The sequence below is a fragment of the Lutra lutra genome, chromosome 4 (assembly GCF_902655055.1).
Source record: "Lutra lutra chromosome 4, mLutLut1.2, whole genome shotgun sequence".
In the NCBI taxonomy this organism is placed as follows: Eukaryota; Metazoa; Chordata; class Mammalia; order Carnivora; family Mustelidae; genus Lutra; species Lutra lutra.
The window spans coordinates 181307422-181367581 of record NC_062281.1 but is presented as its reverse complement, the minus strand read 5'-3'; the positions used below and the strand labels follow the sequence as shown (position 1 = coordinate 181367581).

The 60160-nt window shown below is 56.9% G+C and overlaps 1 protein-coding gene across 1 annotated transcript; it reads left to right on the top strand.

Annotated features, from left to right (window-relative positions):
• Positions 1-15105: 15105 nt before the first annotated feature.
• On the top strand, positions 15106-49240 carry EPHA8 (EPH receptor A8). The gene is made up of 17 exons (XM_047726118.1): positions 15106-15199; positions 20562-20626; positions 26461-27124; positions 34724-34879; positions 37079-37414; positions 41400-41524; positions 41602-41764; positions 42888-42981; positions 44133-44200; positions 45059-45223; positions 45417-45602; positions 45987-46048; positions 46605-46814; positions 47616-47765; positions 47871-48061; positions 48562-48735; positions 48908-49240. The coding sequence occupies exons 1-17, from the start codon at positions 15106-15108 to the stop codon at positions 49020-49022; spliced, it is 3018 nt and encodes a 1005-aa protein (XP_047582074.1). The 3' UTR covers positions 49023-49240.
• The last annotated feature ends 10920 nt before the right edge of the window (positions 49241-60160 follow it).

The following is a 60160-nucleotide window of genomic DNA, read 5'->3' as shown; positions in this document are numbered from 1 at the left end:
TGAGATTAAGGTGATGTATTTTATTTAACCAATGCATCCAAATTATTTTCATTTTAACACGTAATTAATGTAAAAATACTCAGGAGCTATTTTATATTTTTCTCAGACAGAAGCATTTCAATTCAGGCTTCCCACATTTCCAGGGCTCGAACCACGTGTGGCCAGTGGCTGTCAGGGCAGTGGTACTGGGCACTGCTGCACAGGGACGCTCATCTTGTCCTGCCTGCCACCCCGACTCCCCCGCGCCCAGGAGCCCTGTTATGGGGCTGAAGGCTGCCTCTCCCTCCTAGTCCCTCCCCACCCGGCAGAATGCCCGCCTCGAGGGCAGTCACAGGGACTGTGAGGCTGGAGACCTGTGTGGCCTTGAAGGTATGAGCTGCCAGTAAGGCTCCCCTTCCCCCCTCCCTGCCTCCTCCCCTGCCCTCCTCCCCTCCCCTCCTCCCTGCTAACCTTAGAAGGAGAAGATGGAGGGGAGGTGGGCACTGCCTTCCTCTTCCCCAGGAAGAGCACACTTTGGGAACGTGGACCTCAGAACCCAGGGTCCATGTGTCGCTGGGATGTCCCTTTAGTTGAGATGATTCACCTGAACCAGCGCTGGACTGAACCCTTCCCATGAGTGACCTCATGTCACCCTCCCCAGGACCCCAAGGGATGTGAGCTCTTCTCTCCGGAGCTTCTGCAGAGGAGGAAACCGCACGCAGCTCAGAGAGACGGAGCGACCTTTCCTTTGCTCCTGGATCCCTCTTTCCTTCTGTGTCTCCCTTTCCTCTCTCTTTCCCAGTGCTGTGTGTGTGGGGTTTGGGGGTTCAAGTGTGTGTGCCCGCATGCGTATGTGCCCGTGTGTGTGTGCACACGTGTGGGGCCGACCCCGTGGCAAGGAGCCCCATCCTACACACAGCCCTGGGATTGGGCCCCAGAGGTCCCCGTTGCAGGGCCCAGGCTAGGGTGGAAGGTGGTTCTGAGCAGCCCTGGTGGGAGACACAGGGTTAACCCTAACCCCGGGCACAGCAGCGCCAGCTGAGGTGGGAGGGGCTGGGAGACAGGACTCCTCTTCTACCTCCTGGCCAGGTGCCCCCAACACTGTCTGTTCCCCTGGGACACTGGCCCTGCCCGTGGGCCTGGCACTGAGCTTGCCCAGCAAATGCGAGTTGGGCACAGCATCCTCACCCCCCTGCCATCCTCCATTCACCCCTCTGCCTCCTCCCCTCCTTCCTTCCCTGCCCTCTACTGCTTCCCTGGGTCTCCATCTCCACCTCTGTGCTTGGGCTCCCCTCTCGGTCAGGTCTCTCTTGCTGACTCCTTCAGTCTGGATTTTGGCCGTCAGTCTGTCTGTCTCTCGTTCTCCCCCTTCTCTGGCCTTTTCTTTCTTCTTTTTTTTTTTTTTAAAGATTTTATTTATTTATTTGACAGGCAGAGATCACAAGCAGGCAGAGAGGCAGGCAGAGAGAGAGAGAGGAGGAAGCCCGCTCCCTGCTGAGCAGAGAGCCCGATGCAGGACTCAATCCCAGGACCCTGGGATCATGACCTGAGCCGAAGGCAGAGGCTTTAACCCGCTGAGCCACCCAGGCGCCCCTCCTCTGGGTTCTGTCTCCCCGCCTCTTCTCTCTGTTGTTCTCTGTGGCTCTCCTCCCCCCAGCCCCCAGCCTCACCCCTGTTCAGACCCCCTTTCCCTCCTCTCCAGCCTCCCTCTTCACTCAGCTCCTGTCTCTACTCCACGGTCCCCTCCCTCGCCCGCCCTCTCCCTGTCACTAGCGTGTTCCTCTCCTCCCTGAGCTTCTGTGGGGCCCCAGCTCTGCTCAGCCTGCCGCCTCTCTTCCTCGGGAAGGCAGGCAACAGCAGCAGCCAGCAGAGGCCCCGCTGGATGACAGCCTAGCTGAGCGTCCCTCGGAGCTGTCACTGAGGAAATCACACACCAGCGCCTGAAATTCAAATTAGAGTTTTGCTGAAGCTGCTAAAACTCATCAAATACTATCTTTGAAGTCCCCTAGCAGGCTGGTCATCGCTCTTTAAAGAGTCCCTGTTGGAAATAAGAGGGTGGCCAGAGGGTGTGTGGGCGGGGCCACCATTCCAGGCCCTGGGAAAGGGGTCCCCACATGCCCAGCCTCCAGGGATCACCCTCTGCGGGCCTCCTCAGAACATGCCGCTGGATCAGCCACCAGCCTCACCAGCCCCCTCACCATTCCCCGGGGCACCACTGAACCATGGGCTTCTGGAAACCAGGGGCTAAGCATCAGGAAGGAGCCCAATGCAGAGAGCCCGAGGCCCTGGGGAGAGGGTTGAGTATGGGCTCTCCACACACCTGCTTCATGACCCTTGGCTCTGTGCTACCCCCTAGCTGTGTGGCCTGGGGCAAGGGACCACTGCCCTGGGTCCCCTCTGTAAGCTGGGATGAGAGTTTTTGCCCACAGAGAGTGATGGGAGGGAAGCGAGCTATTACATGAGTCTCGCCTGCACACCACTGCTGCTCAGTGAATGCCCGTCATTCCTCTAACAACAACAGCAGTCCGGAGGGTCATCACGGACCCACAGATGCTTACGCACCATTCCCTGTGCCTGCCTGGAGTCATTGGGCCTTCCAGAAGGGCCTCCCTGAGGACAGGCAGTTTTCTGTTCAGGAACTTTCTAATAAAAGTCCCTGACACCCTACTTCCCATATCTATGACCGGTGACCCCTGGGAAGGTGGAAAGTAACAGAGTCAGAGAGAAGATTGGGCCCTGAGGCCCTCGTGGGTGAGAGAGAGGGGCCCGCCCAGGAAGGAAACAGTGCCCGGGAGAGGGCAGCAGGCTTTTTTGCCTGGGCCCCCTGCCTGACATTTAAGAAGGAGGGGGTCCCCAGCTAAGCCTGCCTGCAGCCCTGGGCTTTCCAGGACAGGCAGCTCACGGAAGGCGTCTAGGCAGAACCGGCCACATGTGGCAAGCCTGCAGGTGCTGGCAGAGCCACTGGATGCCACCGTCTTGATGTAGGAACCTGCGGGAGCCATAGGAGTACCCTCCAGGGTCTGCAACCCAGTGGAGAAACAGGGCCTGGTGAGGACGGGTCCCTGTGATGGGTTTTGCGGATGGCAGAAGTTCCAAAGACTGAGCAACAGGAAGACACGTCTCACCCAGATCTGGGAACCAGAGAGGGCTTTCTGGAGACCAGCAATTTGAGTCGGCTGAGGCTGAGTTCCCCGGACAGAGGGACAAGGCAAGGGAAGAGGAGCACACCAGCCTAGGGAGCACAGTGGATGACAGGGGCGGGGGGACTGGAAGTTCAGAGTAACTGTTGCTCTGAGTGGGGACGTGGGGGTGGTGAGACTCTCGCCTGGAGAGGAAAGCAAGAGCCAGGGCACAGAACTCTTGGTGGGGAATTGACCCAGAAGAGATTCCCCAGAGCTTCCTGAAAATTCACTCTTACAGGATTTGGGGCTACATTCAGCCTAAACCCCTACGGCGTAGCCTCTGCTACACTCCACGTGCCTTTGCAAGTGCTGTGTGAATTAGGGCCGCCCATGGAGGAAGCGGCCCTCTCGGAGCCTCCTCAGCTCGAGCGCCCAGCAGGCTCCGAGCTCCCCCTGCGACCAGGCCGCCATCGCTGGCCAGGCTGCCCGAGCCACCAGCTCTGAGGCCCCCATGACCAGGGCAGGCCAGGGACTCGTCAGAGAAGGACACTCCTGCTCAACAGGGGGAGGCCTTGGTCACACAGGAGGGAGAGGCAAGGCCAGAGCTCAGAGCCCAGATTCCCCAGGCTTTCGACTTAGCCGCGTGGGCCTCAGACGACGCACAAGGTCCTCAGGATCCTCCTCGGTGGTCGAGGCCACTAACTGTCCCCTGTCGGTGCCTCTGTCCCGTGCCTGCTGCGGGCCGGGCCCCATGCTGCGTGTTCGGGAGGAGGCATGCCTATTCAACAGCGTCTGACCCACATCAAGGCCCCTGGGCAGGCCGGGATGCAGGGGATGGGCGGGCGCTGTGCAATCCAACCGAAAGAGGAGGCGGTCACACAGGAAGCAGGCTTGGGCCTCCGCCCCGGGCTCCTGTCTCCCCAACGGCCCAAGGGGACTATTGGAACCATTGCCCAGGGTCCCCTATCCCACCCTCTGGGGTGCTCCCTGAGCCTGTGTGTGTGTGAGCACGCTCGTGCACGCCCGCGTGTGCCCGCGTGTGCACAGCCTGCGCGTGTGATGAGTAGGAGCGGCTGACAAGCGCCCCAGGTGTATTTCAGGGGCCGTGAAAGCTCCGTGTTTAATAGCTGGAGCCACAGTGGTCACGGCTGTCATCGGGGATTTCACGGGCTCGTTTACATCTTTAGCTTCTTCCTTCTGAGATGACTTCATCATCCCAGGCCACCCCCCTCCCAGCCCCTCAGCAGCGGTGGGGAGAGGAGGTGGGGCCCGGAGTGCTAAGCTCCACATTAGGGTTCAAAGCTCTGGTGGTGGGGACAGGCTGACAGAACAAGCCCGAGGCCAGACTGAGGGCCCGGGGCAGGGCTTCTGGCAGGGTCCAGGGTCAGAAATGCTCCAGTCAGACTACAGAGCCCCACCACCACCCCGAGAGCCAGAGGGGGGGCTAGTCTGAAATGTGGAGATGGGACTGCATGTGGGAGGCGAGATCCAGATGGAAGCCCAGAGGTCAGGCCTGAGCGAGGTCAGGAACTCGGGGATCTGCTGAGGGGACACAGAAATGCCACCAGGAGAGCCGGAGGGGAGGCGCTATGGATTCCCAGCTGCCCCGGGGGCCTCGGCTCCTCCCTGCCTCTGCCCACCACCCCCCTCTAGCCCCACCCTCCATGGGAAGCTGCTCAGAGGCCCAGGGCTGCTGCAGGGAGGGGGTGGGCCAGAGTTGCTGGTCCTGGCCAAAATCTGGCTGAAGGGAGCTGACGTCCAGCCAGAACTAGGGAACAGCCCCCCAGAGGCTAAGACACCAGGGGTGGGATGTGGCATTGATCGTGGACAGTCAGGATCCTGGAATTCTTGGCTCACATCAGACACTAACCTGCTGGTGCCTTTGAGCAATCACTGCCCATCCCCCACCCCCGCCTTTATACAGTGGGCCAACATAAGATGCCCCAGTTTGCTGCGGGAGATGGCCACACAGGGATTCACCTCGCTCTGGCCAGAGCCAGGAAGGAGTGAAGCAGTGTGGGCGCCCAGCACGTGCCCCGCACGTGTGAGAGTCCACTGCAGCCAGCCGTCAGGACAAGGAGGAGGACAAAGGGGGTGAGTGCCAGGGACCTGGGGGGCCCTCACCCAGACTTCAGGGCTTCCATTCAAGGAAGGCTTCAAGGAGGAGGTGAGCCCGAGCTGAGACTTGTGGGAGAAGTAGAGGCTAGGGCAGGATGCCAGGAGGAAGGAGGAGCGCGTGCAAAGTTCTGGAGGAGAGAGAGAAGAGTATGAGATGTAGCCCCAGAGAAAAGCAGAAGCCAGACCACAAAGGGCTTGGCTTTGCAGGCCGAGGAGCGGAGCCTTCTCCTGGGGCAGTGGGCTCGCTGCACATGGTGTTTCAGAAAGGTTCCCCTGGCCGTGGGTGGGAGCCAGGCTGGAGGTAGGGAGGTAGAGGCCAGGAGAGGGGGAGGGGATGGAGTTGAAGAGGGAACAGATGCAGTGGACTATCCAGAGGGTGACTGGGCCTGGTGGCTGGGTGACTCCCAGGGCTTCTCAGGAGGAGGCATCAGAGAGTCTGAGGCCCAGCCCGGAGGCCAGAGCTGGATCGCTGTCTCCAGCCAACCCCTCATCAACACTCCCTCCACAGCCCGGGCCTGTCACCGGGAGCCCCAGGAAACATCCCCTCAGAGAGGCGCCTGATGGGCCTGTCACCACAGTGCCATCCCGCCCAGCCGGCCCCTCACACTGGCGGGGTAATCTGCTTTTACCGGAACATTGTCCTTCAGCCTCCCCCAGCTCCTGGCTCAGAGCAGGGAGGGAGGGGCACGGAGGGCTGGGAAGCTGCTTTCTTCCCTGAACAAATGACCTTGGGCCAGGAGCTGAACAGCCTCACTAGAATTCAAACAGCCTGGGCCCCTAGCAGCCCGGGCCTTTCGGTCCCCCTTCCACTTGCATCCCGGGGAGTAAATGTGCTTTGGGGACTATTCCAAATCAAACTAGGCCCTTGGGAGCTCCTTCTAGGTGATCCTAATCCACTGAGGCTCTCCAAGCTTCCAAATTACACCCTGTCTCCTTCCTAAGAAACTGCTTCCCGGGGGTTGTCTGGCTCGAGGGGGACAAACCCAGATTTGAGGGTCTGATACCCTTGGGTTTACCTCTGTTTGGCTGCTTCCTGGCTGGCTGAACTTGGACAGCTTGATCTCCCCCTCTGGGCCTTCTGGGAGCCTAGCGTAAGAGGCATCATACCCCTGAAGACTTGGAATGGGGTTACTGGAAGAGAGGGGAACTGCAAAGCATCCAACCCACCACGGGTACCCCACAAAGGATGACCCCTTCCAGCTATTTCCTCCTGCCCTGCTGGGGAGCAGGACAGAGACTCCCCCACCCTGCCTGGCTCCAAGGCTGACTGTGAGCAAACCCACAGCCCTGCCCCATCTCCATGTTCTGACTGCTCCACGGTGAGATGGTCTTGGGGGTGGGGGGAGCACTGGATGAGGAGCCGGGCAACTGGGTCTGGTCCCACATTTGCTGCTGGCTGTGTGACCTTGGGGAAGTCAGTTGTCCTCTCTGGGCCTGTGCCGACTCCCCTCCTCCATCACCATGCTGTTTAGCATTCCTTCCTTTTGACCCTTCCTTAACTTCTTGGGAATTCCCACCCACAGGGTGGAAAGGACCTATTCCAGGTCAGACAAGCAGTTCCCTGAGAGCTACCCCCTACCCCCGCCCCTGCCCGGACAGGACACTGCCTGGGCTCAGAAAACGTGGATGGGAAGGAATGGGATGGAGGTGGAACAGGGGTTCTTTGCTCCTACGACAGAGGAGAACCCGTTCTCCGGAGGCGGCAGGGGTGGGAGGATGCGGGTTGGGGGGCGCTATCTGAGCAGCAGCACTGGGGCGACAGCCCTGGGTCCAGCTCAGCGACCTGGCTGCTCAGTGACCAGGATGGCCTCTAACACATGGCCGGGGCTTCCCCTGGGTCGCGGTGACTAGTGACTGTAACAGCGGCGGTGGTGTCTGGAAAGGTGGCCTCCGTGTGGTCCTGACCCTGGCTGTCTTCTGTCATCAGACCTTCCCCAGCTGCTGCCCCTCCCAGCACACCCTCTGCCTCAGCAGCTTTAATGAAAATCAGGCAGAGATCTTTAGAGCTGCTTAGCATTTCAATACTTTCAATAATGGGTATTACCAAGTCACCCTCCCCAAACTCTTCCTCTGCTCGGGAGAAGTGCCACCGCTGCCACCCGCCCACCTCCCGCCGCCCCCACCCCAGAGGCACACCCACTGCAGCCCTGGCCTCCCCACCCGCCAGGCCCTCACACTCTGTGCTCCCCCTCCCTCTCTCCCTCTCTCCCTCTCTCCTTCCCTGCTTCCCTCCCTCTCTCCTTCTCTGTCTCTCTCCCGCAAATACCCACAAACACAGAGCGCTGTTCCCATCTGTCAGAATGCTGATGTGGGCTCATCTCCTCCCGACAAGGCAGAATGATGATAAGGTTATTTTTTAATATCAGGGATATTAATACCCCTCTTTCTGATAATGAGCCATGGCTGATCCCTCCTGCTCCCTGAGGGAGGTCTTCGGGTTGGGGGGGCGGAGGTGGGGGGAGAGTGGGGGCGAGGCTGAGATAGATGCAGGAGGGCCTACTGTGTACCAGGAACCCTTTCGATCTTCATAACACGAAGGCAGTTGGTGGTGTCCCCATTTGACAGACGGGGGCCTGAGGCTCAGACAGGGGAAGTGATTTCCTGAAGCCACAGAGCGCACAGCGGGGGTCAGGCCTGGGATCCCAGCCTGGTCTGACTGGAGCCCAAACTCTTTGTTGTCCACCAATACATTTAGGGACTCTCCTCCACCTGCTGCCAGGGGCCCCATCCTGCTCATACTCCATAGGGAGGGTCCCTGCTCCACCCCATGGTCAAGCTGAGAGGTCAGGCCCTGGCCCCATAATCCAGCCTTCCCACAGGGTGTGAGGCCCTGCAGGCCCCAGACTGGGCAGAACCTCTCTGCCCCATCCCTTGTGGTTCCCCAGGGGTGGTCTCTCCTTGCAGCCATGAGCCCCTTTACCTTCCCCCAGAAGTCTGAGGGGCTTAGGGAAGGGTCAGCACGCCCTCCCGTTAACACACAGATCAGTAACCTACCTGGCCTCTGCTTTCTCCCTCCCTGAGACTAAGCCCAAGTTCTTTTTTTTTTTTTTTAAAGATTTTATTATTTATTTGACAGAGAGAGAGATCACAAGTAGGCAGAGAGGCAGGCGGGGGGGGGGGGGAAGCAGACTCCCCACCAAGCGGAGAGCCGGATGTGGGGCTCGATCCCAGGACCCTGGGATCATGACCTGAGCTGAAGGCAGAGGATTTAACCCACTGAGCCACCCAGGTGCCCCTAAGCCCAAGTTCTGAACTTTCCCCTCTTCTGAGCATCCACCACTCTCCTCACTTCCAGTGCCTCAGGACTTCGCGCCTGGGCTCTGGAAACACAGATCTGAGTTCGACTTCCGAGCCCACGACTTAGTGACTTTGTCATCTTGGACAAATATGTCACCTGCCCCCATCCCTGATTATTCTCACTTATAAAATCTAGATAATAATAGAACTTACTTCAAAGGGCTGTTGTTAAGATTAACAGGTGTAATGAATATTGGTCCCTGTCACCATAGATGTTGGGAACACTTAGAGACCTTCCCCCAGGCTGAGCAGGCCCCCGGAGAGGTAGCAGGTTTGCCTGAAGTCATATAGGCAGTTAGTAGCAAAGGGAATCTAGCTTTAGTTCCAGGCCTGGGCAGGGCTCAAAAGGGAGCCAGGGACGGGGTGAAGGGTCCTTACAAAGGGCTGCCCACGTGCCGGTTGTTGAAGGTTCGGGCCCACGAGGAGCAGAGGCAGTCCCCCTTCTCACAGGACTGTGGCTGGAGTCAAGGAATCAAACATGTGCAGGCAGGACTCCGAACTGAGTCGAGGGTGCCAATGGAAGTGGGCAAGTTTCTGCGAGAGCACTGATCCCGGCCAGGGCTCAGGCATGGCTCTCTGAGGATAAACAGGGGGTACAGAAGTAGGAGAATGTTCCAGAAGAGAGACCTGAGGACAATGTATGCAAGAGGGGGCACAGTACATTCAAGAGAACACAGAAGGGGAAGAGCAGGTGCCTGGAGAGACGCCGGGGTCCACGCCACCTGGACTGGGTCTTGCAGGTGTGATAAGGATTTGGGTCTTTATCCAGAGAGAAGGGTGAAAGGGTCTGGAAAGTCTCCCCTCAGGGGAGGGGAAGGTGTGGAGCAGCAGCTGACCATGATCTTTGGCACTGAATGGCCTTCTGGCTGCAGTGTGGGCTGTGACTGGAGGGACCCAGGGAGGGTGCACGGAGTCAGTCCCCCAGGTGACGGGTGGCTATGGTGAGGAGCAGATGGATTCGAGGTATGTTTTGGTGGTAAAATCAAAGGATTTGGGGTGTCCTGGATACCTCGGCTGATGGGGAAGGAGGTACAGAGAGAAAGTTCCATCTTCTGACTTGTGCAGCTGGGTAGACGATGATGGCGGCTGAGACCAGGCATGGGCCAGAGAACCATGGGGCGTGGGTCTGGGGCAGGTGGTGTCTGAGGGGCGGAGGAGGAGAAAAGAATTGAGGAGGGACGGAGAGAGGAGAGCAGGAGAGTCTGTGGAATACACAATTCCTTTAAGAAGTTACCTGGATGAGGGGAGGAGAGAGAGAGACAGCATGGGCCAGGGGAGTGAGGGACAAAGGGATGGGATGGTTTGGTTTCTCGGGGCAGGAAAGACTTGCATACCAGCAGTAAGCAGCCCAGGGCTCGGAGGCCCATCCCAGTGGGGTCCTCTTCCCCCCTCCATGTTCTGCTGCCTCTGGTGGCTCCAAACTGTGGAAGTGATTGATTATATGTAAACAGGAGGAAGCAATTAGTCTGTGCATGCCTGGCCATTAATAAGCCTCTTAGGTATTTATAACAACACCTCGTTTACCCTCCAACCCCAGAACAAACATCCTGAGAGCAGCCAGAGCTACCTAAAGAGAACTCTAGCCGCCACATCCCTGACACTAAACTCGGGCTCCACTCACAAGGGAGCCCTTCGCTTAGAGCCCATGGAGTCTTACTCTACGTACAATTCTAATAGCGTTCCGGTTTTCTCAGTCCACGTCAGAAGCAGCAGCTCAGGAGGTAGCTGGGAACTGGCAGAGGCAGGAGCCTAGCAGCGGAGAGAAGGTAGCAGATAGCCAGGGGGTCCTGGGAAGATGGGGTCACACTAGGGAGGCAGAGAGGCCCTGAGGTCACACTGTGGTCCACGAGGCCATTCAGCCCGCCACCGGTGGTCCTGGAGGCGCCTCTGCCCCACACCGTCCCGCCATGAGCGGCTGGATGGATGAACTCATCTTAAAGTCCTTTCCCACATCAATAGTCGAGGATTCTTTATTCACAGGGATGATTCTGGGCCACTGAGCAAGGGCTAAATTACATTCAGTATTTTCTGCTTAAAGAGGACTTTTTTTTTTTAATATTTTAAATTGTAAATTTTAAGTTTTCCTACAGTTTCTGAAATATTCCCTTATGTGGAAAGGGATTTTGTAATTGCCTAGTTAATTATCTGCCACCCCACTAGGCTGAAGTTCTGTGAGAACGAGGACCATGTCCGTGTGGCCCCAAAATGTTCACCCCAGCACCTGGCACGGTGCCCCAGGAGGGGCTCAGCACAGAGTTGTTAAATTAGCAAATTGATTAGTAAATTAACATTGTATACCGGGCAACAGTCACTCAACAAATACATTATGACGTTCAATGTGGCCTATTTCTTGTTACTTTTGTAATACGGCTACTTGAAAAAAAAAAACGAATTACAAATGTGGCGCGTACTCTATTTTGATCTGACAGGTTTGTCTTGGGCTTTCCTGCCCTGGCTCTAGAAGCAAAGTACAAAAAGTAAACACATTCCCCGTATTCTGGGTGAATCTTTCCTATGTCCCATGAGCTACTTCCTCCCTCGTGTTTTGGGGGAGCTGCCTCCTCTCCAGCCTGCAAGCACGTTCCTGGGCGGGGTCACGTGTCCAGTGGAGTGCCAGCACCGAGTTCCCTCCATGCCCGTTACAACTCGGGAAAACAGGTGCAGTGGGCACATTACAGATTGGAACACTGAGGCCCTAAGGGAGGAAGCAACGTGAGCCTCATGCTAGGAATCTGGCTCTTCCTAAGACCTCCCAGATTTCCATCCTCCAGCCTGGAGACAAGACAACGTTTCTATATGCACAGGTGAGGAATGGGCCCCCCTCCAGTCCCCTGACAGTAGAGGATGAGAGGAGCTGTGGGGCGGGCTTCTCTGCAGGAGTCTGGGTGAGACAGCCTGGGGTAACAGGATATCCTGGGCAGGGGTTAGGGTGGGATGAACCACGAAACACTGTCCCCACTGGGAGCACCCACACCCACCCACCTCCTGCCAGAGCATCTCTTGTACTTGTTCCTGAAGGGGCACCCCGTTCTTCCCTTGGGTTGTGGGACTGCCCAGAGCCAGTCCCATCCTCTCAAACACAGGAGCGCCTTCCCATCCCAGATCTCATGATGGGTTACCAAGCATGCGTACGCCTGTGAACTCACGTGAGCCTCATAGCAAGCCTTTGAGCTGGAGCACACCCTCATTATCCCTCTCTGGTTGGGGAAACTGAGGCTCAGAAAGGCAAAAATGAGAAGAACTACTCCGGAGAGGGTATTTCTCCCAGGAAATGGAGAGTCTCATGGGGCTTGCGTCATGCTCCCTTCAACCTCCCTTCCCACTCCAGGACAGAGAAGTCAAAAGGCCGGGGGTTGGGGGAGGAACCGTGAAGTGGGGGAGGGAGTCAGAGGCTGTCCTGCTTGGCCAAGTTCAGCTGTCCCCGCCCCACCCCCACCTTGCCTGCTCCGCTGGAGCGAGGTCCCAAGAGCCCCACGTGCTGGTGGGAGAAGGTGAAGTGAGCACTGTTCCGTTTCACCCCTTGGAGAGTGAAGGTCAAGCCCACTTAGCAGGGCTGGCTAGCACACCTGCACCGTGTTCAGAAGGCAAACCGTCCTGCAACCCAGAAACGGCTTTAGCAACGGTGGCCTCAAGCACTTGGCCAGCGAGGCGTGGGCCCCTTGGAGGGCTGCTCACTCATTCACTCACTCAGCAAACGTTCCCACCGCACCCAGCCAGGACCCTTCATGGCCACTGTCCTCGAGAGGCTCAGAACCCAGTCGGGGAGAGGAGACAAGCTAACCACAACCATCCCAGTTCCCACCCGTGCACCTTGCAGGGCTTCTGATTGCATCCTTCAGTCCCCACGAATCTCATTCTCCTTGCCTTTGAAATGGGGAAAAAGCAGGGATCAGAGGAGAGAAGGGATGCAGAGTCCAGCCTGGGAGATGGGTTGACGGTGACAGGGACGCCAGGGAAGCTCCCCCGGTCCCCAGCTGCCCCGCCTGCCTGACCACTCAGGAGAGGAGAGAAGGCATCATATTCACAAAGGCTCTGGTGAGACACCCATTTCTTTAGGAGAACGGTCTGATGGCTTCTTTCTTCCCACTGGCACGTGGGCAAGTTGCATCTTTGCCACACAAGACAGGCAGAGTGGAAAGGGTGGGAGGGAGAGACCTGGACAGGGCACACGGGGGGCTGGGGCATCCCGGGAGTTTTGGAGGGCGAGGAGAGGACTGAAAGCAAGCAGCTCCTGCCCCGCAGAATTCCAGTGAAATGCAGTTCTAATTTCGCTAGAGAAGATTCAGAATATGGAACAGACCCGTGACAGAGAACGGCCCCTCATGCTTACGGAGTCCTTCAAGAGTCCCTAGCTCCAGCAGACTGCAGTACAGGCAGAATCCAGGTTCAGCGGGCTCCACCCGGACCTGGAAATGCAGAACCCCAGCCCCCAGCAAAGCCTCCTCCCATCAGTAAATATTTCTTGGAGCCCGGGCGGGGATAGGTGGTGCCCACGAGTGCTGGTGACTGCATCCTGCACCCTCCGTGCAATTTTCTGCCCCGTGGTGCCCACACGCCCAGTGCCCCAGAAGCGAGGTGCCAGCCATGAACTCTTCCATCTGAGGAGCCTGCAGGGAGGTCTGGAGTCCTAGGAGCTGTGGCTGCTCCACCACAGGCTTGCCCACACTGCGTTGTTATGAAAACGTTTGCATTAGCTGCCAACTTTAAATATTAGCAGAGAGCACATAAAAATTCCAGCTATAAAATCTCTCTTGAAAGCACAGAAAATCAGGCCCCCCTCCCTAAAGCGATGTGAACTGGAGCTGGGGAGACCCCCCCCCCACCACCACAGTGGGTTTCATCAGGATGCCTGCCTGTCTCATGTGGGCATTTGAGTTTGCCTCTCAGGGTCTAGTCCAATCTGCTCCCTCTAACCCCCGCCCCCTTCACAGCATCCCTGAACAGCCTTTTGCTAGTGTCTGCTTGAATGCCTCTGGTAACAGGGGGCTTACTACGTCTTTGAGGCAGTTGGTCTGAGCAGTTGGTGCTAGGAAAGCACCTAATCTGAGCTACCTTCCCCCTTTGTGTCACTAAGAAAGATGCATGGGGAAGAAGTGGGTGTTAGAATCCAGCGGATCTGGATCTGAGCTCCTCTCGAGCATTTAACCAGCTGTGTGGTGCAAGTAAGCGATGCTCTTTCTTCACTCCGGTTTCCTTAGCTGCACAGCTGCTGCAGGACTGCCGCTGCAGGACTGTGAGACTCAAAGCGGAGCAAATTTATGAAGTGCCTAAAGCAGGGTCTGGCATGTCCTCCCCCAATGGTCTTGATCATTCTAGGCAACCTCCAGCCAGGGGTCCAACCAGCTCTTCCCGGTGAGCTTGGAGGCTGGGAGTGCAGTTGGAGAGAGCTAAGGAAAGGTCTACGCCAGCTAAGTCACAGGCAGAGTCCCAACTTGTCCTGGGGGTACCCACACTTGAGGGCCAGCCCCCCAGGATCTGCTTCCTAGGCAGCTTGGCCCTCCAGGTGCTCAGGTGGCAAGCAGGGCCCCGGAAGGGAGCCCCCACATCCCCGCCATCGGCACACAGCCTGCAGCCTTTCCAGGAAGGGATCCCTACTTCCGAGAATGGAACCGGAGGTGGGGGAAGTCCGGGGAGGGAAAGGCAGGGAATGGTAATCACCATCATCTAGGAACAGCTGCCGTTACTGGGCACCTGGCAGTGTGCCTGGCAGTATGCTGGACCCTTACCTGAGTCCTTGAATAGGATTCTCATAACAACCCTAGGACACAGAGACGGTTATTCCTGTTTTACAGATCTGGAAATTGAGGCTCAGAGAGGCTAAGAAACATGCCCAAGGCCACACAGCCAGGATTCAAAATCTTGTATGTCTGCACTCCCGACCACTGCACTCTACCGCTACCTAAACTTGGGTTGCCTTCCTCCCGCTCAGCCATTAGGCTGTGGGAGGGGAGGGGAGAGAGTTTTGACCCCAGCGTGCTTCTGAATTGCCCTTCGAGCCTCTGCCCGGGCACTAGTGAGGGGGCATCCAAATGTGTCACCGCGCGAGGCACTTTGGGTGCATGTGTCTGAGGGTCATGCGTGTGAGCGTGAGTGTGTGGGAGGACGCCTCGCCTCTGCGTGAGTGTCCACGCGGGGACTCCTCCGTCTGGCCCGCGCGTCCCGGTGTCGCGGGGAGCGTCCTGCCCTGCCCGCGGCTCGGCGCGCGGTGGCTGCGAGTCGACGTGCGCACGTGGGGCGCGGGGCGCGCGCCGCCCCCCGAAGGTGCGGGCGGGTGAGGGCGAGCGTGCGCGCGTGCCGCGGCGGGGTCCGCGGGCCGGTGTCCGCCGTGCGGCTCCGTGTCCCCCACCCCCACCCCCGCCTCGGTGCTGATTGGCTCGGCGCCGTGACGGGCCGGCCCCCGCCCGGGGCGGCGGCGGCGGCGGCGGCGGGCGCGGGTGCCCGCGTGTGCGCTGTGTGCCGGCGTGTGCGCCGGGGTGTGCGCCCGGCCGCCGGGTGTGCGGGAGAGCGAGGGAGCGCGCCGACGCGCCGGCCGCTGCGGCCGAGCTGGAGGGTGCGCGGCGCCCCCCGCCCGCCCGGCTGGGCCATGGCCATGGCCCCCGCCCGGGGCCGCCTGCCCCCCGCGCTCTGGGTCGTCACGGCCGCGGCGGCGGCGGCCACCTGCGTGTCCGCGGCGCGCGGCGAAGGTGAGCAGCGGCGGCGGCGGGGCGGGGGCGGCCGAGGGGCCGGGGCGCGGTGCCGGCTGCCCGAGGCTCAACTTCCTTCCCTCCACCCTGAGCGCCAAAGGGGCTGGGATTCCCGGGTTGGGGGCGGGGTGGGGGCGGCAGGAATGGCACCGCGGGAGAGACCCGAGGTCAAGGGACAGTGCGATGGAGATGGGGACAGGGCTTGGAGGATAGGGACCGGAGGGCTTGAGGATGGGGGACAGAGGCCCCCGGGGTCTGGGGGAGAGGGAGGGAGGATAGGACTGAGCGATTCAGAGCTGGGGAGGAAAACTGAGGGTTGGACGCTGGGGATGAGGAAACAGGACGGGGTACAGAAGACAAGAGGCGATGTAGAGGAGAGAGGGGGGACAGAGCACGGGGAAGGACCAGGGGACCTGGCAGGGACAGAGAACAGAGGGACACAGGGATGGGAGGAGAGGTTCAGAAGGCTGAAGAAGAGGGCAGGGGTGGCATTGAGAAAGGGGACCAACAACTAAGGAGCAGAGAGGAGGACCAGGTTGCTGGAAGCCGGTGAGAGTGGCCGAGGGACAGGGAATGAGAGTCTTAGGTGGCCGGGCTAGATGGCTGGGGAAGTCATGGCTGGAGGGGAGGGGCAGGAGGGTGGCCCTGGGAGGAGGGGACAGTGAGGAGCAGGCCCAGGGGCTGAGGCAGGCAAGGCCCTGGAGAGTAGGGTCTTGTCCAGGGGCAAGGCCAGGCCAATCCAGTCACAAGGGGAACCCAGGGGTAGGGGGGTAGGAGCAGGAGTGTGGGCTGAGCAGTCAGGACAAAAAAGGTCTGGGAGGTGACCTCCTGGTGGTGGGAGGGAGCAAGGAAAGCTGGGAAGAGACACCCATCAGGGTTCCCCAACATCCCGGGCCTCACATCTGCACGCATGCACACACGTGTGCTCGCACGCACATGCATTCAGTTAGCCTCACTGACGTCCAGGTCCAGCCCGGATGCCGCCCTCGGTTCTGTTCTGCACCCCGCCTCCCATCCCTCAGGACCTCCTCTGCTCCTGCAGCTCGGCCCAGAGGAGGCCCGACCTGTGCTCTGGGCAGGATCGGGGGGCTGGGGTCCTGGGGGCTGAGCTGTGCGCCCCTCCCCCGGCAGGATGAACTTATTGCACCTGCGAGGGAGCTCCAGAGCCAGTTTCCCTCATCCACACTCAGCTACACCGCAGATCCACCCCTCACACGCGGATAGCTCAGAAGCGCACATGTGCACACATGGACTCACATCAGGATTTACACACATACACCCAGGCCCGTAGAGACTCACATGCGTGGACAGCTCCCCACCTCCAGCATCGCCCACAGTCAGACACAGAAGTGCAGCCAGGACACATGTGCGTAGACATGCCTGTGCACACGCATGCGTGTCCAGAGGCATGCCCAGGAAAATAGGCGCAACATGGGCGGTTACTCCATATATAAGAAGACCGTCCAGCTTGCATTCACGCCCGCGGAAACACACGTGCACGTGATAAATGCACACGTAGAGGAACTCAGTCTCCAGTGGGAGAGGGACTGTGGCAGGGGAGCTGAGAGGTGAGGTCAGGTGGCAGGCAGAGCTGGGCCAGCTGGGGTGGCTGGGGACCGGAGGCAGGTTCCTGGGCCACCAGAAGAGAATTGAGGTGGGGGCCCGGTGAGTTGGGAAGAGGGCAGGATCGGGGTAGGGCAGGATGCTGTGGGGTCCACATTGAGTCTCTGGGCTGTGGACCGCACACCCTCAACTGCTCACTTCAGTTATCTTCTCCAGGAAGGATGCAGCACCTTCCAGAATGGCAGACTGGCACCCGCTAGAGTCCCCTGGGGAGGTGACTTGGAGCAGACTCATCTGCAGAAGGCAGGCCACTGACCTGAGAAAGAGAGAGGACTTGTCCAGGGAGGGGGCAGCAGCTGGGGAAGAGGCAAGGTCCACAAAAGGGGGCAGGCGGGATGTCTTTGTCCTGGGCAGAGGGAGGCATCGTCCAAGGGCCAGTCCTTGCCTGTCCAGCCAGTGTGGCAGAGTACCCACAGGGGGTCAGGGCTGGGCCATGCGGGCTGGACAGCCCGGGGCAGAGGTTCCGCAAAGGCCAGCCCTCCCTCCGGAAGGACAGGAGTCCCTCCCAGTATCAGTCCTGGGCTGGTGCAGTGCCAGGATTGGCCAGGGAGACTGTGGGCACTCAGGGAGGGGTATCTGCTCCCAGCTGGGCTCCTGAAAAGTAGCAGTGCTCCAGCCTGGCCAGGTGCCCCCATGCCAGGTCCCTCACGGGGCAGGAGAGGGCCCTACACCTGCAGCCGTGCCCCCCAAGCCCGATCAGGCCCACAGCCGCTTATCACTCTCTGGTGTGGATTCTCCACCACATTGGGGTGATCACTGAGGCATTCACATCCTGGCCGACGTCCCCTGGCCACCCGGATTCTCCAGCCTCACCATCACGCACTGCGTCCTCAGGGAATGTAAATCAATTTAAGTATTAGTCTCAGCGAAATGGAATGGGGGAAGGTGACGGTGCTGGAGAAAAAAAGAAATCGCATAATGCTTTCCACAGTGGAACAGGAAAGGCTTAGGAATTATCTGTGCTTCTCAGAGCAGGAGAGGGACCCGTTTGATCTCCTAGAACAGCCTAGGAGGGTAGGCCCAAGAGGGAGGCCTACGGACATCTTGCAGATGAGGAAACTGAACTCCGAGAGGCCAAGAGATTTGCTTCACTGAAGGCCCCAAGAGGCCATGAGTCCACTCCTCCCACTGGCAAAGGGGGAGATGGGCCCACAGAGAATAACTGACTTCACGGAAGGCACACAGACCTACAGGCCAGGAGTGCAGGAGAGCGGGAGAGAGCCTGGGCTGGGTGACCAGAAGGTTCTGCATTTCCAAGGGAACTCGGGGGGAGTGGGCTTCACGCTGGACTTGTCTCTAGGCCTGAAGCAATCTCCTGTGGGCCCGGAGCTTCCCGTGACCGGCATATGCTGTGTCTCCTCCCCAGCCCCCCCCATGAGAGGCCATGGGAGGGGGAAGAAGAGGGACAAAGGGAGAGGAGAGGAGGGCAGGGACGGGGAAGCATCTGGAAGGAGTTGGAACAGGCAGCCCTAGAATCCTATAGCTCTTCCCGAATCCGATAGCATCGACTTTTGACTTATCTTTGGATTCTCTGGGCCCCCTGGCTGGCTGATCAAGAATCCGATGCAAATGTGCTGAGGTTTCCCAGGCTGGGAAGGACCTGGAAGGTGGGGTCCACTGGCCGCTGCCCCACAAGTCACGGCGCCCCAACGGAGAGGAGTCTAAGTGGTGGGCATTTACACTGACCCCCCTGGGGTAGGGGCAGGTCGCAGCTGCGTTCAGGGGACTAGAGAGCGTTCCCCTCCAAGACCCCATCTGGAATGTGGGTTGTCCTCTGTCCCCATCCTCTCCCCGGACTAGGCTCTGCTGGTCTGGGGGAAACTGCAGTGCGGCCCCCTCCCCCTCCCACCAGCCAGCAGGAGGAGAGAGCTTGCCTGACCCAGTTTTCTCTCCATTGCCTGAGAGGGAGGGAGGGAGGGAGGCGGGAAGGCTTCTCTGCCTGCGCCCCTGGCATGGGGCTGGCTGGGGAGGGGAGATCCTTCTGCGGACACTGGCTCCATCCCCTGATCCCATCTGACCCCTGGGGACCCAGGGAGGACAGAGGCCCCTCCCCTGGTTCTGCAAGCTCTCTCCAGCTGGCCTCCCCTCTGGGGCCCCTGACAATGGGGTGGGAGGGTAAGAGGAGGGAGAAAATCAGCAAGTAAGAGCATCCTCACTCCAGCATTTCCTGAAGACTCTTGTCTCCATCTTTGAGGGGCAGGCACTGAGCTGTGCAAATTTCAGGCAGAAGGACACCAGGCCTCCCTGCAGAAAAGTTCCAGGAGGGCCCCCATGGTGTTAACCCTCTGGAACATGCCCCAACTGGCCTAAGTGGAAGCCCAGGGTTGTAGGACAGGAGAGGGGGTCCGGGGAAGAGAGCGTGAAACGGGAACCATCGGGACTGGGGAGCCAAGAGCCCTCTCGTACGCCCATCACACAGATAGAGCAAACGGAGCAGGGGCCCAGAGAGGTGAAGGGACTCACCAGAGGACACACAGCGGTCGAGATTCAAACCCCAATTTCTTAACAGTTTAGCGCGCCTTCATCACCGTACAGTGAGTGGGTAGGTCTGAGGGACAAGGAGAGAGGCAGGAGGACAGGACTTTGGGAAAGGGAATTAGCTTTAATAAGGCAGTGACTCCTGGCTTTCCAGTTTACTCTCTAGGTATTGTTATCCCCATTTTACACGTGAAGCAACAGGGGCAGAGAAGCCAAGGTCACCTGCTACTATGTAGCCGGGCCGTGATCTGAGCCCGAGAGTGTCTGGTTCCAAAGGCAAGGTCTTCGCTGTTGTGTCACTGAGACTTCGTGGGGTCCCCTTTGGGGGTCAGGCTTAGAATAGACTTGCCTTTCGGGCCAGCGCTCCTTCGAGGCCGCTGTGGTTTGCGCTCAGGTGCTGTTTCCTGGGCTCAGTCTGCTGGAGCTGGCGTCTGCAGAGGCTTCCACGGGTGTTGTGGACGCCAGCCCGTCCGGCTACCCCAGTGGAGCTCCGAGCATGTTCCTGAATGTCCCCAAGGCCCAGTGTCTTCACTGGTGAAACAGAGATAGGAGTCACCACCTCGCGGTGACCGTCGTGGTGCAGGGAATGGATGGGAGGCTTCTAGAGCACCCCTCGCAGACCTCTGTGTACAGTAGGGGCTTAGAGGCAGCGTTTCCCGCTCTAGGTGCCCCCACATCAGATGTGCTCAGAGGACAAGTAGGTGCCAGGCATCCCCCGAGGGACACTGGTGATTGCAGAGCTGGGCTGGTCCTCCCGTGGGAGGTATGACCTTGAGAGGCGAAGCTTGCTGGGTGCTTTTGAATGCCGTCGTGTCCCATGAGTGAGACGAGGATGAGGCTGTCTTCAAGACACCCTGTGAGACAGGACCCACCGTCACGCTCATTTTTCACAGGAGGAAACTGAGGCTGGGGGGATGGGGACTTGCGCAGGGACACACAGCCATATGTGGCAGGGCTGGGAATCTGGCCCATGCCTCCTGGACTCCTGAGCCCATCTCTTAGCCATTCCACTGCATCGCCAACCAGGCAAGCCCAGCCCTTGAGGCACCTTATGTTGTGGGGTTTGGGAAGGTCACATTTGGGCCAAGGTGGTGGGAGATGGCTTCAGGTAAGAGGGACAACTTGAACCGGACCCGGAAGGAGAGGGGAAGTGAGGCATGTTCAGGAGTGAGAGCAGACCAGCATGTCCAGTTTGGGCTGCACAGTGGGACTGGGGAATGGTGTCCTAAGGTCTGATGTTCTCTCCTCTCCTGTTTTACAGTGAACTTGCTGGACACGTCCACCATCCACGGAGACTGGGGCTGGCTCACATATCCGGCTCACGGGGTAGGTGACCCACAGCGGGGCCCATATCATCCTCTGTGAGCAGAGAAATGCCGTGACTCAGGGTCTTATCATCAGATCAAAAGGAAGCAGATGCCCAGAGAGGTGAAGTTACTTACCCAAGGCCACACAGCAGTTAGAAACAGAGCTGCTGATTCCTTCTCTCTCTTCCTCTCTCCCTTCCTCCCTCCCTTCGTCCCTTCCTTCCTATCTTCATACCTTCCTATCTTCCTTCCTTTCTTTCTTCATGCAGACCCCTGGGATTATAGAAACAACCCTGGTACAGAGCTCCCAGTTCTTAAGCCTAAGGCCCCTAGGTGTGGAATCTGTACGTCTGTGTTCTGGGCCTACAGATTCATATGGGCCCCAGCCAGGCATTTCACCCCTTCGGGATTGGCCCCTCCCTCCTGCCCTGCCTTCACCAGGAGCCACCGGGCCCCTGTTATTCTCTTTCATCAGAATCATCTGGACGGCACCTGCCAGCACCCACTGCGGCCAAAGCCGCCAAGCCCCTCTGACCTCCACGGTGACCCTGGGCTGAGCCCGTCAGGTCTCCGGGGGTTCCGGACTCTCAGGCAGTACCCCTGCTATCCTCCTGGGGAGTGGGTGTGGTAACCCCAGGGCATCCTCGGCCCGACCCTCCACCTTTCCTATCCAGACCCTCCATCTGTGAGCCTGGCGAGGCCCAATTCTGCCACTGACAAGCGGGGCGGCCCTGGGGGTCACCACCTCACTCCCCGAGGCTCAGTTCCCCGTCTGTGGCAAGGGATAAGCTTGTGACGACCTCGTGGGCTTTGCTGTCAGGCTGAGGGGAGGTGACACCTGGTCCTGGCGCCATGCCTGGCACCTGGGGAGCCCTCACCGAATGTGCTGTCACTGTCATTGTCATTAGTGTGTGTGACAGTTCTGTGTCACAGACATTTCCTCCTGCAGGCGCGCTTAGAAACACACACACACACACACACTTCCCCGCCAGATGCAGGCGTGTCACGTGCATGTGACTTCTTTCGTGAACGCTGGCTTCCATGGCTCTGGAGACAAGGGTAATAATATTAATAATGATGGTGACAGTGACTTCAAGACCGAATATTTGTGAAGGGAGTGGGAGTGTTTCTTCACTTTTCATCTGGGCTGTTGGTGGCCTGTGGCTGGGGGCAGGCTAGAGCCCCCCTCCTCCCACTTTGGAGCTCTCATCTCCGGGCTGCGGGAAGCCAAGTGCACTGTCATCAGCTCCCATGCTCCAGGCTTCGGGGAGTTTCACAGCAGACCCCATGGACCCAAGAACCAGGAGGGAACTCCTTTCTGCCTGAGAAGCTCAGCCCTGCCTCTGGGCAAAGGCTGGATCCTTGAGGTGTCTCTTTACCTCCCTGGGCCTCAGTTTCTCCCAGTGAAATGCTCCTTTGTGTGCCCCAGATGGCTGCCTCCCAGGGGTGAGCAGGGTAGGAAAGGGCTTGAGAAAGTGACCCAGCTCTGGCAATGGCATGGAACTGACCCTTGAGTAGGTGACCGCTGGGCCGATGATTGTGTCTTCTTTTCCCCTGAGACCCAGCAGCTAGAAAGGACTGGGCCCGGCCCCAGGTTGGCTCCGATATCTCTGTCCCTCTGTCCTTCTCAGAGCTCAGGACTTGGTGTTTCAAGGAATTGTAAGGGTTTTAAGCAGGTGGAGTACGGCCAGACTTGTGTTTTCGCTGATTGTGCTAGAAATCTAAGATTCTTTGTCTGCAGAGTGCCGCAAAGCGTGGCTCAGAGTTATCTTATCCTGTTGGGGAATTAGAACAAATAATGTATATTCACATAGCTCTGAACGGTTCATAGACATGATCTCATTTAATCCGCACAGCCAATCCTGTGAGTAGGTACAGCCATCCCATTTCACAGATGAGGAAGCTGAGGTCCGAGCAGCCAGGAATAACTTTCCTGCTATCAGTTTCCAGAGGATGGACTCAAACTCCAGTTGCTCGGGCCCAGAGCCTTGGTTGAGTCTCTTGTCCTCTCTTTAGTCTATGTCATCATTGCGAGAAGGTGGGAGGCCCCCCAGCATTGTCTGCTGAGTGGGGGACCACCTTCCGTCTTTATGGAGGCTGGTGACTGGGCTTGCCCGGAGGGGAAAGAAGGCTGGGTGAGATCCCTGCTTCCCAAACTCTAGACCTTACCTGTTCCAGGCTAGCAAGTGAGGCTATAAGACCCCCCATGCAGGGGATCCCAGGAGGTGCCTGGCAGTCTTTTGTTTCATAAGCTTTCCAGGTGATTCTCCTGCTTAGCTGGCTAGGGAGCCTGTGGTCATGGTCCTTGAGGCTCCAGGAGGTTCCTCGGATTCTGAAGGCTCTTAAACAGCCTGGGAGCAAGGGCCATCCAGGGCTGTCTCCGGCATCAGCAGAGTGACTGGATTGTCAGCCAAGGCTGCACAGCCTAAAGGCCGAGGGTGCTGCTGGGTCTGGACGAGCCCGTACTCTGTGGCCTCTAATCACTGTGACCCAGGCAGGTCACTTACCTGGCCGCCACCTCCCCATTTATCACACGGGAATGATCACAGAACCTGCTCCGTGCAGTGGTTATCAATAAGAATGCATGAAAGGGACATTTTCCCGGTGAGAAACCCGAAGCTCTGGGAGGTTAAGCCCCTCTGCTGAGGTCAGGGGACATCTGGCCCCTGGACCCAGCTCTTCATCAGGCCGTGCCCCTCCCTGCACGGGCTGGGACCCATTCCATCGTTCCAGCACATCTGGTGAATTAGCAGGCACTAACCAGTGCTGCCTTAGATGACAGACACATTTGGTTGTCCCCCCGACCCTCAGCATCCCCTGGAGTTGGTGGAAGGGGCAGGCGTCGGCCAGCCCACTTCACATACGAGAAGCACAGGCTTCAGAGAGGGGACGGGAGGTCCCCGGGGCTGCACAGCTGGGTCCGTGCATTCTGTTGCAGACAGAGCACAGAGCTGCAGAGCAGTCGGGGGTGGGGAGTGGTGGAGGAGGAGGGCCCCAGGCCTCGGGGAGGGGGGGCGGGGGTGCCCAGGTGGGGAGCACGGCTCATTCCATCCTTGCAGCAGCCTCCAGGAATTCGCGCCATTCTGGGCATCTGCAGCGGCCCCTGGGGCTGACAGGACAAGGCCAGGGCATTGGCATTGGTAGAGCGGCTGGAGCAGACTCAGATGGGGCCGATTAATTTATCCAGGTCCCTGGCAGGAAACAGACAGGGAGCAGCTGGCTGGCTCTTCAGTGCTCCATTAATTGTGACAATGACTTTAACCCCAGATGTGACACAGCACTGCCCAGAGGCCTTGGCTGTATGTAGTGTGGGGTCCAAGGGGGTCCTTCTAGGGTACGGGATGTAGGAGGCGTAAGCTTTCAGGTGAGGCCGGCACACCCTGGACCTCTTCCCCCAGGGGCCCCCCCAGAGGCAGGCACAGGTGGGCTGGGAAGGTGCTGCCAGGCTGGCATCATAGCAGGCCCATTCCTCTGGTGCCCTGCTGTGCCAGGCCCCAGCCAAGCACTTGGCAACCTACTTCTCCTTTCATTCTCTCAAGCCTCGCCGCAGTGTGCCTGTCTGAGCCCCATTTTACAGATGTGCGCACCGAGGGTTGAGACCACATGCTGGCCAAGATAAGGTGAGATGGAGGGGCTTTCGTCAGGAAAGACTTGAGGCCCCCGTGGTCCCCACTCCTGCACTCGCAGGTCACTCAGAACCCCCAAGATTCTCAGAACATTACGAGGACTGGTTTTTACGTCCCCCATCCCCCATAAGCAATAGGATCTTTAGTTCAAGGACAATTGCGCATAGAGGCCCAAGAGAAAAGAGCAAGGCATTGCACCGCTGGCCAACCCAAGGCAGGGACCCAGAGCCTATCCCTTCCATCTGCACTCAGCCTCCAGCCCCTCCTCAGGGCTCTCAGGAGTCCATGGAACTCAGCCCCTCGTGACTGCTCCTGGCCAGCCAGCTTTCTGCAGTTGAGGAAGCCAGAGCCCAGAGAAGAGCCGGGACTTGCCCAAGGTCACACAGCACGTTAGAGACCGAGAGGTCTTGACCTCTCAACTCCAGGCTCATTCCTCAGCCCTGGGTCTTGCATGTGAATCCTCTGTGGCCGAGCTGGGCTATCTGGTGCTCGCTGAACATTGCTTATTCTTCCCAGCCTCTCGGCGGGCTCTTCCCTCCCGTCCCTGCAAGAGCTTCCTGCTTCGGCCTGCAGGAAGTTTTCACCACCCCCTGGATGCCCAACCCCTTTGGCATGGAGCCCTCCACCACCTTGTCTGATGGACTGTGAGACGCTCAAGGGGAGGGAGTGTTTCTGGAATGTTCCTTTCTTAGTAGTGGTAAAATACACTTAACATTTACCATCACAGCCACATTTTAAGTCCATGATTCAGTGGCATTAAATACATTCCCTGTGTCCTATGACCATCACCACCGTCCATCTCCAAAACCCTTTTCATCTTCCCAAGCGGAAGCTCTGTGTCCACGAAACACCAGCTCACCCTTCCCCTGTCTCGCAGTGCCTGGCAACCACCATTCCGTTCTGTTTCTGTGGCTCTCAGGACCTCATTTAAGTGGGATCATACAACGTTCTTTCTCAGCTGGCTTATTTCACTTTGCGTCATGTCCTCAAGGCTCAGCTGTGTGTGGCAGGCATCTGAATGTCCTTCCTTTTTAAGGTTGAAAACTATCCCATTGTTTGGATACGCCGCATTTTGTTTATCTAGTCATCTGATGATGGGCACATTTGGGTTTTCTACCTTGAGGCTACCGCGAATAATGCTGCTGTGAGCTTGAGTGTGTGGTATCTGTTGGAGACTGCTTCCCATTGTCCTGAGTGTGTACCCAGAAGTAGAATTGCTGGGTCACAGGGTAGGTCTCTTTTCAACTTTCTGAGGAAGCTCCACACTGGTTCCCAGAGCAGCTGCCCATCTTACACTCCCACCAAGAGGGCACACGCTTTCCAGGTCCTCCAAATCCTCCCCAACATTTGTTATCTCCTGTTGTTCAGATAATCGCTGTCCTTGTGAGTGAGAAGCGTCTCTCATGGTGGTTTTGATTTGTATTTCGCTAATGCCGAGTGACTGTGGCCATTTTTCTATGGATTATTTGACCATCTGTATATCTTTAGAGAAAGATCTATTCAAGTCTTTTGCCTGCTTTTCAGTTGGGCTGTTTGGTTTTTTGTTGTTGAGTTATAGGAGTTCTTTATATATTCTGGCTATTAATCCCATATTAGACACATGATTTGCAGGTATGTCCCTCCCATTCCGTGGGTGGGTTTTCTTACACTCTGTGGATCGTGTCTGATTTATTTCTGAATCACTGACGCCTCACCAGCAGGTGGCACAGAAGCCACCACATTCAACTTCCCCACATCCTGGCACTCCCTTGCTGAAGGATTTGGGGCATAGTCAGTTCTCTGCATTAAAAAGGTCCCTCTGGCAACTGATACAGAAACTGGGCTCGTGGGCCCCGTGACTTAGCCAAGCACACCCCCAGCCCCAGACTCCCACCCTGGGAGTGTTTGGAGCTGCCATGTGGACACGAGGTTGGGTTTTATACCTTTGGCATCAATTCCAGTCCCGGTTCTACCACTTACTAGCTGGGTGACTTCAGACACGGGGCTCAGAGCTATTTCGTCACCAGTAAACTGCCGCAAATAACACTATCTTGGAATGATGTGGCACTCTATGGGCTCACATCTCGAGGTGATGGTCCAGTAGAGGGAAGGTCGGTAACCCAAGGGCAGAGAACATTTGGTCTTCTTCCCAGGGAGGTCCTGACCCCATGCACGCGGGGCAGGGGTGACTGGCAGGAGGGGCAGTGTGCTCACGCTCACTTCAGCGCTGCGCTCTCTGTGCCCACAGTGGGACTCCATCAACGAGGTGGACGAGTCCTTCCAGCCCATCCACACGTACCAGGTGTGCAACGTCATGAGCCCCAACCAGAACAACTGGCTGCGCACGAGCTGGGTACCCCGCGACGGCGCCCGGCGTGTCTACGCTGAGATCAAGTTCACCCTGCGTGACTGCAACAGCATGCCCGGTGTGCTGGGCACCTGTAAGGAGACCTTCAACCTCTACTACCTGGAGTCAGACCGAGACCTGGGCGCCAGCACCCAAGAAAGCCAGTTCCTCAAAATCGACACCATTGCGGCGGACGAGAGCTTCACAGGGGCCGACCTGGGCGTGCGACGCCTCAAGCTCAACACGGAGGTGCGGGGCGTGGGCCCCCTCAGCAAGCGTGGCTTCTACCTGGCCTTCCAGGACATCGGCGCGTGCCTCGCCATCCTGTCTCTCCGCATCTACTACAAGAAGTGTCCCACTATGGTGCGCAACCTGGCCGCCTTCTCAGAGGCGGTGACGGGGGCCGACTCATCCTCGCTGGTGGAGGTGCGGGGCCAGTGTGTGCGGCACTCCGAGGAGCGGGACACGCCCAAGATGTACTGCAGTGCCGAGGGCGAGTGGCTGGTGCCCATCGGCAAGTGCGTGTGCAGCGCTGGCTACGAGGAGCGGCGGGATGCCTGTGTGGGTGAGCGCGCCACGTGTGGGTGGGTGGGTGGGCGGGCGGGCGGCCGGCGTGCAGGCTCGGTCCGGGAGGGGGCTGCCAGGGTCTGGGGGGTGCAATCGCAGGTGGCAGGCATCGGGGTGGGGGCGCGAACAACATCTGGGAAGATGGGTGACCCTCCAGCATTTCTGGGTCAGCAAATATAGCAGGCGGTGCATGCATTTGTGCTCGTGTGTGTGTGTGTGTGTGGGTGTGCGCGCGCGTGCGCGTATGCGCGCATGGAGCAGGGGGAAGGGAGAAGAGAGGGAGACACACTACAACCAGATGCTACTCTCTGTGGGCAGTGTGGAGATAGATCTCTGAGGATACCCGCAGGACCGGGCGTCCAGCTGCGTATACGCCTGTGGGAGGGACAGAACTGTGAGCTCACTTGTGTCAGGCCTTGTTTTAGGCACTTTTCACATATTAACTCGTTTAGTCTCCAGAGCTACCCTATGACATAGAAGCTACAGTTATCCTGATTTTATAGATGAGACTGAAGCACAGAGAGGCAAAGCAACTTGCCCAGGGGTACACAGCTCCGAAGCAGCAGAGCTGCGATTTGAGCCCAGAGGTCTGGTTCCGGTGTTCATGCTCAAAACCACTAAACTTTTGTGGAGGAGAGGGAAGTGGCGGCAGACCCCGGGTGCAGGGGTGCAGCAGGGGGCCACTGGGAAGCTGTGCAGGCAGGGGCCCCCAGGGAGTCCTGTGTAAGTGGCCTGTGTCTGGGGGGATCTTCCCCAGGGACCTGTGGGAGAGCACAGCCAAGGTCCTTGATAAAGGGAAGGCGGAGGATGGGACAGCATGGTACCTATTCCCATGAGTGCGCTGCTCAGGTTCCCACGCCAGAGGCCAGGAGCAGGGCCGGGGCCCCAAACTGCGTGTGTGTGTGTGTGTGTGTGTGTGTGTGTGTGTGTGTGTGACACTTGCACTGTGCCCGTGTGGGGGCGATGTAGCCAGCCATCCCAGGCACCGGGGACACTGCATGAGTTGGTTGGACAGACAGCTGGTGCCTCAGCTGGTACTGGTCTCGGCTGGGTTGCCCTCTGCCCTTCCCTGGCCTCCCCTGGGGGCGCTGGACACATGGCTGCTCGTCCATTCAGAGCAGAATGAAGCCTGCTGTTGGGACCACGGGTGCTCCTGGGGGAGGAGGCTGTTCCTATGCAGGGATCAGAGAGGCTGGGGCCTCGACCCTATCTGGGGCCCTTCTCCTCGGCCCCAAGCAGGCAGGAAAGACCCCTTGGTGCTCACAGGATAGAGCAGGGCACAGGCCAAGAATTTCAGGTAGTGTTCAAGGTAGTTCTCTGGGATCAGGACCCTCTATCCAGCCACCAGGCCCCTTCCAGATCCTCTCTGGGGCTCTCTGGTTTCCTTAAGCTGTCCTTCTTAACTGCTACGAGTCTTCACCTCTCAGGGACCCTAACCCCCGAAGCATCATCTGTGACATTTACCTGTTTCTGGACTTGTTCTGCCCCCTGTGGCCTCATTTATCAGGTTCCCAGGCTTCCAGCCTCTCCTGGTTCCCGTCACAGTCATCCCTGTACTTCTCGACTCCCCGCTGCACGATAACCAACATCCCTGTTCCTTTGCAGCTCACAGAGGGAGGCTCACATATCAGCTCATTTGCTCACTGGAGCAAGGCAGGTGTTACAGATCCATTTTACCAATGGGGAAACTGAGGCTGCACAGGCCTCACAGCTGGTGAGAGGTGGACCTGGGACGTGAGTCGGGTCTGTCTTGCTGGAAGCCACGTGTAGGTATTGAACCTACCCCTGGCCCAGCCTGACTGCTCTCCCTGCCAGAGCTGGCTTCCAGTATCCCTTTCTTCTGATGGGGACAATAAAGTCCCTTAGCAACAATTTTCAAGTATTTGCCATGAACAGGGCACATTAGTAAGTACTTCCTCCTCTTCGGGGCAGTTTCTCATTCTGTTAGCAACTGTTGTGTCTCAGGCATGGGGATTTAGGGAGTTCACACACGTTCTCATGCTTACAAAAGTCCTCTAAGCGAGGTAGCATATCCCCATCTTACAGATGTGAGAAACTGAGTCCTTCAACGTAAACTGCAGAGTAGGTCTCTGATCCCAGGCTGGCTCCCTCCAGAGCCCTGAACGGCTTTCCTCTCTCCACAGAGCCCTCTGCCAAACCCCGCTTCCCTCCTCCCTGGGGGAACAGCAGAACAGCTCTAACTGGTACAGCATAGGCCGTAATAAGAGGCCAGCTGGTCAGTGGACACCTGGTCAAGGTCAGCCGCTGACCCCAACCCTGGGTTTAGTCTGTAAGCAAAAGTAAGCCACTTGTCTGTCCGGTGTGCAACAGGACACCCTTGCCCTTGGGAGGGAGACTGATCTTCTTGACTTTCGGGTCCAAGGTCTCAAGTCCTACACTGGCCTCCTTGTTTGACAGGGTTGGGAAGTGGAGCCCAGTGAGGGCTGTGTCTTGCCCCAGGCCCCACAGCGAGTCAAGGGCAGGACTCTGGGTAGAAGCTCCAAGGTCTGGAGCAGCAGGACCTTCCCAGGGCTGGGAGAGGCTGAGCCATGACCACTGCCTGGCACCGTTGGCTCATTAATAAAAAATAATAAATGCCGAAGCGGACGTAGGAAATTGCAGCATATTTTGAATTTTACTTTTAAATCACAATACAACGTAATTATGCCAGTTGCAAGATAATTACAGATTTTATAAAAAAAAAAATTAATTCCTAATGCACTGCAGGCGGAGAGGTTTGGGGACAAAATGCCAGTGGCAAGTCGCACGAGGAGAGACTTTTCTCCCTCCTGTGAGTGGGTTTCCGGGATTATCTGGGTAACCTCCTTGGAAGAAGCAGCACGGCTCTGACACTGAGCCCCTCCACAAATGGGAGGCCCTGGCATGCGACCCGACCCTGCCGGGGCGCCCCTGTCCCCAGCCCTCCTTGGGCAGGTAACCTGAGAGTGGGGAGGCTGGAGACCAAGCAGGAGGCGGGAACAGAGTGGGGGTGACTTTCCGGGCTGCGTGAGTTGTCCTCTCAAAGCTGTAGCTCCCCTCTGCCACCAACCAACCTGAGAGGGACACCCTGAGGACCGTGGGTCCCCTGGCCGCCTCCCTCAGGCAGTTGTCTCTGATCAAACAATTGAGGAGGAAGGGCTGGGCTCTGGGGTCCTGCCTTGTCCAGCCTGATCCCACCGCCTTCCTTCTAGCAAAAGGAGGGGATCCAGAGCCTGAGGCCTGCGGCAGGGGCCAGCCCAGATGGCGACGGTCACCCTCCCAGCCTGCAGGCCCCCTGCCCCCTGCTTTTACCTTCACAGCTCTCCACAGAGGTGGCCAGGGAGCACCTGATTCCACAGAGAAGACAGTGGAGCCTAGGAGGAGGGACCAAGCCGGTCACGGGCTCCGTGAGGGCTTCCTGAGAAACCCTCAGGCCCTCAGGCCTCAGAGACCCACAGGAGAGCATCAGAGCCAAGGGGAGCTGGTCTAGTTTCCCAGTGGGCAGGTGGGGGTCCAGAGAGCCCAAGTGACTGGCCCAAGGGCACACTGCTAGCAGCGGTCGATTGGACCCCAGATCTCCCAGCCAGAGCGCCCCCCTCATGACACAGTGCCAGGCCCAGTGACCTGTCCCCACAGCTAGCTGCTGTGCCCCCCCTCAGTCCAGGCAGGGGAAAGGCCTCTCGGAACACCACCCAAGGGAGCAGCAGCCCTGACGCTGAAGGCCCGGTTGCTGTCCTTCCCGTCACCTGGACACAGAATGCAAACCACCCTCGGAGGCCCTAATCATTTTTCTATAAATATCAGAGAGTCTCGCTTCGGAGGGGCAGCACGAGCGCCGAGCTCTTTTGCCTTCCTGACTGTGTTTAAAATCTGATTTAGAATTAATTTCCTCTGGTCATCCACCGGCGGACACCTTATTTCTCAAATCTCGGGCTCTTGGTGGGGGAGCGGGGAGAGGTGGCAGGGCCGCAGGCAGGTGCCGGCCGGGCGGGCGGCCTGGGCAAGGTGCCCTCGGCAGGGGCAGCGGCCCCACCTGGCGCTCGGCCGACTCGCCGGGCACGCGGGCTCCGGAAGCGCCCTGGGTCGGTGGCCGGGCCCGGGCTCCAGCCCAGAGCCGCTCCATCTGTCTCAGCCATTCATCCCCGGCTCTGCCTCCAGGTCTCCGGGCTCCCCGAGGCCTGGTGATTAGTATTCTTATTAAAGATTATTTTATTTTCATTGCGCGGATTAATCTGGCTTTGACACGTTAGAGCCATATGGGTATTAGCAGAGCGGGTGAGAACCGCCCACTGGCGAGCAGCAGAAAGGCCGGGCCATCTCTAAGCCCTGGACGCGTGTTGAGAGGCTGAGGGGGGACAGGCCCGGGCCCCAGAGGTTCCCCCAGCTGGGTTTGCATTCTGGCCGGGCGGGGAGCCTGGGGCGAGGTACCCCGCCTGTTTCCTCTCTGCCAAGCACAATGTCCCCACCACATAGCACTGGGATAATTGCCAGGCACGGTCCTGGCGTGAGTTCACGTGTACTTACTCACGTAACCCTCACGACAGCCCTAGGAGCTGCAGCCTATTACTGTCCCCATTTTACAGATGAAGAAACTGAGGCCTGGCCACCTGCCCAACATCCCTTAGCCTAGGTGAAAGGGTTAGAGCAAAAGAGGAACCCAGGCAGCCTGCTCCCGAGTTTGTGCTCTTTTTTTCTTTTCTAAAGTATTTATTTATTAGAGAGAGAGAGAGAGAGAATGCACAAGCAGAGGGAGAGGCAGAAGCAGGCTTCCCGTAGAGCAGGGGAAGCCCGATATGGGACTCGATCCCAGGACTCCGGATCATGACCTGAGCCAGAAGCAGTGGCTTAACCAACGGAGCCACCCAAGCGCCCCTGAGTTTCTGCTCTTAACGGATGAGAACAAGATGATCTCTGGGGCAGTCAGAGACTCAGGAACTGCGGGCCGTCTTTCCATGCGTCCTTCCTGCCACAAATCACACGAGGGTGTTGCCCACACCTTCCCCGTGCCTGTCACAGCCCAGACAGCTCCTGGAAAGCAGGGCCAGCTCTTGCTTAGCTTGGCCCCATAGTAGCAGCTCAATAAATTTGGATAAAGGAACAAATGCAGGACAGCATGGGCAAGCGGTCCCTGAAGCGCTAACTGACACAGGCCTGATCACAGCATGAGGACGACTGTCACTCAGCTCAATGATGGGTTGAACCACATATTTGCTGATGAAGGGCAAAGCTGTCTTCCTCTGCCCGGGTCCTGGGCCCGGAGGAGGCCTCTTTGGCTTGCCCCAGGACTCTGTCATCCAGGGGGCTTCTGCGAGGAGGAGGTGAGATCACAGTGCGTCAGCTAGGAGCCCCATAACGCCGAGGCCCAGCCCCCTGGCAGGCCCGAGAACCCTTGGGGTCTCTCCAGGGGGGGAAGAAGTGTCAGAGCGGAGGCACGTTTTCCCACTCTCCAGCTTGTAGGCCCCATCTGGCTCTGGGGCCTCTGAATCCATAAAGCAAATGTGAGGACAGAGTCTTTCTTCCCAGCTTCAGTTTTTCTCTCGAGCTGGGAGAATTTTACAAATTAGCTTGATTTTAGCTTTTAGAATAAAGAGATACGACTTTATTTTATTTATTTTTTTATGACATGATGTCTTTTCTTTTTTTTAAATGCATTTCTTTTTTTTTTTAAGATTTTATTTGTTTATTTGACAGAGAGAGAGATCACAAGTAGGCAGAGAGGCAGGCAGAGAGAGAGGAGGAAGCAGGCTCCCCACAGAACAGAGAGCCCGATGTGGGGCTCGATCCCAGGACCCCGAGATCATGACCTGAGCCGAAGGCAGAGGCTTAATCCACTGAGCTACCCAGGTGCCCCCATGATGTCTTTTCAAGTGAAGCTTCTGTCAAGCACGGAGTTTTCCAGAGCGGGACTTTGTGGATAGAAATCCCATAAGCTTCCCGGTGGTCTCTGTGGCAAAGGAGGTCAGGTCCATGGTGCAGCCAGGAGCCGCCTGGCTGGGTGGCATTAGGTGCTCCTGAACTCCCGGGTTCGCTCTCTGCCCAGAGCAGACAATGGCAGGATTAGCTTACTTTGAAACCTTCTAGGGCGCTGACAATTTCTGCTCAGAGCCAGACACTAGGAAGGTTGAGATGTCCTTATTCACAAGGAGTTGCCCACAAGCACCTGCTGGTTCAGGAGGTGAGCCAGACCTACAGATTAAACAGCACAGCCGTAGGGTGTGTGAGAGGTGGTGGTCCTGAGCATCGGCTGCAGAAGTGGGGTGGGGAGCGGTGGCTTCTGTGCACCTGCGTGTGTGTGTGTGTGTGTGTGTGTGTGTAGGTGTGGAGAAAGGCTTCATTTGAAGGGACAGTTAAAATGAATCTTGAAAGAGTTTGACAGGTTGACCAAGGGGGCAAAAGACACCCCAGGAAGAAGGCACAGTCCGTGCAAAGGCCCTGAGGCAGGAAGCAAACTGCCAGATGTGGGGAATGGCCAGCTCCTTAGTTTAGCCTGCAGGTGGGGGGAGGAGGCTGCAGCAGGGCTTTGAACGCCGGGCATTGCTGCGCAGTCCCAGGCCCAGCGTTGTTTTAGGGAGTTCCTCAACCTAGAATGCCTCTACTCGTTCTTATTTTTTTAGGCAAGGCTCAAATATCATTTCCTTCTCCGGGAAAGTAGCTTCTCCCACCAATCACCCTTTGGCATATCCCCTGTTGTATTTCCTTCCTGGAAATGGTTTCGGCCTCGTTTACTGCATGTCTCCCACTCGAAGAGACTGGCTCCGTGAGGGCAGCGACCCTCCTTGAGAGTCTCACTCATGGCTGGGTCTCTGGTGCCCAGATCCGTGCCTGGCACAGAGTAGGCGCTCGTGAACACTGCTGGAATGAGCAGCAGTCAGGCTGGCGGCTGGGGCGGGAGATCCCGGCCAGGCTGGAGGCTGGGGCCTCCATGTGAGAGATGATGCAGGTGTGGTGGAGACCGGGGTGGGGGGGGCACAGTGGCAGTGCCACAGGCTCTGGGAAGGGTGGGAGCCAGCGATGTCCCGGGTGGTCATTGCTTGGGAGCTTGGGAAACAGAGCCCCGGGCCCCACGCCTGGCCCTTCCACACCAGGTGGCTGTGGTGGCATCTGGAATCTGTGCTGAGTGGGGTCTTATCACCTGTGTCTCCTATCACCGGTCACACTGCCGCCCACCCCATTCCCTTCCAGCGTTTTTTCCTCCCCAAGTCACAGCCCTTGGATGCCTAGCCTCCTGATGCTCCGAGGCAGCGTCTCACTCAGGGACCGGGTTCCTGTGAGGGACAGATTCAGGCTGGAGACAGGCCTGGCCAGGAAGGGCCACAGGAGATGTGACTCTGGTGTGAAGAGGCTCTTTCCTGAGCCGACTTCAGGGCTGGGACTCTGGTGTCAGGGTCCCAGCCCCAGCTCTGCCCCCGCCTAGCTGTGTAACCCTTTGTAAGTCACAGGCCCTCTCTGTGCTTCAGTCTCTCCATCTGCCAGCAAGGGTAGGACCGGGGCATGCTGAAGGCCTGCACCGGTGTCCCCTGGGAGATCTGGCCGGAAGCCCTGGGTCAGAGTGAGGGCGGTCCCAGGGCCGGCCAGGGCGGCCTGGTGGGCTCCTCTGAAGCCGCCTTATCCTCTGCAGCCTGTGAGCTGGGCTTCTACAAGTCGGCCCCCGGGGACCAGCTCTGCGCCCGCTGCCCTCTCCACAGCCACTCTGCAGCCCCCGCTGCCCAGGCCTGCCGCTGTGACCTCAGCTACTACCGCGCATCCCTAGACCCGCCGTCTGCAGCCTGCACCCGTGAGTACCACCCTGCACCCCGGAATCCTGGAGACCAAGAGCAGGCCAGGACCCCCTGCTCCCAGACTCCAGGGAGCCAGGACTCTGGAGGGGACACAGGGACAGGTGGCTTTCTTGGACCAGGGGCCAGTCCAGGGCTGGGGGGGTGACTCTAACTCTGCCTTCTTGGTGGGAGTCCCTACCTTGACCTCTCTCGGGGTCCCCATTTCCTGTCATACATCACCTGCCACCTCTCCTCAGGGGAATCTTTCCTTCCTTCCCTCCGTCTTTCCTCCCTGCTTCAGAGGACCGATGAGAGGTGGCTTTGGTCATTTCCTGACCCAGCAGTGAGGCTGATGTCCTGGGAGCTGGGGTGGGCAAGCCAGCAGGTTCCCAGGGAGCAGAGGAGTATCAGAGGAGCCCCTGATCCCTGTTATCCCTGATGGTCAGAGCTGCCTCCGTGTGTGTGCGGTGAGTGCACGAGTGTGTGCTGAGAGTGCGTGTGGCTGCCTGCGCGGATGCTGCCATGTGTGGGTCTGATTCTGCATGTGGCTCTGGAACACCTGCCGTGATGGTGACACCATGTGGGTCTGTGTCAGCAGCTGCTCCTATGGAAGATGCCTGCGTAGTGTTTGTACGCTCCAGTGTGAGCGTCGGGGTTTTATGCCTGTGTGTGTAAAGGATTGCTACGGCTGTGTGTGCACATCCAGGTCCCTGAAGGGGACCCCCAAGTCCCCGCAGAGCTCTCATGAATGTGCCTTGGGGGTTCAGCTTGTGCACACCTCTTTGCAGGGGACGTGCGTGTGCCTGGAGAAGTGTGGTTGTGTGTGCTCATGCCCTGTGTACCCGAGGGGATGCCAAGGGACTCTGGCACCGTGCCTGCAGGGCTGCGTGACTGTCCCAGCGATTTGATGGTTCTCTTTCATTACTTCCTCTCCTGGCCTGAAGGGACCTCTCACACCACCCCCCATCCCAGCTGGGAGAGGCAGCATCCAGCTTAGCCCATCCCGTTTGCCAACCCTGGTCTCTTGTGGTGGGGTGACAGGGGCTTCCTAAGGTTCTGTCTGGTTGTGCCCCCCAGTCTATCCCAGCCTTAGTCCCCAATCTTCCTCTCCCCCCACATCCTTCATGCCAAGCCCCCCAGGTCCCTGTATGTGGCAGATGAGAGTCTGTGCGTGTGAGCGCGCGCGCGCGCACACACACACACACACAGAGACACAGTCTCCCTCCCTCCCTCCCTTCCCCCCTCTCTCCCTCCTTCTGCCCAGGCCTATGTGTTTACCCCATGTGGGACCGGCCCAGGCAAAAAGGATGGCTGAGTGACATGGTAACTACCGTGGGGTTTGCAGGCAAGGTGAGCCCAGCTCTAGATCAGGGACACTTGTATTCAGCGAGCCAGACTTCAGTTTTCCTCTAGATCCACAATTCAGGGCCCTCAGGTTCTAGAAATCTTAAGACTGTAAAAGACTAGGCTTTTAGTATTCCGTGGACTTCAGATTCTATGATTCCCTATGATTCCGAGATTCTTCTATTTTCTTAAGATCTAAGAGTCCCTGCCTGGGATGCTGAGAACTGGAATTCTAAGCCCCAGGGGTCTCCACATTGCCCTCCATGCCCTCCAGACTCAAATCCCCACCCCCCAGGAGCCTACTCCAGCCCCCAACCCCCCAGCCCCAGCTCTCCAGAATCTCTGTGCTGCCCAGCTGGGCTCCCTTGGGGGTGGGGGGTGGGAGTCGGGGGTTACACTGCCATAGAGACCCCACTGGGCTTCCCAGCACCTCCCCCACACCCTGCAGCAAGGCTCAGGGATCTGTGCAGTAAACCAAGCACAGAGGTTAAGGAATGGAGTGTGTGAGGCAGAGACAGCAAGGGCCTTTCACACCCAAGGTGGCTGCTGTGGGCACCCCCGAGGATTGTCCGTCTCTCACCCTGTTCCCGATGGAAACTTCAGGAAGCACAAACCTGGGATCTCTGTGGTCCAGCAGTGGGATGGTAAGGGATGGGGCTTAGCTTTCTGGACACAGACCTGACACTGTGGTCCAATCTGATGCTGTGTCTGCTCTTAGGGGGCTCCCAGAGGCTGGACGAGGCCAAGCCCTTTTCCTTGGAGACCCCCGAATATCATAGGGGAGTCCCAGCCCTTCTCTGGTCTGATGGAGGGCAGCTGGGCCAGCCCAGGTAAATGCCCTCCCCTGCCACCAGTCACTCTCCTCTCCCCAGGGCCACCCTCCGCGCCCGTGAATCTGATCTCCAGCGTGAATGGGACATCCGTGACCCTGGAATGGGCCCCTCCCCTGGATCTGGGCGGCCGCAATGACATCACCTATAACGCCGTGTGCCGCCGCTGCCCTTGGGCATTGGGCCACTGCGAGACCTGTGGGAGCGGCCCCCGTTTCGTGCCTCAGCAGACAAGCCTGATACGGGCCAGTCTGATGGTGGCCAACCTGCTGGCCCACATGAACTACTCCTTCTGGATCGAGGCCGTCAACGGCGTGTCTGACCTGAGCCCTGAGCCCCGCCGGGCAGCGGTCGTCAACATCACCACGAACCAGGCAGGTAGGCGGAGTGGCTCGGGCTGGCAGCTTCCCTGCCCCCTGGTCCTGCCTTCCTCCCCAGGACTCGGAGCTCCGGGCTCTCCAGGCTGTTAGGAGAGTAGAACCTGTCCTATAGGTGGGAGGAAGCCAACAAAGCAGAGACAGGTGGGCACGGCATTTCCTAGGTTCCAGAACCTTCTTTCCGCCTCTGTTTCTTCCCTGGTACAATAGGAATAATGGTGTCTGCCTCGGGTACTAGGATGAGGCTTAAGTGAGAGAGATGAAAATGCTTAGCCCCCCACCTGGCCCAAGGTCCGTGCCCCATAAATGTCGTTAAAAGGTAAAATCACTCTGATTATCATTTTCCAGAACACCTGCCACTGCTGCCCCAGGGATGGACTTAGTTGCACTGGTTTGGACAACAGCCATTTATCTCAGGTCCTAGCCAGTTGTTGGGCTGGATTCTGCCCCTGGAGCCCCTCTCTTCCCCAATTCGGGTGGGTCCTGCCTGTCCAGTGACGGCCCGACCCAAGAGCCCACCACGGCAGCCTCACCATCCGCAGCCACCCCAGCACACGCCTAGGACTGCTGTGGCCCCCACCCCGTCCCTGGCCCAGAGCCTTCTCACCATGTCACCAGGGAGGAGAGCAAGGGTCTGAGTCACCACGTAGGAAGTGGCAGAGTGCATTCGAACCCAGGTCTGTCCCGCCCGCAAGGGAAATGGGCCTCCCAACTGTGAGCCCAGGGCACCCCCTCTCTGATGCCAGAGATAGACATCCACTCGAGAGATTCTCATCTGACCAGCACATGTGGGGCACCCCCAGAATGCCCGGCTCTGTCCTCGGGGCTGGTGACATGGTGGGGAATAGGCCTGTGGGTCTGGTGCTTGTGGCCCTGCCCTTGCCCATGGGTCTCCAGAGCCCAGAAGTGCTCCTGACGCCACCAGTATGCTCCATCATGAAAAGAAAAACCCTCCCTTGAAGGCACGCTCCCTTCCGCCACTGACCAGTTCTCTTCCCAGGGAACCTTCCAGAAAGAGCAGTCTGTGTGGCTCTATCTGCGTCCTTTTCGGGCAGCCCTGGCCAGGTCTGTCTCCCCAGCTGTCCTCTGAAGTTCAGGGTCCCCACCTGGCCACACGCAGTGGGGGTTTTTCTCCCTCTTTCTTCCCTCATGGAACGCTTCTGTCTTGCCCCCAAGCCCCTCCTACCCCCCCATTTCCTGTCCACCTGTCTGCCCTGCCCTTCTCCATCTCTGCCAGCCCCTCTTCTAGAAATAGCCTCAGAAGGCTAGAGGACCCCATACTTGTCCCGGACCCTCCTCTCTTCCCTCTTCACCTGGGTCCATCTTCCCTGAGTGACCTGATCAGGGCCAATGGCTAGGAACCCCACTGTCATGCTGACATTTTGTTACCAGCACAGGCCTCTCCCCTGAGGACCATGTGCTCACTCTTGCCCCCGCTCTGATGTGTTTTAGCCACACAGCACACAGCCCCCCACTCCCAGAACACGGCACCACTGTTCATGGGGTTGCTCAAGCCCCAGAGCCAGTTGTCATCCAGACTCTCCCTCCCTGTCTCCATACCACATCCACCCACCTGCCAGGCCCACCGGGCCTCCCTCCAGGTGATAGTCTCCACCTCAAACCCCTTCCAATCTCTTTCCCTGAGCTCAGTCTACAGTGATAAAATACCATAGGTCGGGGGCTTAAACCACAGAAATGCACTGATGACAGTCCTTGAGGCTGGAGGTCCAAGATCAAGGTGCTGGGCTGTTTGGTTTCTAGTAAGAACCTGCTTCCTGGCTTGCAGATAGCTGCCTGATCGCTGTGTTCTTGCAGGGCAGAGAAAGAGAGAAGTCTAATCCCATCCTGAGGGCCTTGCCTGCAGGACCCCACCAACACCTAATTGCGTCCCCAGGCCCCGCCTACAAACACTATCAAATTAGGGCTTCGATATATGAATTTGGGGAGGGGGACCCAGTTCAGTCCATAGCATATTCCCACCCCCACCCTGCGTTGTCTGGATGCCCCCTGAGCCCGCCCCGCCTCGCCCCAGGAGACCTTCTCACTCCACATCCTGATTGAATTTTAAAAGCGTAAGTGAGTTCTGGTCACACCTGAGTCCTTTACCAGCTTCAGCCTGAGCTCAGATCCCATTGAGACCCTCCCAGGGCCAGGACGGGAGGGGGGGCACCCAGGCCACCCACCCCACCCACCCCTCCAGCCTCACCTACTTACTCTCACCAGGCTCCCTCCCATGCATCTGTCCACCTCTTGGAGCACACCAAGCATTTCCTGCCTCGGCCTTACTTCTCCTCCAGAAAGCGCTGGTCGGATCAGAGTCTCTCGGGTGGGTGGCCTCACAGGTGGGAAGTCCTTCGGAAGTCCTTCCATCCCTACCTTGGGGAGACCCACCATGACCACCTCCCCACCCCAGCTAAAATGGCCTGGTTCCGCTCCCCACTCCCGCCCCCTGTGCATACAAGGTCGGCTCCGTCACACGCCCAGCCTTCTTCCTGTCCCTCGGGGTACTTAACCAGCCTGTGATTATACATCGATTTGTTTTCTTATTTACTTTCTCTGTATGGATTATAAGCTCCTTGAAAGCTGCCTCGGTCACTGTGGATCTCCAGGTCCTAGTAGACCACAAGGCATGTGGAAGGCATTCAGAAAATCCTGGGGCGGTGGGGGGTAGCCCTGGGGCAGGTAACAGTCCTGAGCAAATTGGTGAGGTCTGGCCTCCAATGGCCCTCCGCTCTCCCTCTCCTCCCCTCTCCTCTTCTCTGTTCCTCTTCTCTACAGCAATCTCCTCCTTGGAGCCTCTCTGGTGCCCCCACCCTGTTTCCCTTCCTCCTCTGTGCTCCTGGTCCCCCTCTGTGTCTGCTCCCCTCATACCCACCTCTTGCCTTGGAAGTCCTTTGTTTTTAAGGGGCACCTACGTATTGCTGGCACTGGTGTGTGTTCCTCCCAAACAACGGTCTTACCCCATCCTCACCTCATCCTGGGAGGTGGTGATGCTAGTCTAGCTTCCCTTTCTGCATGGGGAAACTGCCACCCCAGGGAGTAATGGCCTCAGCCACCAAGAAGAGGCCAGGTTGTGACCCAGGCCCGATTCTGGGGCTGATGGGGGGCCCTGTGCCACGCCCTCCCACTTAACTCTGGGAGTTTATTTTTCATGTCAAAGTCACCTAGCAATGTTTGTTGGGTACCTACCCTGTGTAGCCCCTGTTTTCGAGGAGCTCCGGACGTGCGGGGGGTGTGGGGGACAGGACACCCAGATAGTGGGACGGGGGAGCTGTGGGCCAGAGAATCAGCCTGGCTCGACTGGCTGACTCTGGCACTTTCCAGCAGACTCACCTTGGGGGTAGGTGCCCTGAAAGCAGGAGACAGGGAGGGAGGGAATGATGACTCAGTCACTGCATGACCTGTTGAACAGGTGACCTGGTGTGACACAGGAATCTTGGGGCTCAGGGGCGCCCAGCTCATTACCTTTCCCAGAGTATCAGAGCTGCTGCGGTCCTACCCTCCAAACCCAGGCAGCGAGGACACGGGGTCCGTCTACTTTTCCCCTCTCCTTCCTCCTCCTCAGGCAGTCCTGAGAGCCCGTCCTACCCCAGACCCTTGGAGATAGAGACATCTGGTGGTGGGGCCCCAGGGCAGCGAGGGTCTGCTGGATGGGGTTCATGGTGTCCGGCAGGCTTCCAGAGGATGGGCCTGGCCAGAGATGAGGAGGAGGCAGTGAAAGCTGGGGAAGTCAGGCCTCGTCTGGGTCAAGCCAGCCCCAGCATCCGGGCCCAGAGCCAGGCTGTGCCGACCCCCGGGGGGCCGACCAGAGTGGGAGCGGGTGATTTGCTAGGAGTGTTGGAGGCTGCCGGCTCTCCTGGGATGGGAGCTGGGGAGCAGGATAGTTGGCAATGTGAGTACGCCCCAAGCCAGCTTCCCTGGGACAGAGTCTAGTCTCTGTTATCCCCCATCCAGCCATCTGACCGAGGCTGGCCTCCGTCCCCTAGCCCCGTCCCAGGTGGTGGTGATCCGCCAGGAGCGGGCCGGGCAGACAAGCGTGTCCCTGCTGTGGCAGGAGCCGGAGCAGCCCAACGGCATCATCCTGGAGTACGAGATCAAGTACTATGAGAAGGTACCAGCGGGGAAGGGAGAAAGGGGCAGCGGAAGCCGGCGGGAGGAGCCTGGGCTGACCACCCCTCTTGTGCCCAGGACAAGGAGATGCAGAGCTACTCTACCCTCAAGGCTGTCACCACCAGGGCCACCGTCTCGGGCCTCAAGCCGGGCACCCGCTACATGTTCCAGGTCCGAGCCCGCACGTCCGCAGGCTGCGGCCGCTTCAGCCAGGCCATGGAGGTGGAGACTGGGAAACCCCGTGAGTGCGGGGAGTGGGGAGGCCAAGAGAGCTGGGCCAGGCCGGGTGCTGGGGCCCTGGTGGCCAGAGGAAGGGAAGGCCAAACACTGAGGCTCCGAGAGTGGAAGCGACTTGCCCAAGATGACGGAGCCGGTGACAGCCCACCAAACACTGGCTGTCACCAAGTCACCAGGGTGTCTAGCCGGTGTCATGGTGCGCATCGCTGACAAGACCCCTTATACTTGCCCCAGAGACCCTCTAGGTAGTTGTCCAACAATTCAGGTTGGTGTTTTTTTTTTTTAAGATTTTATTTATTTACCTACTTACTTATTTTAGAGAGAGCGAGAACGTGCGCAGGGGGAGGGGCAAAGGGAGAGGGAGAGAATCTCAAGCAGACTCCTTGCGAATCACAAAGCCTGGCACAGGGCTTGATCTTGTGACCTTGGGATCATGACCTGAGCCAAAATCAAGAGTCGGATGCTCAACCGACTGAGCCCCCAGGCGCCCCAGCAATTCAGACGGTCAGGGTGATCCTGAGGCACATTCAAGCTTGCGGATGCCCTGCCCACCTCTTCAGATGCTTGGGTTCCTCTCCGTGCTCTATGCTGGGATGCCCTCTGGGGGTGGTGTTGGCAGAGAAAGGTTCGAGCCCCAGCCGATGGAGTGTCTCAAGTGCTCTGAGGTCTGATACTGCACTGAGACTGCCCCGCTCCCTCCCGTTTACTGTGTGGCCTGGAGTAAGTTCCCTGCGTCTCCGAGCCTCAGGGTTCTTGTCTGAAAGCTGAAGAGAATAGTGGGTTCTTCTGTAACTGGGTCGGGAACCCGCACCTCCCAGCATAATCAGTTTTGCTACTGTTTGAACAACAGGCGGGACAGGCAGGTTACAGGGGGAAGACACGGGCTCAGAGAAGTCTAGTGCTTCTCCGGGGCTCACACCGTGCCAGAAAGTGCTGGCACTGGAGTGGAAAGCCGGGAAGCCTGGGGCAGCAGGGTTTGGAAGGGACAGCTTAGTAGAGGGGAGGCAGAGGAGGAGGCAGCTGTGTCCCCGACGCAGGGCTGACTCAGCCAGGATGCTGCTCACCCCATGTGTCCACCCCGGGGAGCCGCCAGAACCCCTCACCCTGCTGTTCCCCACCCCCCCCAGGGCCCCGCTATGACACCCGGACCATTGTGTGGATCTGCCTGACACTCATCACGGGCCTGGTCGTGCTTCTGCTCTTGCTCATCTGCAAAAAGAGGTGGGTGGTCCTGGCTGTGCCACCCCCACCCCTGCCACGGCACCACCACCCAAACCCCTCCCCCACCAGCCTGGTCCAGGCTCCACCAAGCTGCTGGGGGCTGGCTTTGCTTCCTGCTTACGTGCTCTTCTTCCCCCCTCGGGGACGGGGACGCTTCTGTCTCGCCCCCAAGCCCCTCCTACCCCCCATTTCCTGTCCACCTGTCTGCCCTGCCCTTCTCCATCTCTGCCAGCCCCTCTTCTAGAAACAGCTTCAGAAGGCTAGAGGACCCCATGCTTGTCCCGGACTCTCCTCTCTTCCCTCTTCACCCGGGGCCATCTTCCCTGAGTGACCTGATCAGGGCCCATGGCTAGGAACCCCGCTGTCATGCTGACATTTTGTCACCAGCACAGGCCTCTCCCCTGAGGACCATGTGCCCACTCCCGTCCCCACTCCGATGTGTTTGAGCCACTCGGCACGCAGCCCCCCACTCCCAGAACACGGCACCACTGTTCATGGGGTCGCTCAAGCCCCAGAGCCGGTTGTCATCCAGACTCTCCCTCCCTGTCTCCGTACCACGTCCACCCACCTGCCAGGCCCACCGGGCCTCCCTCCAGGTGACCATCTCCGCCTCACTTAACGCTGTGTTGGAGACATTCTGGTGTCACATTGCAGGTGAACTAGTTGGGGACCAGAGAGGTTAGGACTCTTCTGCCAAGTAGATGTCAGAACTGGGACAGGAACCAAGGTCTGTCAAAACTGAAGTCGCCGTTCTCTCCCACGGCATCCCAGAGGGGTGTGTGGGCTTAGGAGTCCAGACAGCGAGGCCTGGAAGCATCGTCTTACACATGGAGACACGGGCCCAGGGAAGGGAGGGGGCTGGCCAAGGTCGCGCAGTGTCAGAGATACCAGAAGCCCCTGTCCCCACCCCCAAGGGTGGTTTCATATAAAATGGGGCTTAGGCTGTGTAGACTGATGTGCAGACCAGGTGCACTTGATTTTGTAAATCCTAACTGTCAAAGGTGTCACCGTCCAGCTGGGTTGAGAGCCTGAGGGTGGGGACTCTGCTCTGTAGGGGCAGGAGCTGAACGGAAAGGGAAGGAGCTAGAAGGGAGGAGTTCTGCTCTGTCCCCGACCCGGGTCAGGACTGAAGCTAGGGCTGTTCTCCCCAGGCACTGCGGCTACAGCAAGGCCTTCCAGGACTCGGACGAGGAGAAGATGCAGTATCAGAACGGGCAGGGTGAGTGCAGGGGCCCAGGCTCATGGGGGCAGAGAGGAGGTCCGGCCGGGGGGGATGGGGACAGTGCTGGTCTGGGGAGGGGACAGGTGGGAAGGAGCAGGGCAGCGCGCGGAAAAGAGGAGAGCCCCAGAGATAGACAGTAGGATGTCAGAGACCCCAGACCTCAGAGGCGGAGCGCTGTTCACCCTTATCAGGTTGGCGGGCCCTACCCGGGATGCTAGAAACTCTCCTCCTCAGGAAATGCACGCATCTGCACTCACACGCAATTTTGTGTAGTTTCGGAGGGGGTGTGTCATATACTGTTGGATAAGAACCCATGCTGCAGACAGCTTTCCCAGGACCCTGCAGGGACCCCACAAGATGGGGCACATAGGAGAAAGCCTACCTCCGTACCTCACACCTGTGTCCGTGGTAGACATTAGTATCAGTTATGGTACCAATTCTCAGCTGAGTGCAGCTCAGAGTCGTCCTCACTGCAGTTTTCTAGGGAGCTACTTTCAATCAGAATTGACGTTTGTGATGAAAATGTTTTTGCTACATTTCTACCCTAGAGCAATTTAGATAGACCTTAAAGATTCTAGAAGTGACCCCCCCAAAAAACAGCAGATGTGCTCAGAACCCACTGGAGACCCCAAAGTCCCCTAGAGACCCCATAGCTCCTCCATAGAGACCCCATTTTCACTCGGTAAGCACGTACTGGGCACCTACTGTTTGCTGCCACAACCTGGGCTTCCCGGGGCTTCCCAGGGACCCTCCTTACCCTCCGCATCCCATCCCAGACCTACCCCAGGCTCAGGGCATGCTGTGAGAGCAAGCCTTCTGCACCCCACTCATGGCATTTCTTTCCTGGCCCTTCAGCACCCCCACCTGTCTTCCTGCCCCTGCACCACCCCCCAGGGAAGATCCCGGAGCCCCAGTTCTATGCAGAACCCCACAATTACGAGGAGCCAGGGCGGGCGGGCCGCAGTTTCACCCGAGAGATTGAAGCCTCCAGGATCCACATCGAGAAAATTATCGGCTCTGGTGAGCCTCGGGGGTTGTGAAGATGGGGACAGCACAGAGGGGTGCCCGGGGGAGGGGCACCCAGGGCAGAGAAAGAGGGGAGTCCTGGAGAACACACTTCGTGGGGCAGGGTGGGGGAGGGTGGTGCTGGGGTCCAGGTGTGGAAGGGAGGGTCCCACAGCCCTCCTCTCCCTGCCCCACTCGGGGTCCACAGGGGAGTCTGGTGAGGTCTGCTACGGGCGGCTGCGGGTGCCGGGACAGCGGGATGTGCCTGTGGCCATCAAGGCCCTCAAAGCCGGCTACACAGAGAGGCAGCGGCAGGACTTTCTGAGTGAGGCGTCCATCATGGGTCAGTTTGACCACCCCAATATCATCCGCCTGGAAGGAGTTGTCACCCGTGGTAGGTCCCGGGCTGGGGCAGCCTCACCCTGCAGGGCCCCTCCTGCCCCAGCATGGAAGTCTGGGTCCACCCCTGGACCACGGTGCTCTGCCCCTGCTCTGCCCCCATCCCCCCGGTTCAGGTTCCTGGGTGACTTGGGTGGTCTGGGTCCACCCCTGGACCACGGTGCTCTGCCCCTGCTCTGCCCCCATCCCCCCGGTTCAGGTTCCTGGGTGACTTGGGTGGGGAGGGGACCCAGAGTCCAGGACCCCAGTGGGAACCCTAGTCTCCCTGGAGCCCTCAGTGCCGGCCCAGCTCTTGGCAGCTCACAGAGGGACCGTGTTCCTGGGGTCTCTGATCGATAGACTCGATCAAGAGCCACCCCGTGCCTCTACCCCTCCCCAGGCCGCCTGGCAATGATCGTGACCGAGTACATGGAGAACGGCTCTCTGGACGCCTTCCTGCGGGTGCGTGTCCCGCGCCACCTTCCCCGTGGGTGTGGGGGGAGGGGAATTCAGTCTGGGTGTTGGGAGATAAGGACAGGCCTCCAGACACCCACCGGGAGCTTGGACCCTGTGGACCTGGGGAAGGGGCGTGGGGTACAGGGAGGAGCCTTAAGGGTCAGCTGATCAAATTGCCTTGCAGCCCCCCTTAATGGGAAGGGCCCTCCGCGCACGGGGTCCTCTGTCCCGCACACAGGCTGGAAGGGGTGCCTCCGTGGAGACCCAGGGTCCCGCCCGCTGGGAGGCATGGTGCGTGTCGGGGAAATAGCTAGCCTCCGGCCTCCTCCCCCGAGCCGTTTATCTGCTGAGCCTCCCGGTGCTGGGCTTCCCCCTCTGGGCCTCCGTTTCTCCTTCTCAGGATGAGTGAGACGTCATCACAGCCCCACCTCCCTCTCAGGGTCACTAAGAGCGTAAATGAGACCATGAGAAGGAGCTGAGACAGGAACGTGCTTCATAAGCAGTGAAGACACTTGGCACGCGGCGCGGAGCCTTGCTGAAGCCCAACCGTGTCCCCCTACAGACTCACGACGGGCAGTTCACCATCACGCAGCTGGTGGGCATGCTCAGAGGCGTGGGCGCCGGCATGTGCTACCTCTCGGACCTGGGCTACGTCCACCGAGACCTGGCTGCCCGCAACGTCCTGGTTGACAGCAACCTGGTGTGCAAGGTGTCCGACTTCGGGCTCTCCCGGGTGCTGGAGGATGACCCTGGCGCGGCCTACACCACCACGGTGCGTGGGCCCCCCGCTTTCCGGTGAGACCAGGGAGGGCTCCCACACACACAGTGAAGTTGGAAATGTCGGGGCTGCCTTCAGCCAGGGCAAGTCCTACTTCTTCTCCGCATCTCAGTTTCCCCCTCTGGGAAATGGGAGCTCCCGTTCCCACCTTTCCTATATACCAGGTGGCCTGGGGAGACACCAGGGCTCGGCCTGCGGTCACTCACTGTCTGGGAGGTTTTGGGAGGGTCAGTGTCTCTCTGAATCGCAAATCCACTCTACATTCTTCTGTAAGGATTAGCTAAACCCTGATGGCGGCAGAAGCTGTTCCGAAGAGAGGCAGGCCTCTCGAGAGAAGCCTTAGGGGCCACCTTCGAGGCATGAGGCTGAGTGGGCCGGGGCTCGGGCCCCCCAACCTTGCCTCAGTGAGAACCTTCCCTTGGGGCACCCCCCCACCGAGCATCCGGACAAGGTTTCACTTAGAGAAAGGATTTTGTGACAAAAACAGAAAGAAACAAGAAAGAGGAAGGCAGGGCAGAGAGATAATGAGCAAGCTGAGTCCCACAGGCTGCGTCCCTTGTCAGCCTGTTGACGGGTGTTTGCTGAGCACCTGCTGTGTTCCAGCCACATCACGCGGGTCCTCCGCTCAGTCTGCAAATCAGCTGGGAGTGCGGGTCCCCTGAGCGGAACGGGGGCTCCAGGCAGGGGGAGGCTGGGCCTCCGCTCCTGTGCTGCGGCGCTCCTGGCCCTGCCCCGGCGCTCGGCTCCCTGCCCCGGGCCGGGGAGAAGGCCTGGGCACTTGCGCATGTCTTGCAGGGAGGCAAGATCCCAATCCGCTGGACAGCCCCGGAGGCCATCGCTTTCCGGACCTTCTCCTCAGCCAGCGACGTGTGGAGCTTCGGTGTGGTCATGTGGGAGGTGCTGGCCTATGGGGAGAGGCCCTACTGGAACATGACAAACCGTGATGTGAGTCCGGGACCCTGGCTGGGCAGAGGCCTCGGGGGGTGTTGGGAGGAAGGGAGGGGGCGGACTCCAGCCCAGCACTGTGCTTGTCCCCTTCCCCCACCCCAGGTCATCAGCTCCGTGGAGGAGGGGTACCGCCTGCCCGCACCCATGGGCTGCCCCCGCGCCCTGCACCAGCTCATGCTGGACTGCTGGCACAAGGACAGGGCCCAGCGGCCTCGCTTCTCCCAGATTGTCAGTGTCCTTGATGCCCTCATCCGGAGCCCTGAGAGTCTCAGGGCTACTGCCACTGTCAACAGGTACCTGGAGCCCACCCCAGCTCTGCCCAAACCCAGCTGCCCTCCCGGTATTCCCCCAGATAAGGCCCAGACTCAGGGTCAACCCTGACGTCCAGACCACACCGAGCTGACTCCTAAAGCCCTGACCTGCCTAGGCCCCTGACCTCTGAGCTTCCTGGGCCCCTGACCCCTGTCAAGTCTGGAGCCCCAACCCCTGGCTTACCTGGGCCCCTGACTGCTGTCCTACCTGGGCTCCCCACCCATGTCCTGTCTGCGCCCCTGAGCCCTGAGCTTCCTGGGCCCCTCATCGCTGCCTTACCTGGGCCCCTGACAGCTGTCCTGCCTGGACCCCCACCCTGCCTGAGCTTTCCTCCGCCCTCTCCTTTCAGGCCTGGGGGCTACCTTGTCAGACCCTTTGCTCACTAGTGAGCCTGCTTGGAGGCTGAGGGTGGCTGGTGCCAGGGTCCCCAAGGAAGGCAGAGACCCTGGCAGGCCACTTACCAAGGGCCCCTGTGCCTCAGGTGCCCGCCCCCTGCCTTTGCCCAGAGCTGCTTTGACCTCCGCGGGGGCGGGGGTGGTGGCGGTGGCCTCACCGTGGGGGACTGGCTGGACTCCATCCGCATGGGCCGCTACCGAGACCACTTCGCCGCCGGCGGCTACTCCTCGCTGGGCATGGTGCTACGAATGGATGCTCAGTGAGTGAAGGGTCAGGTGGTGCCCGTGTGGGTGGGGACTGGAGGCAGGGCCACCGAGGCGGGGGGGGGTGGAGGGGGGGTGGGGGGAAAGCTCCAGGGGATGGGTCTGCCCCTGGCTCCGTGGTTCCTGGCCTCCCAGGCCGACCAGAGCAGCCCCACCCTTCCTTCACAGGGACGTGCGTGCCCTGGGCATCACCCTCATGGGCCACCAGAAGAAGATCCTGGGAAGCATCCAGACCATGAGGGCCCAGCTGACAAGCACCCAGGGGCCCCGCCGGCACCTCTGACCCAAGGCCAGTGGGGCCTGGGCAGCAACGAAAGCAGACCCGGGTCATGTTGGCCATCAGAGGACTTGCAGGGTTGGCCAGGGGTCAGGCGTGCCCCCAAGCCTCTGTCCCTCCTCTCAGGTGCCAGGGAGGCCAAGAGCTCCCCCGCAGGACCTGGGCTTACTGGGGCTCAGGCTGCCTGGGGAGGGGCGTTCGGCACCCAGCATGGCTGGGACATCTGTCCCCAGGGCAGAGGGACTGCTCTTCCCCCGAGGCTGGGGCCTCGGTGACACGGAGCCCAACAGAGACATCACTCACCTGCCTCCACGTGTGCGTGTGTGCGTGTGCGTGTGTGCTGCTATGCTGTAGGGATGTGTTTTCATGAGGTTGTGGGAGCCTTGGTGAACATTTGTGATCACATGTGTGTGTCCAGCCATCAGGTCCGAGCACGGACGTGTGCTTACGGTGTGCATGCTTTTCCATTAGGGCGGGGGGCCCATGTTTGTGACCGTGGCTGGCGTGTCGTGAATGAGGACGCGTGTCACAGGCCTGTGCGCACAGAACTTGGTGTGACGCTGCCCACTGCGGATGGGCCCGAGCCCCAGCGCCCGCAGGGACTAGGAATAGGCTCATACCCACCTCCCCTGACACCTGGAGGCTGGAATCAGGGGTCACTTCGGAACCACACCAGCACCAGGCCCGCCCTCGTCTCTGCCAGGGTGAGCCCTCCCCCGGCTCTATCTCAGGTCTGTGCCCTCCATCCAGCAGGTGGGGGGCCACCTGCGGCCTCCAGCAGGCTCCCACCGCTGCTTCCACAGGAAAACAGGGTTCCCGGCCAGCCCCTCTGGCCGCCTACTGTGTAGACATCGCTGTAGAGTACACGAGATGCCCTCAGCTGGACTTGGCTGCCTGGTCAGGGGCCAGGCTCTTGAACTTCCCTCTGGGTTCCCATGCCCCTCCATGGCCCAGGGCTCCTCCCTTGGAAACCCTATGCCAACCTCTCACTGCCCAGCCCTGGCCTGCACCCCTCCCTCCTCAATCCTAAGATCAGGGACCATAAGATCACAGCTTTTCAGCCCCACGTCCACCCCACCTCCTGTACCACCTGGGGAGACCAAGGCCCAGAGAGGGCATGTGCCCTGTCCAAGGTCACACAGCAACCAAGTTTCAGAGCTGAGACCGCCTGCCTCCCAGCCCAGGGCTCTTTCCCCCCACACCATCCCACACTGACAGCTGTGGGTGAGAGGGGGCTTTGGAAGCTCCCCCACCCCGAGACTGACCCTCCCCTTTACGGCCCACCAGGGTATGTAAATATCTTTTTTCTACCATGCCAGAATATTTTTTCCTCACTCCTGACAATGCAAAAATGGTCTTCAAAGCACATTAAAAGCACCCAGGGTGAGAAAGCACCATCCCAGGGGAAGCTTGGCAGGCAGGGCCCCAAGGAACCACTGGGCAGGATGCCTTGCACCCCCTGCTGGCCCCAGAGGGAGGGGCAAGCCCAGCTCTCCCCGTCCCCCCCGCCGGCCCAGCCCTCCCTGAGCCAGCACAGCTGTCCCGCAGAGACGCCAGCACTGAGCCCCCCCTTCCTTCTGCAATAATTTGGGGAGTCTCAGCCCCGCCTAGGTGCCGCGGCCAGCTCTCTACACCTCTATATATTATATTACTATATAGCCGAGCTGTTCTTCCTTCCTATGGAAGTCGGAAACATGGTCAGGACACGATCCGGGGAGGACCCTGTCTTCCTCCCACCCCCACCCCACTCTCACCCAGTTCCTGGGCTCTGATCCTCACAGTCAGGGTGGACACGGTGGGCCCGGCACTTGCCAAAGTGTGGCCCCTGCCCCGGGCGTGAGGTGCCCTTGGGGCCCCAGGGATCTGCTTCTCTGTGGTCTTCATCCTGAGTCTTGAACTTGCCCACAATGAGAATAAATTCTGCCTCATCTTTGCCTGTGTCCCCCATTTTTTTCCCCATCCTTTCAACCTCAACATCACCTGGTAAGAAAGAACAGTCTTCTGCTATGCACCTACTGTATGTATCCCATACATATTTTTTTTTGCTCTGGTTTTCTCATCTATCTCGGAATGTAGGATTCATGCACCCATTTTATATATGGGGAGGCTGAGTCTCACAGAGGTCAACTTCCCTAAAGTCATGTTTACGGGGTGCTGAGCCAGAACCCTGGTTTTTCCAACTCCAAAGCCCATGCTGCGCTAGGAAGCACGCCCGCAGGTCCCACATTTTGTCTTTCAAGACGTGCAGATGGTGCTTAACATGGGAGGACGATTGCTTGCAAGTGGGCACTGCCTTTGCCTCAAGGGCTCTTGTGGAAGAAAGACATCCTCCAGAGGAGGAACACATGGAAGCAGCATTTATTGGAACAGCTTCCTTGGGACCAATAGATCATTGAGAGACCTGGGTGCTATGAGCAGGGAAGGGATGCAAGCACCTGCAGTTGTGGCATCAGGGGCTGAGGACCCATCTCTGTTACAGGGGAGAGGGGACAGCAGCAGGAGCCAGGGCAGTGGTGTTGCAGGCAGAGCAGAGCCTGACTATGTCCATTTGGGGAAGATGCCCCTGGGGATCCTATTGATGAGCAAGCAAATGATCTCCAGCCACCCCCCCCCCCCCAAGAATCTTCATTCCTGCACGTCCCCCAGATTGGAGATCTAGACCAGGGAGAAAACATTTTACTGTGTTTCCTCCATTGTCTCACTAATAATCCCAGCAGCCCAACGAGATTGGTGATATTGTCTCCAACTTACAGCTGGGCACAAGCACGCTCAGAGAGGCCAGTGTCCCAACTGGCAGAATGACTGTGTAAACCTGACAGTGATTTCTGATTTCAACCTGTTTCTCCTAAAACTAAACTCTGCTCCAGGCCCCCCTGCGTGGGACTAGCCATTTCCTATGAGATAGAACCTGCTACTACACATTTCCTTCCCTTGGGGAAGGAATCATCAGAGCCTATGGGGCACCTGCTATGTGTTGGGTGACACTGGGGGATAGAAAGATGAAGGCAGACCCTCCAGAGGCCAAAGTTGGGTGGAGGTATAGAGTGCACCCAAGGGGCTGGTGCTAAGTGTCCAGGAAATGAGGCACACAGAAAGATTAAAGGAAATTAGAGGAGAAAAAGCCTGGAGGGTCAGGACTGTCACCAAGGACTTTCTGAAGGAGGAAGAATTCAGTTGGGCACTGAACAAGGAGAAGGATTTGGAAGTTCGTTTCCTTTAAGTGAGGATGAATGCAGAGAAGAGGGAGAGTAACAACCAGAGAAGAAATAGATGGGTTTTCTGTCTAGGAACTCTCGCCATCATAAAGTCAGCTAGTCCCCTTCAATTTAATCTATACATTGTGTTTCCTATAAAATTAGCAGTGGGGTTTTCTCTGTAACTTGACAAGGTCATCCCAAAATGTTTATGGAATAATAACCTAGAATAGCCAAGATAACTTTTATTTATTTATTTATTTGACAGAGAGAGAGATCACAAGTAGGCAGAGAGGCAGGCAGAGAGAGAGGGGGAAGCAGGATCCCTGCTGAGCAGAGAGCCCGATGCGGGGCTCGATCCCAGGACCCTGAGATCATGACCGAGGCGAAGGCAGAGGCTTTAACCCACTGAGCCACCCAGGCGCCCCGCCAAGATAATTTTTAAGAAGAAAAAAGAGGAAGAGGAAGGGAACCTCACCCTACCCGATGCCCATAATTATTCTACAGCTCTAATAATTAAGATAGTTTTATTTGGTTCTGGGAATACAGAAACATAAAAAGAACAGGATAATAATGCCTAGGGATAGATCCAAATATATATGAGAGTTTGAAACATGACAAAGGGCAGAGGGTGGTCTAGTTAATGAGTGATGTTAGGACAATTAAATACCCCCATAGATAAAGATAAAATTGGATCCCAGCTCATACCACTCGCAAAATAAATTCCAGGTTGATTAAGGTTTAAATGTAAAAAGCAGACTATAGAACTTTAAAAAGAAAACTGGAAGATAACTTTATGACCTTAGAGCAGAAAATAAGCAAGACACAAAACAGCACAAATGGTAAAGGAAAATAATGATAAATCTCATTTCAATCAAATTAAAAAACTTGTGGATGGCAAAAAAAAAAAGAAAAAAAGAAAAAAGAAATAGATTTGTTAGAACCATGGCTGGGGGAATGTTTGCAAGCTGTATAACCAACCAAGAGAGATTTAGTTTCCAAAATAAATTTTTTTTAATTTCAAAGAATCCATTTACCCAAACATTTCAAAGCATAGGAAAGTGGGCAAAAGAGGCAAACAGACAAATAACAGGAAAAGAAATTTGAATGGCCAATGAAGTTATAAAAGAGATTCTCAACATCACTAGTAAACATGGAAATGCAAATTAAAACAATAACGAGATAGGTATTACACCAATTTGATTGGGAAACGTAGTCTGTAATGCCAGCATTGATGAAGGTGTTGGGGGAATAGGAATGTTTATAAAGCACGAGTGGGAATGTAAATTGGTGCAACTACCTTGGAGAGCAATTTGGAAACACTTAGTAAATTTTAAGATGAGCAAATCTAAGACCAAGCAGCCCCACCTTAGTGTGTGTTTGTCTTAGATTAAGTTCCCTTAGTAGTGGCTGAGATTCTCGTGCAGGTGATTTCTTGAGGAAGAGCTCCCAGGTGAAAGAGAGAGGGGAAGGCAGATAAGGTGGGAGGGAATGCTAGGCAACGATATGTTCTTGTTGGAGATTAGCTTCAATCTGATGCCACGGGGAGCTCTGGAGTATTAATAGCACCACAGAGTTGATCTGCCTTGAAGTGAGGGGGCCAGACTTGTACCCTTGTCAGTCATTGATTGCCTACAGGCAGCCTGCCCTATTGGGGTTGAGTGGGTGATGGTGTATAATGTACCTTCTTGGGTGAGGAGTTTCCCAGGAAGGGAACAACTATGGGCTCTTAACAGCCAACCCTTATGGCAGCTATGGGATGAGTGCATCTGGAGGTCAAAGGAAACTGGGCAGGTCACCGGCAGTGTTTTCTACCTATCCCAGGGAAACTCATGCTCACATGCAAAAGGATACATGTCTAAGGATATTCACTGCACCTTAGCATGTAATAGAAAAATGAGGAGCAGCCTAACTGCTCTCAGCAGGGGAACAGGAAAATAAGCTGCTTTATAAGTACAAAGAAATCATCTATCACAGCTAAAATGAACACACTAGATCAACATGTAGCAATATGCATAAGTCTCCATGACATATGTGGGATGAAAAAATAAATGACAAAGGAATATGTACAGTATTATACCATTTATGTAAACTTTAAAAATATATGTCACAATAGAATTACAGGTTTTGGATGTCTAACTCGATAATGACAATAAAAAACATGCCTGAGACAGAAAACACCAGCTTCAACTCAGTGAGTTCTGAGGAAGCAGGGCAAGGGGTATTGAGCTGGGTTGATTCTTTGGTTTTCCTTTTTAAAAAGAGAGGGTTTTGAGGCAAATACGGGAAAATGTTAACACACATTTAATCTTGGGGGGCACATCCGTGCCTGTTACTTTATGAGTTTTCTGTATATTGAAATGTTTTATAATTAAAAATAAAGATGTGTAAAAGCCACAAGGGAAGGGGGTGCCTGGGTGGCTCAGTGGGTCACGCCTCTGTCTTCGACTCAGGTCATGGTCTCAGGGTCCTGGAGTCGGGCCCCAAGTCAGGCTCTCTGCTCAGCGGGGACCCTGCTTCTCTCTCTCTCTGCCTGCCTCTCTGCTTACTTGTGATCTCTGTCTGACAAATAAATGGATGGAATCTTAAAAAAAAACAAAAACAAAAACCCAGAAACAAACAAACAAACAAAAACCACAAGGGAGGAAGGAGTCCCGAGAGCTGCCCTCAGGAAGCTCAGTGTCTCCTTTGAATCAGGGTCAGCTTTTCTGTGGGAGAGGCTTGCGCTGTCCGTGGTGCTGAATCCCAATGGCGGGGAGCTGGTGTGCAACAAATTAGCTGGTCTTGTCAGCTCTCTCTTCAAACTATGTCCCAAATGTAACCATTTATCTCCACCTGCCCTGCCCCCATCTTCAGGAGCCTCCTCACTGGTCTCCCTGCTTCCTCTCTCACTCCCCCCACCAATGCATTCTCTGCAAGCGGCTGACGGGATCTTTTTAAAACCAGAACATGCCATTTTCCTAATTATAACCCTCCAACAGTGTCCTATCAAGTTTGTAATAACATCTAAAATCCTCACCTGGCCTACAACATTCCACATGATCAGCTCCTGCTGGCCTCTCTGACCTGCCTCCAACCATCCTCTCCCTCGCTCATGCCTGTCCTTTTATTTCTTGAATGTGCCAGGCTTTGGCAGTAGTTCTTCCCTCTGCCTGGGATGCTCTTTCATGTCTGCAAAAGGTTCAGCCCAAATGTGACCACTTCCCATCTGAGTCACTCTCTACCATGTTACCCAATATTATTGTATTTGTAGCATTTACAACCAGATAGATAGATTTATCTATCATTTATTTGTTTGTTTATTTTCTGCTCCTATAATTCAGTATGGTCTGGAAAAGCAGGTGCTGCGTCTAATTTACTCAATGCTCTACCCACAGCACACAATGCAGTGATGGCCCTCACTCGTGTGCAACAGATATTTGTGGAATGAATGAGTGTATATCTTCTGAGCACCTGTTCTGTGACAGACCCTGTGCTTGGCTAGAGATATGAATTCTAGAGTAAATAAAGATAATTCTTGCCCTCGAGATGCTCATGGACTAGAAAAAAACAGAGAAAGCCAAATCACAAGATCATAAAATGCTGGCATAAGTCCCTTGGCTCTTTTTAAAAAAAGACTTTTTAAATTAATTAATTAGTTAAGTTATTAGAGAGAGAGAGAGAGAGAGAGGTGTGAGGGGCACAGGGAGAGGGAGAGAGAGAATCCCAAGTGGACTCTGTGCTCACATGGAGCCCAACACCAGGCTCATTCCCACAACCCTGAGATTGTGACCTGACCTCAAATCAAGAATCAAATGCCCAAATGACTGAGCCACCCAAGAGTACCTCCTTTGCTTTTATTATAGAATTAGAGGACTTTAAGGGAAATCAGATTGGTTGTTCTCCACATACTTCATTTTTCTTAAATAAAGAAATCCGGCCTTACCCAGAGACGGAAAAGGGCTCACCCAGTTTCACAGAGCATCAGAGGCACAGTCTGAGTATGAAATTCTCCACCTAATTTCCTATAGTTAGTATTTAAAGAAAGTCCCCACCTCACCCCACCCCACAATGCAGCTCTTCCACCACACTCTTCTACCACCTGTCTCTTGAATGCCCCTCTACGCACCACCTGCAGAAAGGAAACAAATTCCCAGAGGAGTGATTTGAGGAACAACAGGAAATCCTCAGGCAGATGGATGCCTTAGCTTTCAATCAAACACAATGCCTAGATTTTCACCATTAGGATCTCATCTCTTTGAAGCAAGGCTCCCTGTCTTTGGACTTCCCTGAGAAAACACAAAAGCCCCGGAAGAACAATTTTCTGAGCCCCTGGTGTGGGCAAAACCAGCCAAACCTTCCCACCCCTATGAGGGGACTCCCTGGGAGAGGAGAATAGATAATATAGTTGGGGGTTGGAGGAAGCATGGAAAGAGGTAGTCCAAGTTACCAAGTGAAACTTTCTAACCTGGCGCCACCCATGTCTCTAACCTCATCCCCTGCTCTTACTCCTCAGCAAACCCACAGAGGAACGTCCAGCCTGGAAGAAGTACCTGCAGACCCATAAATACTCTTGACCCTCTCCTGTGACTGAGTCATGTGCCTTTCCCACTGAAGGAATGTTCCTCCTCTCCCTTCCCACCCTGTGTAATTCCGACTCATGCTTCAGCTCTCTTTCTCCGGGGCCTCTCCCTCATTTAGGTTTGGGTTTCTCCCTTCTTTGAGATCCCACAGACCAGGCTTCCTCATTAAAGCACTTATATTGCACTGTGATAGATCTCCCACCTTCGCTGTGGACTGATTAAAGACAAAACTGTCCCTATTTAGCACAAGAACCTCAATGCCCAGCCCAGGTCTGGTTTGTGGTAAGGATTCAGTGACTAATAAAGGAACAGGCAAATAATCCTTCCTGGGGCCCTGGATATCTGCCCCGTTGTGGCGTCCATTTCTTCCTCCTTCTCTTCCACGTGACTTTGAACACAGCATGTCAGTTGCTTCTTGAGCCTCATTTCATCACTCATCACCTACAACATGAGGTCAGTACTTAAACGCACTGCACAGGGTTGTCCTGAGGTTTAGAGGATTTTATGAAGTCAAGACAGAGGGACAGAGCCTGGTATTGGTCACTATAGCAGGAGGAAGGTTGCTAGGTGTCTCTGGGATGTTGTAAGGGCAAGGCTGTTGGTGACTGTGGGTGAGGTTTTAGAAGTGGGAAGGGGTGGAGAGCCCCAGAACCCAGGACAGTCCCCTCAGTGTGGTTCCTCTATCTCTCACTTCACCCAGGGGATGATAACCTGGGTCCATGGGCCACCACTTCTCACATTCCATCCCCATTGCCCAGGTGCCTCGTTAGGAACATCTCAATCTCCCCAGCCCTAGGCTGCTGGGGAAGGGTCAGCTGCTGGTATGAAATTCGCAATCCTTGGAGAGTTTGCATTTCCATGTCTCCTGGTTGGGGCTGGTGGAAGGTGATGAATAAAAGATGGGAACAGGGGGAGCTCCTGTGGCTTTAAGAGAAATGTGATGAGCATTTAGAGTGGAGAGATTAGCGCAAGAGCTTCTCTCTGAATACCAAAAGTGAGGGGTCCAGTATCAAATGTAAAATAACTAAAATAAACCAGAAAGCCATCTTTCTGCTTTGATATGGTAGGAACCCAAGGGAAGGAGATGGGGGCATGGGGACCTTGGGTAAATGCAGAGATGTGGGGGAAGGCATCTGGAACCACCAGGAGAAAAGATCCAGAGGAGGCATGGCCAAGGTGACCCAAGGGCTGAGAACAGGGCAGTAAGGGGAGAAGAGTCCAGATGCAGCCCCCTCCTTCCCTATGTTGACATTCTTCTTGGATGCTGAATGTAATTACCACCCCCCCCAACACAAACATATATTCCTGTAAAAGAGATTGTGAAGAAAAGTCTGTCTCTGTGGCATGTAATGGGAGCCTATGTGGGTGGCTAACTGTTATTAATAATAACGAATCACTATTTGCTGCACTTTTGTTGTGTACCAGACACAGTGACAAGTGCTCTCCATGCATTACTATTTCCAGTCCTCACAGCAACCTTATGAGAGTGTTACTATGGCTATCTCCTTTTCATTAGTAAGGAAACAGAGGCACTGAGAGGTTATGTACATGCTACATGTTGCACAGCTTGTGAGTGGTGGATCAGGATTTGAATGCAAGTCCACCTGACTCCCTGGGGAGGACTAATGGTGGGGTGTCCTGAAGGCAGTGGTTAAGGACGTCGGCTCTCTCTGAAATTCAGGAATCACCCAGCAGTTCACACCTGTATCTGTCCTCTGGACAGTTGCTCCTAGGGGAAAGCATCCAAGACTCACTTGCCAGAAGGGATGAGTAATGGAGTAGTAGGGTAGGGTCCATTACTGCAGATTTGGGCTTCAATGTAAGTGGATGACCACAAGCGGTTGTTTGGACATTTTTCTGCATTTGGTGGCTTGAGACTATACAAAAGGGGACATGTGACATTATATCCAAGTGTGTGCATGACTGTTGGTGTCTGATCTTTATGCTCATGTGTCTGTGTGATGGGTAAGCTTATGCCATGAAGGTGAGGGTGGCTGACATTACTGATGTGTTTTTCTATGTAGAGTTCAGTGGCTAACATACATAAAACACAAAAATGTGTGATTGGTGTAGGCATATTATTGTATCTACGATTGTACATGTGTGGGCTAAGTGCATAAGCATTTCCATAACTGCAACATGAGCCAGTGTGTGACTGAGTAGAGGAATGGTGCGCCTGTGTGTAGAGGCAGGTAGGAGCATGTGTGTATGTGTGTGTGTGCCAAGCCCAGATGGTCACCTCTGATTTCCTCCCTCCTCCCATCTCTTTCCCAGTGACAGAACTGAATGTCTGTCAAGATGCTCAAAATAGGAGTCATTTTGCCTCAGTGTAAGGATCCTCAAGGCAATATTCTGAATATGGAACTTTCAATGTCCAGGTGCAGGTGCAGAGCAAAGCCCCAGAGTCCTGCTTAACCCTGAGAGCCTCCCAGCATTCCTCCCAGGCCAGGTAGATACTTCTGGCTCTATCCTCAAGAAAGGTCTAGACTTGGGGTGCCTGGGTGGCTCAGTGGGTTAAGCATCTGCCTTTGGTTCAGGTCATGATCCTAGGGTTCTGGGATCAAGCCTCACTTCGGGCTCCCTCTTCTGTGGAGCAGGGAACCTGCTTCTCCCTCTCACTTTGACTGCTGTTTGTGTGTGTGCTCACTCTCTCTCTTTCTCTGTCAAATAAATAAATAAAATTTTAAATAAAAAGGCTCAGCCTCAGAAGGATTGTGTGTGTGTGTGTGTGTGTGTGTGTGTGTGTTCATTCTTCTTCCCATCCTTTCACAGCTGGAGAAACTGAGGTTCAGACAAGACTCTTGCCTTCAACTTCAGGTCCAAATTTCTTTCCCCCAAGGTCCCCTAATGTTCTGAGTTTTTGCTTCATTATTTCACCCCTTGTCCTGTCTGAAATGAAGACAACCAATTTTTCATCCAACAATCGTTCAACACTTCCACCCTGTGACCAGATGACACTGTCAGTGTATAACCAGCTCTTCAAGGACAAGTAGTCCTGTTGCACAGACTTCCTTGAGCCTCAAATCCAGGGGGAAAGTATTGTCCCCTTCCATGGTGTGGTGCTGTCCTTGGTGCTGAAACTTCACAGCGGGCATCTTCCTCCAAGGCCTGATATGGGGTCACCTCTGAACTTTGGGAGGGCCCGAAGCTGAATTTTTGGAAGCATAGAGTCACGGTCAGGGGAGGTGATTTTCCTGCCATGCACCATGCTGGTCTGCCCCGTCTAGAGTATTGCCTCTTTTCTTGCCTGAACGCTACTCATGGAGCTTCTTGAAGGCTGGGTATGGCTGATGCAGCCCAGGCCCTGGTTCAGTGATATTTGCTGGACTGAGCTGAAGGAAAACAAACAAACAAACAAACAAGACCTTGAGTGTGTCCATGAGAGTAT

Bases quoted from the DNA above. Each gene is read 5' to 3' on its own strand.
- EPHA8 (XM_047726118.1), top strand. From the start codon at position 15,106: ATGGCCCCCGCCCGGGGCCGCCTGCCCCCCGCGCTCTGGGTCGTCACG. The intron at 15,200-20,561 runs GTGAGCAGCGGC...CCTGTTTTACAG, and splicing joins GTCCGCGGCGCGCGGCGAAG to TGAACTTGCTGGACACGTCC. The intron at 27,125-34,723 runs GTGAGCGCGCCA...TATCCTCTGCAG, and splicing joins GCGGCGGGATGCCTGTGTGG to CCTGTGAGCTGGGCTTCTAC.